This window comes from Leguminivora glycinivorella, chromosome 23, assembly GCF_023078275.1.
Source record: "Leguminivora glycinivorella isolate SPB_JAAS2020 chromosome 23, LegGlyc_1.1, whole genome shotgun sequence".
Taxonomy (NCBI): Eukaryota; Metazoa; Arthropoda; class Insecta; order Lepidoptera; family Tortricidae; genus Leguminivora; species Leguminivora glycinivorella.
Genome location: NC_062993.1, coordinates 6,836,817 through 6,908,905, shown reverse-complemented (window position 1 = coordinate 6,908,905; position 72,089 = coordinate 6,836,817). Strand labels below are relative to the sequence as shown.

Here is a 72,089-nt window from a genome sequence, read left to right as displayed (position 1 = left end):
AAAATATTTAAATAAAAAACTTAACCTAGGGAGTTAAAATTAATTGAGAAAAATATTAAAAATAAAAACTTAAAAACCGAATAAGTATTTTTTAAATATATATTAGTTTGTATAAATTCGAACATTTGCATTAAACAGATAGAATTTGAGTACAGAACCGTCAAAAAATAATTATTTACGTTAATTTATTCCATGTTAACGAGTGCATTTAATATTATCCCAATATCAATCCGCACAAGGTGTGGCCAATATGTTCACTTTTTTTACAGAAAAAAAAAAACAAAAAGGCTAGGGCGGGCGTGCCACCCGGCTGAAAGCTTCCAAATTCGAATCGCGAAAAAAATACGCGAGTGCGCGCGCTGCATGGGTATATAAATAGCGCGCACGTGTTGCGACTCCATCAGTCGTGAGACGCTCGCCGCCCTGAACGCACGCCGCTCCGCTCTCTCTCGCGCTCCACGACACTCGTAAAAAAGATCGATTCACCATAATTCAACTTCAAAAATTATCACCATGGACATCAAAGTTTTGGATCCCACTGGCATCTACTGATTTTCAACCGAAAATCACGTTTCTAACCAAAACCAGAAGATTTTCGAAGTTTTTGAAAAATTCAACAATTTCCAAGATGTTCGTCCTGGACCCTACTGGAGTTTACTGATTTTTGAGAAGATCTACGTGTTGAAAAAAGTGCTTCAAAATGTTCGTGCTAGACCCGACCGGTGTCTACTGAAAAATTACAAAGTTCCGAGTTTGCCAAGTTCAAGAAACTCTTCAAAATGTTCGTACTTGACCCCACTGGAGTGTATTGAAGTAATTAGTGCAAGGACCAAGTGCATTAAAATGTTCGTCCTCGATCCCACGGGTGTGTACTGAAAAAAGACTTTATAGTGATAAGTGTTAAACCTATCAAAAACATCAAAATGATCATCCTAGATCCCACAAATGTGTATTAGGTTAGTTATTTTCGTAGACTAGTATTAAATAATTATAGATTTGAATATTTTGCCAGTTATAATCAGCAACATGGTGCTTCCTATTTTGGACCCCACTGGTACTTACTAGGGCCTTAATTTCTTGTGTCCTAATTTTTGTCCGACTTTAAAAATGTCCGGTTGTTGTTGCGATGCCGTCAGACACAAACTCATATCTATAAGCAGACAAAAAGTCTCGTATAACAGAAGAAGAAGGAAATTTTCTGAATGGTAAAATAAATTTTAAATTACCTATGTATATAGTTAACCAAAGACTGCAAAAACTGCCCGAGTTTGACCTTTAGTCTGATGTCAAGACTACGTTTAATTTATTGAAGTTACCTTAAATGTAAGTGATTATTTATTGACTAACACCATTTAGTTTTTAAGTCTGAATTAGTTGTTTCTAAAATGTCGGCGAAGATCAGGTTGTTATTTGATCGTTTGCGATATTCGCCGGCTCTTGCATTTCATGTAACCGATTGCATTTTTCACTTTTGGCAGTGATTTTATACTCTTGTAAAATAATGAGACTGTTAGTTAAATACTCTAGCTCAATGTTGCTGAATAAACATTAATTGTTAAATAAATATTATGTAAAACTTATACATTTTTTTCATTACCTTCCTTCCTGATTCTAAAGTGTACCCAAAAATAATTTAACTAATATGTATTAGGAATATTTTGTTTTAATTTTTTACAATGTTTTGTCAAAAATCAAGAGTAAACTAAATTATGCATTGAAAAGTTATCTTTAAAAAACCTCTTTTGTATTAAATAATCTTTTTTAAATGCTCTTTTTTAAATTATGCACAATGATATTTTTTCTATTTTTGTCAACTTATTTTTGGGTCACTTTGTAAAAATTAAAAAAAAAATTTGCACCACTGTCACATCTCGGACACTGGCGATCAAATATATGAAAGAGGCGCGTTCCTAGCACACAGTCTAAGCTCGTGTAGGTGAACGCGTACCATGCTTGTATGAGTGACATATGACAGGTCGACTGTTCGCGTTTTTGACAGGCGGTAACTGTCAGGTAGCCGAGAGGGGGTGGGCGGCACTTTCAGTGGGGAGCGGAAGTGGCCATACTGCATGATAATACTCTTTTCCCCTCACTAGCTCGGAAACACGTGTTTTGTCCTTTAATACCAGCGGGTAAAAACGCATTTTATCCACTAGTGGGTAAAGTAATTTGACCTTGAATAAAGTCAAATTAACTGCTTTAAAATTGACAAAAGTAGGTGAATTTAGTAATGAAGATGATTTACCACCTGTGGAACTACTGGAAGCAGTGATAAACGCATTTTTTGCGTTGTAGTTTCCTCGCTATAGTGAGGGGAAAAGTTTTGTGTTACACTCGGGTGCAAATGTATTTTACTTCTCGTGTGTTAAAAAACTCGCAAGTTCAGGATTCTATTCTCGAACCACTCGCTTCGCTCGTGGTTCAACTATAGAATCCTTTCACTTGCTCGTTTTTCAATTCCACACTCGGCGTTAAAATACAACTTTGCCCCCTTGTATAACAAATAACTATTATTATACTGTGCCACTGTGTAGATAAGTACTACTTATATTTAATACTGTCATGAATCTTCCCTGAAGAGTAAGTATGCATTATCCTTTATATAAGTTTCATCTACATAGAACAAAGGCAATTTTCAAATTTTTACATACACATACAATCCTATGACAATGTTGCATCAGCCGATTGCAAGTAACATAACTCTAGAAGGCTACTACGCCAGTTAAATCTTGGTGTTCTTGAACTAAGAAACTATCGAAAGAATCTACACCAATGAAACTGTTCTTCTATATTAAAATTGCGTCATGAATTTCATCACATGAAAACAAAAACTTGAATTACAGTTTAAAAAAAAACCATACTAGGGAATAAAAAAAAGGTAAGCACCAGATATAAAAAGGAAATTAAGCTATATATTTGTGTGATGGAGATAGGTAACTATTTTTCTCATCTATGAATAAAAAATATCGAATGAAATAATTCGTAGTGTCATTTCCTAAGAAATATATGACATTTAATTCATATGCATGCGTATAACGCCAACTATAACGTTATATTTTCTGATAGAAATATGTATAACGATGATCGAAACTTTTCAAGAAGAGGAAGCGAAACGTTTCACCTGTGACTGCGTGTAAGGTACATAGGTTCTGTAGGTTCGTGAGTATGTTAGTACACATTGAACAAAAAAATAAATAAATATGAATAAAATACAATATACATTTTATGCTAATAAAAAAAATAGCAGTTTCAAATGTTTTTTTACACATGCATTTAATTTCTGCAATCTACGCCACTAAGTTAGTCGCACCAGTCAGTATTTCAGTAAGTATTATGTCTACGATTCTACGCATCTATAATATATACGTACTATAAGTACATATACATATCAGTGTCCAAATATTTAAAAAATGGACACGCTTTATATGTATAGTTACGTATTAGGTTGTATTTTTTCTCTTCGAATTTCATATAAAAAAAAACAATAAATAAAAAAAAACAACAAATAACACAAAATGTTTTTTAACTAAAAAAAAGTAGGAGAAGGAATTACTAAAAAACCTCATTAGGTTAAATGTAGGGTTAAATGCAAAAAAAAACCTTTTGGTGAATTTTGTGTCTTATGAAAACAAGGTAGATTTAAAAATATATCACGAAAGAAAAACATAACGCAATTCCGTCACTGTAATAAAAAAGCCCTCTTTAGATTCCTACTACATTTTTTTTATTCCGATGTCATCTTTACTTTTTTTTTTTTATAAAATTTTACCGTATTCAAATCACCCAATCCAATCGATAGTCAGTTCGGTAAAACTAATTAGGTTAGTAAGTACTCAACGCCTAATAAAAAGCTACGAAACAGACTTACACTTTCAATATGTAGTAAAATAGTAAGCGGTATGTAACATAAACGTCTAGGTACTATTACTAAATCCTAGGAATTACCTAAGTACCTAACCCGGTAATAGTTACGGATACAAAGTAAAGGATTTAACTTAGCCGGTACAAGGATCTTGATTTAACCCTACCTTCATCGTATACTTTCATTATTTTTCAACACAATTTTTACTTTAAAATAAAGAGTTTAAAGTTTGATTTTGCGTATTGGTTGTTTGAGAAGATACGAGGGTTTTATAGTTATATTTATGGGAAACCCTATCAAATAATTCGTTTGCGGTCTCTGAAATGGTAATACATTTAATTATATTGTATTAATTAATATTTGAATATATGTATTTAGTAGGTATACATATATTTCAAGTCATTTACACAAAATATGTGAGTATGCACGGAAAAACGATGTCGATTGCTATAAAGCCGCTTTGTCAGTTTATTCATATAAAGATACAAGTACCTAAATCTCGCATTTATGGTAATCGAAAAAGTGAGACGTTTTACTAAACACACTCACATATTGTAGAGACGTCGAAAATGAATGAGTTTGAGTTATGAGATTTAAAAATGTAAAAATTAAAACAGTGAACTTATAACAGCCATAATTAAGTGTCTTCTAGCGCCTTAGGTCCTTAATGCTAATTTCCATAATATTCCAGAAAAAAGTATACTTAGTCAATAAAATATAAGCGAAAGAATTGTGACTGATAGTGAGGTACTGTATCGATAAATTGAATATCGATGTTTTTTCATTAAACTACTCATGGTGCCAAGCTTCTAATAGAATGTCACTAGTAGGTTTTTTTTCTGTTTTAAATTGGTAATACTTTGATTTATAACCCTAGCAATCTTCTGCCTAAGATATTTGAACTGTCATGTTTTCTAAAATATCATGTTATAAAACCTATAACTATTATATCTTATATTTATGACCATATTTTCTCCAAATCACACATCGGCTTTTCATCCGGAAAGCCGATTTCACAACCTTTCACCGCGCTCGCGAAAACTCAATACCACCACAGGTCATTGACTTTGACATTTCTAATTTAGGCTGTATGCAACCCGACTTATTGCAGAAGTCAGCACACCAACCAAGTTTAGAAGAAAGGGGTTATATTTAAATTGGCAACGTTCGCCCGCGAAAGACGCGACTGTCTGAGTTCACGACCACTTTCTTTTATACAAACTTGTTCGCAGTGAAATCAATTGTTTGCTTAAATGTATAATTTTGGTTAATTTGTGGGCGTTGCTTTACTCATGTGATATTGGTTTTGGAAAAATCGAGACCTACTTCAGACTTCGATATCTACATATCGTCCCATTAATGCAAATACCGACTAAGTGACTTTTTGACGAAATCGAGTTTTTAGCACCTATAGAATAAGGTTTTCAAGGGCTACAATATGTTAAAACCCATGTATTGATACGACGCTACATTCAAAAGATAGCTTTCGCATAAAGTTACTTAATAGTCAATTTGTTGCATTATAAACTGCCAGAATGTGATATGAATATTTAATATAAACTTTTATGCTTTATCCGCCAAGTAGAACCTTTTAATGGTGTATAGTGTTTTTTTGCATTTAAACATTTTGTTAAAGTAGCCATCTTATGTTCTACAAAAAAGTTTAATGTGTACATATTTGATTTTTGCAAATAAAACTATCAACAAAATTCTTTATTTTAAGTCAGGCTAAATACACCAAATGTCTTTAAGATGTTTTTCCAGAAGATGTTTGTTTACAAACATCAGCAATGTCATTCTACCAAAAAGTTGTATAGGGACTATAATTGGTTTTGCTTGTGATGTGACGAAGGAAAGAATAACGGTCTATTACTGCAAATACCGACTATGTTTAAATAGGCGATTTTGAGATAATGCGGTTTTAAAGTTTGAAGGCACGTTTTATATAAAAACATGAAGAAATGTACGTTATGTGTATGGCATTTTAAAACCTATATTTTTTTGTTTACTACTTTGTCGTATATATATTCAGAATCTATTTAGTTGGCGATCAAATACGATTTAATGAAACAGTCGAATACCTACTTAGTTGGTTTTTCCTGTAGAAATAAATGTTTGCATTTTTCTCTTCTTTATACATATAAACCATTGTTTGTCTTAAATTAAGCTTCGTTTTTCATATGATGTTCTCGTGATTAGCAAAAAGTGCGTTGAGAACCTCCTCCTTTTTTGAAATCGGTTAAAAATACAATAACACAAACATTAAAGCTGAAGGAATCCAATTTAGTGTAATTTTATGTTTCATAACTTTGATGACCGTTACTAATTACAGTGTTATATTTAAATCAAATCTTTGCCACTTCACCGACTGGTAAAGGCTCTCTTAGTTCTTCGAAAACGGACGAGAGAGTTGCATTTTGTCCACAGAATCTTGTGGATTGCATTAGTGCAAAGTTATTTCATACTAATTTTAATTTGGTAACCTAAGCTGGTTGGCAAATAACCTTAAATTAACCTTTGAATTACTAAAAATAATACAAATCGGTTCAGACGTCTGTGAGTAATCTCATAACATGTATCGTTGTTTTAACAACTCGAAGTGGAATTACTACGACACTAAATTCACTGCGCCAAAGTCACTGTATTGTAGTAAGCTAATATAGTCAGTAGTTTTTAAGAATATTGTACGCTCGAAATGGGCAACTGTTGATACTGTATTTCCTGTATATCATACCATCTTATGTACACATAACACAGTTAATTATGAATAAACTTTACTTTACTTTACTTACTGGCATACCTACGGTACGAGTAGACTTCAGATGTCACAACTGTGTACCACTTCACCAACTGCAGTAGGTATTAACGCCGTGGCTTGCGTGGGCGACGGTCGCGCGATGGTCGCGCGACGGCGATGCGATGCATACGAAATCAAACCTTATCGATATGGAAGTAGACGATGCGATGAGACGCGACGGCGACGGTCGCACGACCGTCGCTCACGCAAGACACGGCGTAAGTGATTAAAACCACCCATGGTACTCTTTAGGTATGAAATCTCTGTCACAAAGGCTGCATAAAGCCTTGAGGACACTTAGGTGGAGTCGAGCAGCGTCGAATCGAGCCCTGCATACATTTACAATGAACGATGAATCCGATTTGACGCGTCGCTAATGGACGTAGTTTCATAAGAAATGCAGAAGGCGAATTAATGAGATTCGACTCAGCGAGCGAGGCACCAGGCTTAAGTCATGTCGAGATCTGGATGTAGCACAAGGCAAGGAAATCAACGTCACAAATAGAACTCCAGTTCAATTAATAGAACCACCTCAAACCTCTTAACGTATCATACCATATTTCTATCTTGGTCTAAATCTCGATAAACAACTAGCTATCTCTGCGTTCAAGAAAATGGACTTACGCAGACTTTTTGACAAGGGTATCATAACTAAATAGTACCACGAGTGCTTCCAATCACTTAATACCTAGTTAGTCTAGCATTATCAGCCGTGTTACGGATGTGTTTGTATCGAATTCCACCAGCGATGAAGATGTTGTTTAATAACTTTTTATCACTCTTGCGCAGTAAGTGTGCAATCGCACGCAGGCGTATCAGAAGTAAAAGAAAAAACTTTTGTTTAAAGTGTTAAAATTTGTATTTTGGACTACCATAAATACTTTTTTATCTTTTTATTGCAAGTGTGATGAAAAACACTGCATGTAACTGGGGGCGTAAGAATATTGCAAACATGATTTCTTTAAATCGCCCGAGAAACCTATGTAATTACCGTTACACATGACTTTTTCTTACTTATTACCTCATCTACGCCTACATTTTAATGACTTTGGCGTAAATTATTACTACAAAACTTTAAATAAACTATTACTTCAGGTTATTGAGCGTACAAAAACTATTTAGCTATATTATATGTAACAGTGTAGATAGTGAAATTTTGGACATAAATTATGGCGGACTTCGGATTGCCGAGACAGTGAACTAGTATGTAGTAAGTACCTATGCATATTATGCTATTACTCAAAAACGCATTAACCGATTTGTAAAATTCTTTTTGTTATTTCAAGAGAATGCTATTGCGTTACTTCTTGTTAAATTTTACTGAAATCGGTTAAAGTATTTTGTGAAAAATCTCCTAAAACCGATTGAAGAGGATTTTTTTCAAAATTTTTTTTTTTGAGAATAACCCTTCAAAACCTCAAATAAAGTATAATTAATGGTTAGTAATGTTAAAAAACGTTTTGTTACAAATGTACCACTTTAATTAACAATGATAAGTGAAGTTTTGTAACATAAAATTAGAGCAGCTATATTTCCTGCAGCTAAAACCGCCTATGTCATTGAGAATATTTAATATATTTTGAAATAAGTTCAAAACTTTTGTATATTTTTTCTGTTTTTGCAAATCATAAGTAAAGTGTATGAAAAGCAAAGCTTAATCAAAGGGAAACACTGCTTTATATGTATTAATAAGAGAAATATACAAATTTTTATTTCTACAGGAAAAACCAACTAAGTTTGCTACTATTTTTTTTTAATCGTAGTTTTATCGGCAATCAAATACAGCCTGGATATTTTTTACGATTAAGTATTAAACAAGGCAATATGGGCTGTAGAATGCTGTATACAAATAGTAAGTTTTTTCATGTTTTCATATGAAATCGTACCTTCAAACATTAAAATCGCATTATCTCAAAATCACTTTTTTGCACATAGTCGGTATTTGCAGTAATGGGACGATTATAATAAATAATCTTATAAAAGACGTTCAATGCCGACATTATATAGTTTTACTTTTAATACGCAAATATAGCGACTTGAACAGAATCCAAGTGCTAACCAAAGTAAATTAAGAAATACATACATAATATATCGATTAGGTACTACTTTATTTTTCAATATGTTCTTTTTTTGGAAATGAGAACTTGTCGAGACTCCAATTCCAAAAAAAAATAATAGACAAAAATATAAATTTTACATCCATTCTGAACATAATGTGTGTTAAATAAACAACGGTGGTAAAGTAAAAATACCACCATTTCACGAAGATATGCCCGTTAATTGTGATCTAGGGCAAAGTTTCAAACTCAGATAATTTTACAGATTTTTAAAACAAGTTTTTATAATTTTCGTAGTGATAAAAAAATAAACGTGTTTATTACAAAATGTCTAAATATTTTCACCGCTCAACCTCCATTGAAACAAATATATATCATGGTTAACTTCTAAAGATAAGGATGATTGGCGTAAAGCGTGAATGACATGTAAGTTAATAAACGAGACACAATGTGCAGGTGGATAGCGCATGCGCGAGTCGCGATACAAGTAAGGTGCATTCAGGTAGCTTCGAAAATGTTGTATAATTATTTATTTATTTAAGGCATGGCGTAGACAATACTCATAATATTATTAGTCGATATCCAGGTTACGCCACAAACTGATCGCGTCAGGTGTCAAGTTGGTATTGAGATTCTCCGAGCTGCCTTGAGAACGGACTGTCGTCCCAAAAATTTACATAGTTATAATAATAAAAAAGTATTTATGCTAAATATGTATAATATTAACAAATAAATATGTTTATGAACTTGTTTCATCCTATTTGTCCTGTTTATATGTAACAGATGGGTTACCACGGAAGACCGGTGTTAAAGTATCCAAAAGGCTCCTTGACACCAAGCTCAGTGGAAACCTTTTCAGTGACGTTTAAACGCAATTCTTGCGACATGGTTTTGTAAAATTTGATTGGTTAAGCGTCCTGAATAAAGTTTTTTCTATTTCTATTTTTCTATAATCCTGGGATCTCAGCGTTTTGCCACGACTCATCATAAGAGCCTGGGGTCTGCTTTTGGCAACTACTTAATTCTGAGATTTAGCATAGACACTAGTTTTTACGAACGCGACTGCCATCTGACGTTCCAACCCAGGGGGATTGGGATCAGTCTGGCCAGTCTGGAACGTTTTCCTCCACCAGAAAGAAAACATCAAAAAAAAATCATTGGTACGAACTGGGTTCCGAAACATCCACCTTCGTTTTGATAGTCGCACGCTCCTACCAAAAGGCCAAAAAAGATTTTAAAAATTCTTCAAAAAAATGTTCAGTTCAAGATTGAAAATAAAATCAATTCTTATAAAACTCTCCAATAAGTCTAGTTGTTTACACATACGTATATTACAGTATTTAAGCATGTGTATCATAGAATATAAATACAAACTGAGCTAAAAGAAATCCATTAGTATAAGCCCCAGGCCGCCTGTCTGCGCTTTCTTGCTCTAACCTACTTTGCGTAGAACTAACTGCAAAAACGTCCTATGTCTCTATACAGCCTATATACACTTACGACATTTTAAAAATACGGATGTGGTTACCACATTAAGAAGAAATGGTCCCAGCAAGAGTGAACTCTAAAGGAATAGTATAATAGTGATCAGTGTGAGTGATGAGTGACTTTAATTTGCTATTCCATTCCAGAGTGAGTTCGATAAAACTATCCCGCATAGTGCGTTTTCTGATTATCATGCTTAGACATTAGATGCCTAGGGGCAAAATTTAATGACAGGGAGTTCTACGGATAAATTAATTATAGCAATTTTCTTTAATATGTATGTAGTAGCTTTTTTATATAAACGAGCGGACAGGTCGCCTTATGGTAAGCGATCCCTGCTGCCATTGGACATTCAAAACACTAGAAGGGTTGAAGAGGTGCGTTGCCGGCCTATAAGATGGGTGTACGCTCTTTGCTAGAAGGTTTGAAGCTATGCTTGTAGCTTCATATGTTACTGATGTAGGTAACTATTATTTCATAAGAGTGAAGTTGGGAAAAAATCTGCTAATGCGTTATTTTTAGATGATCAAACGAACTTACCTGAAGTGAAGTTCGATCTTAATTGTCATGTCTTCGCTGAAAGATTTATATTATTTTAACGAAGGTAGTTGCCCTGCAACGTTCGGACGTATTCGCACCTAGTTCATCGGTATCGTAGAAAGAGAGAAAAGACACCCGCTCTTCTTCTACGATACCGGTCCCGGTAAGCCTCATTCTTTTCAGAGCCTACATATTTCAACATTGTAATCCTGGGGCCCAAATAGGGTGGGAGGGGACCTAAATCTTTCAGCGAAGACATGACAATTAAGATCGAACTTCACTTCAGGTAAGTTCGTTTGATCATCTAATTGTCATGTCTTCGCCTCAAGATTTATATTATTTTAACGAAGGTAGATGTTTAGAGCTGAACAATGTTGAAATATAAATAAAAAACAATAATGAAATCAACAATTGTATATTTCAAAAACAACGATATATCTACTGTAGATACAGTAATATCACATTAATTATAAATAGGAATTACATAATCAAACAATTATGTACTAACTTATGAGTTAAGTAATGCTCTAGCAAAACAATCAGTAGAGTTTGTTATAGGCAGTTTATAGAAATTTGCAAAGACCAGAGACTGGCCTGACCATCCCGCTGTCTTTCTAATGGTATCGACATTAACGCCAGCTCTCTCGGCAGCTGAAGTAGATGCATGTCTCGTGCTATGTGCACTAAATACGTTGGTGTCGATACCACTAGCCGACAGCGTTTGCTTAATCCAACGTGCTACAGTTTGAGAACTGACTCCATGATAAGGGGCCTTTGATGTTAATATCAATTTATCTTCATTTATTGGTCTTATTAAAGACGTTAGTTTTATATAATCTATTATTACCTTTGCTGGGCATATACTTGGTCGTTGATTGAAAAAAGGTAATTCTAATACAGGCTGTTTCCTACCCACACCGGAGGTCTTAACTAAATCCTTAATATGTATTACAATTCGCTCATTTGACACAATTATATTAGGTATTCTAATCAGTGAAAGCGTTTGGCATCTCTGGCCCGTGGCAAGGGCCAATAAAACCACTAATTTCTTATTAATCGTATCTAGACTTAAAATCTCATTAGGGTAATAATTACTAAGGTGATTTAATACTATAGAGGGATCCCATGTATAAGAGTACTTGGGGAAAGTTGGTTTTAATTTAAAAACTCCTTTAAAAAACCTTTTTAGCCGATCGTCTTGAGTCAAATTATTTCGAGAAATAAGTGACAAAGCCGAACGATGGTTGTTTAGCGTACCATAAGAAGCACCTTTCCCTAAACACTCTGTGAGAAAATCTAAAACATTGTAAATTTGTATATCCAGTGCGTCAATGCCTTTTCTAATACAATAATGCCACCAAAGCTTTAGACTCGAAGAATATTGCGATTTAGTATTCTGAGACAAGGATGAAAGCATAACCTTTAACGCTGATTCCGGTACCTGCCGTCTTACATACGCTTGCCGGATAAGACACTCGCAGCCAGGGAAAGGCGTTGATGCATTGGATGAGTCTCTCTGAAATTAGAAAATAATAAATTTTTACTTGGCTTGAAAATTATAGTGTCACTTATGATTAAAGACTTGTATAAAGGGTACCACGGTTGTGATGGCCAAAGTGGTACTACAATGATTCCAGTGGCTCGTTCACGCGCAATTTTTCTCAATACTTTAAGTATTAATGAAAATGGGGGGAACGCGTAGAAGAAAATATTCCATTTCACCGTAAATGCATCGATATTGAATGCGAAAGGATCTCTTTTCCAGGAAATGTACTTAGTACATTTTGTATTTATTCTAGATGCGAATAAATCAATTTCGGGTTTGCCAAACATCCTTACTATCTTATCGAAAGCATTATTATTTAATTCCCATTCAATATCGATGTTCCTAGATTCCCTATCCGCGTCAGTATTTTCACAGGATTTAATATAAGACGCAAATATATTTATATTTCGAGTCTCACACCAGGTCCAAATTTCTTTCGCAATGCTATTTAAGTGAACATACTGTATTCCACCCATTTTATTAATATATGCTATGGCGGTGGTATTATCAACGCGTAATAATATGTTACAATTACGCAAATCATTGGCAAATGATTTGAGACCAAATAAAACCGCCAATAGTTCCAGGTAATTTATATGGTTATTTGACTCGTCATGATTCCAAGAACCGCCTATGCTCTCGCCATTGCAAGAGGCTCCCCAGCCGTTCATGGAAGCATCAGTGAAAATTTCAAGAAAATAATCGTTAAAATCTAATGATTTGAATGATTTTAAAATATTATTTTTCCACCATGTCAAATCCTCGTGTAAATTACCTGAAATATTCATAATTTTGTCGTAATCGTCATCATTTTTTTGTAAAGCCAGGTATCTCGCTCTCTCTAATGCTTTAGTATGCAACCATCCATAAGATACAGCAGGACACGCAGCCGTAAGTGTACCTAAGTATTTAGCAAAACAACGTATTGACATTGTTTTACTAGCTAGTAGAACCTTAGTGCGAGACAGTATGTCAGTTTTCTTTTTTGGGGGTAGTTCTAAAGTCATGGGTTGTGAATTTAAAATAAACCCTAAAAATTTACAGGACTTCTTTGGAGTTAATGAACTCTTTGAGTAATTAATTATAAATCCTAAACGCGTTAATAGGGAAATTGTCTCATTAAGATTTTTTATACAGTGGTCAAAGGTCTTGGCGATAATTAAACAATCATCTAAGTATTGGACGGACTGAAAACCATTTGTTCGTAACAACGTCGAGACTGGTTTCATTATTTTAGTAAAAATAAACGGTGCGGAGCTTAACCCGAATGGTAATGCCAAATATTCATATAGAATATTGTTAAAATAAAATCTAAGATATTTCCTGTGTTCTTCATGAATTGGCACAGCAAAATAAGCTTCTTTAAGATCCAAATTTACCATGTAACAATCAGGAGTTAATAATTTAATAGCAGTCCTTATATCCTCCATTTTAAAATGATTAGACCTAACAAACTTGTTTAAATTTCTTAAATTTAAGACAAGACGTTTACTACCGTTACTTTTGTCAACTAGAAAGATGCTAGAAACAAATTGATCGTGTACGGGATCACATCGACGTATAGCCTTTATTTTACATAATCGGGAAATTTCATTTTCAACTAGAACATGATCCTCTTTTGACAGCGATAGTTTCGGCAAAGTACCCGCTAACTGAAAAGGTTTATCAATAAAAGGAATTTTATAACCTGAAATTGCCTCCAAGACCACTTGATCATTTGTAATTTCCCGCCAATTATTAATAAAAGATGATAGGCGACCAGCGCGTACCTCTATGTCTAGCGTCGGCGGGGCGCTGGCGTCGTGTAGTGGGGGTGACGCGCTGTGCGCGCGGTCGGAGCGGGCGCCGCGCGCGACGTCGTCGGCGCCTGCGCCGGCGATCGGCGAGGCGGCGGGGCCGGCGACCGGCGGCGCGCCGACGTCTGCGGGGGCGGGGGGGCTCGCGGCCCACCGCTGCGGTTCAGCGGCGCTCTCGTGTTGCGCTGCAAATAACGGGGCGGTGGGCCCCTCCAGTTTAAAGTGGAAGTGGAAGTCGAAGGGGCTTGAATTAACTGGCCAGTTTTTTTAATTCCCGTCGAATTTTTGATAAATTCGCCGAGTTTATCGCCAAACAGATGTGAATCTCGCTTGCGGTCCTTAATGGGGTCGATAAAACTTTTTTCCAGCATTGGAGTTATTAAAGACCGCCGGGTCTCAGTTTCAGAAAAGTGAGAATCCGCCACCAACTTAGACGCGTCACTAAGTAACTTGAGTGCGTCCTGTGTGCCCAGAGATTTTTTTAACATACCCGTAATGATTTTACCGAGTAACGATAAAACACAGCCTAGCTGGTTTTGTTTTTTCAATATCCGGGAATCTCTGTTCCTAGCATTTTCCAATAGAACTGCGGCTATTTCGGCGTTCAGAATGGGTGACTTGGTAAATGGGCAATTAACTGGTAATAACTGATTTTTCAATATTTCCTCCTTAACCTCTTTTTTGAGCCCGTCTCTTAAAATAGGGGTCAATATTTTGGACAAATTGTCGTTAATTTCCTCGCCCCATTCCGTCGCCTCAGGAACAAAATCACCTAAAGCTTGAAGTAACTCCGGGTCAATTAGTTCGAGTTCGAGCTGTTCCGGTGCAGGGGCAGGCTCGGCGAGTATGACAGGCTCCGGCGCTGACGAGGGCCCTGGCGCTGGTTCCGGTGGAAGCGACGCTGACGAGGGTCCAGGTACCGGTTCTGGCCCGGGAGGTTCCTCCGGGAATCCGGCTGATACACCCAATTGTTCGTCTAGCTCCGCGGTTTGCAGATTTTGTGGAGGTGGCGGCGGTTCATCTTGAACAAAAAACAATTAAGTCAATAAAACAGGTTTAAACCGGTGTTTTAAAATTTAACGGTCAACATCTCGTGTTAACTCTGCCAAATTGCTACTGGTTATTATCTCGTAATAACTCGGAGCTATATTTTCCACTGCCTAACATCTCGTGTTAGATCGGGGAATAGAATCACTTTTAACAGTCACAAAAAATTGCTTTTACTCACCTTGCAAAATCTCTTCATCGCTTGAATAAATTATTCGCGACGAATTCCGTCTTAATTTTGCTTCATATTTCCTAATCTTCTTCTTCCAACGTTCTTCATCCGATTTTATTTTCCTCTTAGGCATGCTTGCCCTTGACAATTTCACGAAACGATTAAAAAATTATTTAATTTACGCTTAAGTCTAAACCAGGTGCGTTCGCCGCGCGCGCACGGACAAGAATGAGGCTTACCGGGACCGGTATCGTAGAAGAAGAGCGGGTGTCTTTTCTCTCTTTCTACGATACCGATGAACTAGGTGCGAATACGTCCGAACGTTGCAGGGCAACTACCTTCGTTAAAATAATATAAATCTTGAGGCGAAGACATGACAATTACTAATAATCGTTAATCTTAAAATCATGAAAAAAATTTGGATTGGTCTAGTAGCAAAATTCTCTTAATTAGTGTTGGTCAAACTATATAAATTGAAAGTATTTACAAAGATATTATCAAACTTCAACTTTATCAACATTGCAGGTTATTAGAAACACTCCATATAAGATAATGGAACTATCGATAATTATATTTATCGACATCGGAACTCCCTACGTGATATATAGCACTCAAAATTCTATGTCGACTTATTACCTACTAGCTTTTCCCGCGGCTTCGCTCGCATACTAATCTAATCTTGGTTTCCCATACAAACTTTAGACCCCCATTTCACTCCACTAAGGGGTGAATTTTGAAAAATCCTTTCTTAGTGCTCCTCTGCACCATAAAAGGAACCTACGTGCCAAATTTGGAATCTCTAGGACCAGCGGTTACGACTGTGCGTTGATATGTCAGTCAGTCAGTCAGTCAGTTTCTTCTTTTATATATTTAGATATGTAAATTTAATTGATGCCTTTGAAGGACAAGAATCCAATCCCGGTGTTGTGTTCCTGCCGGTGAGTAAGGCTGCCAGAGCTCAACGAGGGTGCGGTGTGCTGATGACGGGAGGACTTGCGGAACTAACTTGTTCCGTCTATTGTCCTTTGAGTCGTCGGCAACCCGAACCCTCCTTGGAACTTGTACACTCCTTTTTGCTGTGTACTTAACACAGCAAAAGGGAATGTACAAGTTTCTAATGAGGTGGCAACGCGCATGTGACACTGAGTTGCAGGCGTCAATAGGTTACGGTGACCGCTTTACATCAGGCGGGCCGTATGCTTGTTTGCCACCGACGTAGTATTAAAAAAAAATCTTAATCAATTTTCCCAATCTTAATCAGAATATCCCTGGGTACGATTATTGACTATAATAACTCAAATTATATTCTTGACCATCTAGCAAAGATATCCTTAGAGAATCTCCAATAGCACACCTCGGACACTAGCGTTCCAATATATGAAAGAGGCGCGTTCCTAGCACACAGTCTAAGCTCGTGTAGGTGAACGCGTACTATGCTTGTATTAGTGAAATATGACAGGTCGACTGTTCGTGTTTCTGGCAGGCGGTAACTGTGAGGTAACCGAGAGGGGGTGGGCGGCACTTTCAGCGGGGAGCGGGAGTGACCATACTGTATGATAGTACTCTTTATTATACTGTGCCAATAGTCAAAATCTTATACATGTTGAAATAAAAAGGACCATTCTAACTTTGCATAGTGACTTTTGAGGTCATAATGAACAACTTTTATTAAGGCTGCTTTAAAAAAAAACGACAAAAGAATGTAAAATTGATAGTTTTAGTCGGTGAAATACTACACTTTCCGTTATCCAATAGATTTATTTAATTCAAGTTCCAGTTAGAGCATCTTATTATCTTGATTTTTATAAGACTGGATTTTTGAAAACTAACTCACTAAATTAATTATGAATTTTTCTCTAATGCACGTTTAGAAAAACGCACGTATAGAGCTGAATCAGTCGATCTTATTTGTAAAATTTGGACAATTTTGAATATTAAAACGGGTAAATTTATAATTCGTATATCCTGTACCACAATCATTTCAGACTAGATTTTTATTTTAAGTTTTTGAAAAAGAGTAAACTAGCCTAAGGCGAATTCAATTTTTTTCAGAAATTACCTAAAATTATGTGACAATTTCTTTGAAAATCTACATCACATCGAAGTTAGTTTTGTACTAAATTAATCTGCAACGTTTACTTAAATTGCTACTATGCCTTAGTGATTATAAATTGCTATTATTGATTTTTGCCAATTTTTTGAAAACGAGCCTTCACCGGTACAATTATTACCACTTTTGGACATTTTCTCATATTTTGTTAGACCAAGTAGAAAAAGTCCTATAATGTGATATATATTTATAAACTACTTGCAAAGCCCTTTAATTTGATACCACACACGGTATGATCGAGCGCTCGGTTGCGATTTCACTATTTTTAACACGAAAGCCCTCTGGGACCAAAGCTGAAATCACGAAATAAAAATTAAAATTTTGAGAAAACCCCCGACATAGTGGAACGATTTTCATGAAACATGGCTAAGAACACTGCCGACTAACTCAGCTTTCAAACCAAAAAAAAACTAAATTTAAATCGGTTCATCCGTTCGCGAGCTACGATGCCACAGACAGACACACACTCAGTCGTTTTTTATTTCATTTCATTTATTTCATTTATTTAACATTAAAGTCATGTGCATTACAGAAGGTGTTAGTTTGAGGTAGTCAGTACATGACACCCGGGTAGGGCGCATAATGTTAGTACTTATGAGGTACTTACTTATATACTAGTCTACATATTACCTACTTATACAATTTTGCGTCGGGGGTTAAAAATTGGCTGTTGCATAGAGAGCGGCATAATGACAGTCGAAATGTATGAAACTGTGGTCAAATGGTTTACCTGTTCCTCATAAAAAAAAAACAACTAATTTTTTTTTGCGATTCCATCGTTGGTCCAATAATAAATCTTGTTGATTACTATGCAAAATTTGAACGATCCTTTTTATTTCACCGTGTATAATTATCATGTTCATCATCATCATGAGAAACGCTGGTGGCCTAGCGGCAAGAGCGTGCGACTTTCAATCCGGAGGTCGCGGGTTCGAACCCTGTCTCGTTATAAATTGAAATAGATATCACACACGAAAGAAAAAACGACAAGGCCCACTGGTGGCCGAGCCGGGAATCGAACCCGGGTCTTCAGCTTACGCGGCTAACGTCTTCACCACTAGACCACCCGCCCGCCGTGGCACCCGACGAAATTTCTCTAGTGTATGTTATCTCTGATAAGGCTAGGCGCCTTTTTCAACCAACGAGTTTTTCGGAACTTATGTGCGAAATGTAATTTGATATTTGCCAGTCGCTTTTCAGTGAAGGAAAACATCGTGAGGAAACCGGACTAATCCCAATAAGGCCTAGTTACCCTTTGGGTGGAAGGTCAGATGGCAGTCGCATTCGTAAAACTAGTGCCTACGCCAAATCTTGGGATAAGTTGTCATGTGGACCCCAGGCTCCCATGAGCCGCGGCAAATGCCGGGATAACGCAAGGAGGATGATGTTCATCATCATCATAGTCTTAATAGGAAACGACATAGTGGGACCTTTGGCTGGGGAACGCCACAAACAACCTTATTTTAGCGTAATGAAGTTCTCAAGTGCCAACTTTCTAGCCGTAAAATGGCACTTTTATAGGGAAAAGTTGGTTGCAGCGATTGAATGCGGTAGGGATGTACCGACTAGTCGCCGACTAGTCGAGAAGGCCGACTATCCGGCCAAATTTTTGACTGAAGCTTCGACACTATGAATTCTAGACTTTTCATACTAACTCTCCAAAAATTAGAAAAGTCTTATAATTATGTTATGTTTGTTTTTACCTCAAAAGGTGCGTGAGGGCCACAGTGTATAAATATTCTCATAGACCTTTTAACCTGTGAAAATCAAGCGCGAACGAATATCCAAAATTGTCATTCAAAAATTCTAGTGAATTTAATCGAAAATTATGTTCTGGCCGACTAGCCGACTAATCGGCCACCCAAGCGCCGACTAGTCGGTAGTCGGCCTAGTCGGCCAAATCACTAGTCGGTACTCGGTACATCCCTAGAATGCGATTACATAAAGTACACGGCATTTGAAACCTACAAATATGCTATTGATTTGTTATTGGTTGTTCACTTTCCCTATACATTTATTTATTTAAACTTTATTGCACAATGCAAAAAAGTACAAATAACAGACTTAATGCCGGGTGGCATTCTCTACCAGTCAACCATGGGCTAAACCGTAACTGCACAGTTCAATTCGAACTTTAAGATTATTAACTAATGCGATATGAATTGGATACTCGTATTGACTGTCCATGTCAAAAATTACATTTCCTCAAATAAAAACGTCACTTTTTTCAAGTCGTCGAACTATTAGCTAAAAAGCGTATTACTATCTTAAAAGCCGGCAACGCATCAGCACTTCTGGTGTTTCGGGTGTCCATGGGCAGCGGTCATCGTTTAGCAACGGGCTCTATCTGTTTAAATAAAATAGACTGAAAAAGGGCAAAGAATTTTCCAGACCTCCTGGGACTGAAGATACTGATTTCGAAAAATTATATTTAATAAATCATTTAAGTAAGTGTAAATTTTAAAAACTGTTTTATTAGATAAATTTTACTGGCTTATTATACTATTTATAATGCACTATCAAATAAAAAAAAACCCTGCAAAGAGTGAAAATCAATTTGCCTGCTTTTAAGCACCATTATCTCTTTTATTATTACGAGTATTATTGATTTGATGCCGACTGCACTTTATTATGTTATAAATTATAATCGACAAACGTATTTATTTCATAGTTAGAATCCACAAACGTTATATCCGGATGCGGTACATGTGTGCGGCAGAAAACGCACATCATTTTGACGAGTATGTGTGCGACATAATACATATTAAGTATATTGTATGTGTGCGGCAGAAAATCTGCAATTGTGTGTGTGTGCGTGTCAGAAAAGCAGTTTTCGTATAATAGGAAAAAGGGCTCACGGGCGATGGCTGGTAGGGTGTTAAGAAAAAAAACGGACCTCAGCACCATCAAGTGAAATGTACGATCGCCTAGATGGCGCTACACATTTGATTGATTATCAGCTAGATGGCGCCAATGTTAATATTTGTCAATTTTAATAGATATCAAAGTTACGTACAGTCAACCAATTGGAACCCTAGGCCACTGTAGAACTATGTCATAGTGACGTTATAAATCAGATTGTAAGTAATCTCTTAGTGCTGATCATTTTGACATGGTTGTAGAGTGGCCTAGGGTTCCAATTGGTTGACTGTACCTATATGGACCAAATTGTCATGACTGAATTGTTAAAATTTTATTTTGTGTTGAGATTGCAGTTATACATCCTCTTTGACAGTAATATTTGTCACTTTTAACAGATAAGTATCAAGTTAAAAATATAGGGCAAATAGGCAACTTGACTGTACTTAAAATAAAATATTTTATACCATGCACGAAATAAAGCATCAGGTAATTATAAGAAAAACAGGGACAGAAGTAATTTAAACTCCAATTGATATTTTATAAATCCGATAGAAATATATAAAGTAAATCAGTTGACCGTGACGTCACTCAATTCGATTTCATATTAATTCTATATTAGCAAGTCGTTCAAAATCGTTTTGACAGTTCTTAAAAAGAAGCTGATGACCTGTGCTGATGACTATGAGGAAAGTAGCCTATTGTCCGGGGTTTCAAAATTGTAATCCTGTGTCGAGAGATGGCCGACTGGCCGTCTATGCATTGTGACTACAAATTTTACTTCTCGAGTTATAATCAGTTATTTTGCATGTGATGGCAGGTGGACCAAAATGTTGACCGAATGGTGGCCGCTATCGGATGTAAGAAGCGCCTGGCATCCGTTGGCTCGTTGGGTGGACGACATTCGAAAAACTGCGGGGCATTTCTGGATGAGATTAGCCCAGGACCGGGATAAGTGGCCTACACGAAGGGAGGCCTATGCTCAGGAGTGGGCGATTAATGGCTGAAATGATGATGATGATGAAGCAGTTATTTTATATGTATACTTGATCCCCTTTGCCTAGACGAAGCGGCGACAGAAAGTAGGCTTCAAGCTTCAAGGCATCACTTCTCGGAGCGAAATGCTCGCGCGTTGAACTCTTTACTACGATACTCTTTTAAAGGCTAACGTCATTTGACATTTTCCAGTCGCTTTTCGGTGAAGGAAAACATCGTGAGGAAACCGGACTAATTCCAATAAGGCCTAGTTACCCTTTGGGTTGGAAGGTCAGATGGCAGTCGCTTTCGTACTAGTGCCTACGCCAAATCTTGGAATTAGTTGTCACAGCAGATCCTATGAGCCGCGGCAAATGCCGGGATAACGAAGATAGGAATGGAGGAAGAAGATCTGCTGCGCTGACCCCAAATAATGGGAAGAGGGCAAGAGAATAATGATGATGATGACATCGCTTATCCATATCCATCCATACTATCCATACTATCCATACTAATATTATAAATGCGAAAGTAACTCTGTCTGTCTGTCTGTCTGTCTGTCTGTCTGTCTGTCTGTCTGTCTGTCTGTCTGTTACGCTTTCCCGCTTAAACCACGCAACCGATTTTGATGAAATTTGGAACAGACAATCTTTAGACCCTGAGACAGAACATAGGCTACTTTTTATTTCGAAAAAAAGGGATGAAGGGGTTGAAAAAGAGGTTGAAAGTTTGTATGGGATTTCTTAATTTTAAATGATAAAACCATGAAACTTTATATTTTAGCACTTGATAAGAAATCATTAAACATATATTTAAAGTCACATACAGGTCGAACGCGATTAATTAACATTATTTTTACCTTTAAAATAAACATGGTGGGAAATAAACATTAACTAAAAGCGGGTAGATTATATTTATTTGTCTACCCCGAACATTTATATAAATTAATATCGGGTAGTTTTGTGTTGTTTACATCTCCGGTGACATTTTGCTGGGACGTCAGTCTTCCGCGACCACGGCCAGTGCAACCTGGCCGAAACGTTGGGAAAAAAGGTAAAAATAATGTTAATTAATCGCGTTCGACCTGTATGTGACTTTAAATATGTGTACAAAGCGCGAGAACTTAAAGTGTTATATCATTAAACATCTTGATAAGGGATAGGGATAGCGATAGGGAAAGCGATAGGGATAGCGATAGGGATAGCGATAGGGATAGCGATAGGGATAGCGATAGCGATAGCGATAGCGATACGGATACGGATACGGATAATATGGGTATCGTTAGCGGGATACGGATAATCGGTCGGCGGTCTCTTACAATCAATGTGCTCTAAGACGATCGTTGTTTGCTTGCTTGAAGATTACGTTTGCGATAAGTATAAGCAAAATGTAAAAAATTGTAAGGGATAATAGAAAAAAGTACTTTTTACCCACCGATCATAGTGTCGAAATACGGGCTATATTGGATGTTTATAAAGGTTTCCCCAGCGTATATAGAATTACCTACGCTGTGGTCGATGTGTAATATTTCTACAATCATTGCAAGCAAAAGTATTATGTTGTGCAATCGAAATAATCGCAGATAAATATACCTACAGAGAAACCTACGGTCCCTACGGATCCAAATGAAAATCTTAATGAATACTTTTATTACGCGGGCGAAGCCGCGGGTAAAAGCTAGTATTCACATAAAAATGCTAATTAGCTTTCTTACATCTCTCTCTACAGGTGTCGACTTATTTATTAGTCATAAATTATTGTTAAAAGCTTTTAAACCATCATTTTGTATAAGAAATCCAAAATCAGTATTCAGTATGTAAAAGAAACCTAAGTTATTTAGCATAAAATAGTAACTAATTTTATACGGATAGTAACGTTACGGTGTTGATCTAGACAGGAAGTGCACTTTTTGATGAAATCCCAGCCGTCAGTTCTGTACTTTTGTTTTTTAACCGCCTTTTTTTTTATTGAATGTATATGCATACAGATTGGTCCCATTTTTCTCAGAACCCAGTTCTGATGATGGGATCCTGGAGAAATCGAGGGAACTCCTCAAATCTGAAAGGCATACATATGGTGATTTTTGTGTTTTTAAAGGAACAGCATGCATTTACGTACTGAACAGTAACATTTGGTGCAGTGGAACTCCTGATGATGGTCAGAATGGAACTCCTCAAATCTGAACGGCACACTTATAGTGACTTTGGTATTTTTATAAGAACAGCATGCACTTACGTCCAGAACAGTGACATTTGGTGCAGTGGAACTGCTGATGATGGTCAGAACGGAACTCCTCAAATCTGAACGGCACACTTATAGTGACTTTGGTATTTTTATAAGAACAGCATGCACTTACGTCCAGAACAGTGACATTTGATGCAGTGGATCTGCTGATGGAGAGTGAGCCGCCCCTGGTTAGAGTTCCGTTCTGATAATCATTATCATCTGTAAGTACTTCAGCATCATCCAAATTTCAAAATTGGTTCAGAAATGATGGAGATATCGAATAACAAACATTAAAAAATATACAGACGAATTGATAACATAATCCAACATCTGAAAGTATTTATCACCAGAAGCCCAAAGGAAGGCGGTTTTTTTTTCTTAAAAATTATTTAAAAGAATGTAAACAAATCGACGACCAAATGATCGACAAATGATCAGACCAGATCAAATCACGACAAATACAGGCAGCCAGCCCAGTTAGGTATATTTACGACAGTCTGAAATAATTTGAAACTTGGCGAAAACGTCCTGGCAACGATAATTATTAAACTATTCAGTTAAATTTATTAAATGTTTTAGAAGACAGCAAACATAGATCAACAGATAAGAAACATAGCACGGACAACAGCAAGGAAACTCACTTTCATGCAAAAAAATGCGCCAAAATTGGCCCTAACAGGAGAATATTGTTTTCCCCTGACTAGCTCGGAAACACGTGTTTTGTCCTTTAATACCAGCGGGTAAAAACGCATTTTATCCACTAGTGTGACTAGTGGGTAAAGTAATTTGACCTTGAGCTTAAATAAAGTCAAATTAACTGCTTTAAAATTGATAAAAGTAGGTGAATCTAGTAATAAAGATGATTTACCACCTGTGGAACTACTGGAAGCAGTGATAAACGAATTTTTTACGTTGTAGTTTCCACGCTATAGTGAGGGGAAAAGTTTTGTGTTACACTCGGGTGCAAATGTATTTTACTTCTCGTGTGTTAAAAAACTCGCAAGTTCAGGATTCTATTCTCGAACCACTCGCTTCGCTCGTGGTTCAACTATAGAATCCTTTCACTTGCTCGTTTTTCAATTCCACACTCGGCGTTAAAATACAACTTTGCCCCCTTGTATAACAAATAACTATTATCAGATGCCACAGATAGACAATGGCGTCAAGCCGGCCTAGAAGTGACAATTGTTGACGCTACGTGGTGTTCGAAACGCGCAGTCTGACTCTGTTTACTGCAGAAGAGCGATTAGAGAGAATAGAGAGATCAACGATACGCTTACGAAGCGAAAGCGATCGTGACTTTGAATAGGTATCCTAAGTTCATAAACTAGTAACAGACATACTATTAGGTAGATAGGTACACACTCATTCAAGTATATAACCTTTTTTTTTGGTAAAGCTAGTAGCTAAGTTTTCGTCGTAACTCTCACGTGCTGTGCCTTTTGTATTCCATTCTTTTTAACCCAACGACTCCTCGCTATCTTAAGAACCGTTTCAGCTATCTCCGTTCTGCTCGGTCCTCTCAGAATTTGCTTCTTTCCGTTCCGCCGTCCTCGTCTAAATTCTATAACAACTCCTTTACATTTCAAGCTGTGCGGCTTTGGAATTCCCTACCCCTAAATAATAACTAGACGCGCTCAATCTCCTACTTCTTTTAAGATACTTCTCAAGCTTCACTTTTTATCTGATCATTGATCAATGATACCTTGATAGACTTATGTCCCCTATAGCTGGCATGTAATTTGTTATATATATATATATGTATTTGTATTTTTATGTATTGTATTTTATTTTTATGTGTGTAGTATATTTACTAGTATATTTACTACACACATAAAAATAAAATACAATACATAAACATACAAATACATATATATATAACAAATTACATGCCAGCTATAGGGGACATAAGTCTATCAAGGTATAGTTTTGCGTTTGTGCTAGATTTCGTCTAAGTCTACATTTAGTACACCTACTTACAAGGTTAAATTTATTATTCTCCACTACCTAGGTTGTCTGGAAGAGATCGCTCTTTAGCGATAAGACCGCCTCTTGTTTTACCTCTTAAGTTGTTGTTTATACTTGCTATGTTGTTTCGTGTATTGAGGTGTGCAATAAAGAGTATTTGTATTGTATTGTATTGTATTGTATTGTATTGTAACTGCCTCATTGGTTATAGCGCAGCTAGCTAGTAAAAAATATATAAACATCAAACGTCATATAAAATCAGTGCCATCTCAAAACCAAAAATTAACAAAGTAAACAAGAAATACAGTGCCCAAATCAGCAGAAGAAGTATCGACGAAGAGGCCTCAGTTCAACTCGCAACACCCGGTAAGCCAACTTAGAACTTCTGAACCTTATAGAGTTTTCTTCATACTTAATTACATATATTGACTGCGATGGCTGGGGCATGTGCACAGGATGGAACCCTCCCGTTTACCACGCCGTGTTCTTCTAGGCGAAGTAGCGATGCAAAAAGAGATGTTGGGAGGCCATTGGCCGCTTCAAAGACTGCGCCAAGGGAAAGAAGACACCATAGGGAAACGTCGCAATCGGTTGCAAGTTTCCCTTGTCAGCTATGTGGCAAAGTATGTCGCTATCGCGTAGGTTTTAGCCACCAAAAGCGATGTCTCTCGAACATTGCACCATAAATTTTCTGAAATAGGCGCTAAGGCCAGTAGTAATTACATATCAGAATCCACATTTTTTCTGGCTTTACGCCACAGTACAAAGGCGCGAAGAGTCAACTTAATGTAGCGGAGTCTACACATTTGACGTTTAAACAATGCCTTCATTATCCTCTTGTAATATTTCCCCTTTCCCTCTAAACTAAAAGCGTGTCATGTCGTGACGATGACGTTTTGAGGTCACCGTCTTGTGAATCACGAAGTCCGAAGTTCAATTCTGCTATTCACCGTATTTGTCACAAGATGGCCTAAAAATAACTAATAAACATTTCCTTAATAGGTCAGAATTAGACTAGTTCTTTTTGACAGATTTTTGTTAAGAAGAGACAAGGATCAAGAACATTAAATGTTCTCAAACTCAAACTAAATTTTTTAGTTAGTTCAAATTAAGTAACAACTTTTCCTATGGGTATCCTAAACTGACTAGACTTTATCTTCGTCTTTTCTTTAGATTTTTTTGGAGGTATCTTTGGTAGTTTTGTATATGTACTTACTTAATTATAACCTCGTATTAGAATTTAAATGTAACAATATGGTTAACATTTGTTATATCCACAGAAATACATCGGATTTTTCATTATGCTTTTGACCCAGTAGGTAGCATATCGTCACTACTTTGAAAAAATCTCGTATCTCACACTGCTCCTCAAAGACAAAACGTAGTAAGTCTATATGCATTCCATACATACTTGATACATTTTTCTCTTCATTTACAGAAGGAGATACAAGTTTTTTTCAAAGTAGTGTTGACGTATTCATTAGTTATTGAAGTGAAACTTCTTATGCGACTTCCAACTGTAGTGTTGCCAGCTCGAATTTAGAAATACCCCTTCCTATTTTCATTTCCATATTACTAAGTTTCATTTCTTCCACTTCGAGGGACTCCACAGAAAACATTGGATTTCCCATAAGTTTTATGTGTTTTCAGTAAAGTATTTATGTGTTCATAAAATTTATGTGTTTTCAGTAAAGTATTTAAGTGTTCAATTTAAGAAAACGTAATTTCTAGGATAATATCTAGAACAATCTGAACTTCTGGGTCGAAAACTTTATGGGAAAACCAATGTTTTCTTCGGAGTCCCTCCGCGCGTAAGAAGTGAAACTTCATAATGTGGAAATGAAAATAGGAAGGGGTATTTCTAAATTCGAGTTGGAAACATTGAGCGTTAAACGCTGTTGCCACCAAGTCAGTCATGCAAACATGATTCGCCTGTGTTTTCTACATCAAAAGTGCAATAATAGACACCAGAACCAGGAAAAGGGGAACTCTAAATGGGATTTCATACTACGTGTGTCACTGAGTCAACCATGACTCTAATTTTTTACATGATTTATTTACTTATTTTAAAGCTGCTAACTTCCCATCTCGCTTGCACTCATAATTATAACTATTTAATAGAATTCATAGAATGTAAGTTACTAATACAAATTTAATGTAAGGAAATTTGTTGGTATCAAACACGTAGCAAGTCGAAAGACCAAAAATGATACATTGTGTTACTGTACAGAAGCCTGTCTCTTTGCCTAAGATACTTGGATAGATAAAAGTTGAGATTACATCTTATAAATAAATAAATACATCTCGGGGGACACCTAACATAGATCAACATAAGCAAAGCATGTACTATGGGTACTAGTAGGCGACGATATATATTATTAGTGTATGTGTATGTGATCTTAATGTTCACAAAATGGGTCTTTTGTTACCTGATGGAATAAATAAATTAAATTAAATTAAATTACTACATAGAAAACATCCATGTCAGGAACAAATATCTGTGTTCATCGCACAAATAAATGTCCTTACCGGGATTCGAACTATCGTCTTAGGAGACAGGGTCACTGCTAACTCTTACAACTCAGGTTTCACAAAAAAAAGATTAATTTAGTAAATTTTGCCAATCGCACTAAAAACTAAGTTGTATTACACTTTTATAGAGTCAAGCGAAGATAGATAAACTAGCCAAAGACACACATCAGTACATCTGACACTACTGGGTGGCTAGCCGAATGGCACAATCGCTCACGAAACGCTCACGAAACGAAGCGCTAGTAGATATCTATCTCTATCGCGCTTGCGTATTGGCGCGACAGAGCCAGCGGCGTATCGCTTTCGTTTGGCGTCGGAGAAATGCCATTCGGCTACGGGGCCTGATGTGCCAACGGAAAGTTTCCAAAATTCTGAAATTTTCACATAGAAAAACTTCGGAAACTTTCAAAACTTTGTATGGACAATTGTATGGATGGAAACTTTCCATTTCATAAATTTAAATTCCCCTTTATTTTTCATTAAAGTTTCGTGAATTTTTCAAGAAATTTTTTTTTGGAAAGTTTCCGCAATTTGCACATCACTATCTGACACTGACTTTTTTGTTCGATAATTCGTACCATCAATAGGTATGTATTTTCATCGATTGCCAATAATGTACGGTGACACTAATGTAATGATAATTGTCAGTTGTAAAACAAGGCCCGGTGCATGAGTGACAGTCAAGCAATAAATGTAACTTACTGATACTTCTGTCACTGCAGGTAGCCTACCTATTATGGATTTTTACCCATTATGACATAAAACATAATATAGTATGTCAAGCCTTTTAATATTTTTATAAAAAGTCTTTCTCTTTTTTGTACTGTTATATTTTGTGTGCAATAAAGATTAAATAAAGAAATAAAATGCGGCAAATATAGAACGCGCATGCGAATATTATATGTCATATAGGAAAATTATAACTTCGCGCCTTTTTCTACTGACTAACCAGTTCAACTGGTTAAAGCTAATGTTTAATTTAAATTTTATTATGATTCATGTTGCATCTCAGTCATCTCGTAAAATTCAGCAATTTGTCTTAAAAAAATTAAAGAATATCACAAATAAAGAAAATCACCAAGAAACATACAACTCAGTCATCTACTCAATATTGGCTTATACTGTTATCACTAAAGCCGCGGTCAATAGAATTTGTGAACAATACAAACTAATTTTATTATTTTAAAGGTTGAGGATCATAATGTGAGATGAATTGATTAAATAACACATGGATTTAGCCAGTATCTGATGACTTACAATGGAAATTAAAGACATTTTGACTACAAGGTTGGTTTAAATAGTTCACAAATTCTGTTGACGGCGACTTTAGATTAAAGCCAATATGCCACTATACATTGGTACTTACATGTACACATGTACAACACTAAAAGAATGTATGGAAATCCGAATCAGTCATTAGACTCATTAGACTTTTAGTAGCATTTTTTGTTTAACGTTTGTCGAACAATCATTTTGCCTAGGCTCTAGTTACGGTCACTGCGCGGAAAACGTCCTCAGGAAAACTCGCACCGCATCCATCCGTCAACAGATGGCGCTCCATTCGCTCGGCTCATATAAGCGAGCGCGCGCGCACCGCCGCACTGCCCGCCCGACTCCCGCGCCACCAACGCGTACCGCGAGTGAAGTGATATGGATATTCTCACCTTGGACCCAACTGGACTTTATTAAAAAAAAATAAAAAAATGGCTGTCCTCGATCCTACCGGCCAGTACTAAACATGATCCTTGACCCAACAGGACAATATTAGAGCATCATGATCGGGCTAGACCCCACAGAAATTTACTAATCCCCCCAAAATGTGCTGCGGGCGGCGGAGGATTTGGACGGGATCCAGTCCGGAAGAAACATCGTCGTGCAGAAAAAGAAGGTTTCGGCACTAGGGCCGGAAATTCCGTAACACCTGAAGGAATGCAATGTAAGTATTACTTCCTAGTTTCTGGATTTCTTTCTTATTAGATTCTGCTTGAGTTCTGTTACTTCCTGGTTGTTTCTTTAACTTTTTAAACTATACTTGATAGACTTGTTGGTAACATTTAAGTCTGTCTAGATCTTTCTTTCCATATAGTAAGTTTTAAGTTAAGATTTATCGTTCACTCTTTTCTTTTTTTTTTTTTTTCACTTGAAGGTAATTACCAAATGAGGTTTCCTCGTTGAACCGACCCACCGTGACGTTTTTATTACTACTTCGACTCTGCCCGTGTTTTGCGTGTTTTACTTTGTATTGTTTTAGATTTACATACTTAGCTATGCTTTCTGTTTACTTTTTGTTTACGTACTATGAACTTTCAAATACCGTCTACATTTTGAGATATTTTCAAATGTTGTTCGTTAATTTCGTGCGTTGGATAATACGAAATAAACCATATTTAAAGAGATTTTATATAAAATTTTGTTTTTATTAATATTTAAAGAAATGGATTTATCTGCACTTTGTCGGCGTGATTCATATACATATTGAAAAATTTCAGAAACCTGAAAAACGGACGGACGCATCACTTCCGCATATTTACAAAAAAAGTGACATTCCGCCCACCAAAAGTTTTAAAACAAATACTTAAGACAGTATTCCCGGGAAATCTTACAAAACACTTCCGCGCTACCAAAAACCATAGACTACCGCGTTTTTAATCGGAGTCGTTTCCGCGTGCCCTGCTCGTGAATATGTCGGGTTCAATGACAGCCCAGCTGTTCGATGCCATTCCGAGCTGCACCGAAAACCGCCGACGATTTTGATGGTCATCAAACTTTAAAAAAGTATACAGACATAGAGTTAGATTTAGCAGTTTAATTTTTTTTTGTATTTTTTTTAAATATTTCAATGCAGCGTTCAATGATTTATATTTACTTTAAACTATCTTTTAAAAAAAACTTTACATATGGTAATGAGATAAGTAGGTTTTGGCATTTTTTATTCGGATAATGTCAATTCTTACTTGCAAAGCAAATTAAGAGACGTTTTTTCAACAAGCTTAAAGCGCTGGCGTTGTGATAAGCGTCTATATTTAATTTTCCCTCGAAATTTGGGACAGTATCGCGATTTTTACGGCACCGCGGGTTCGTTGACCGGACATATTTTATTTCATCGCGCTACGTACAACAGCACACATCCAAACGCACACAGACAACATCTCCGCATGCCGTTTCGCGTAAACACCACATTACGTATTACGAATTGTAATCGGTTAATTTAAATTAATTTTAAATACCAATTAAATTCGCCACGCGACCCAAACAATCGCCCGAAAAAAAAACAAAATAGCAAAAATTTTGTCTATGGCTGATTTTAACAACTACATCTTTAAAAAGTAAAGCGATGCCCGTGTTAGGTATTTTATAATCGGCACGCGAGACTCGTATGATATCGTTAAGACTAACAAGCGCTGTAATGTTGTTTGCCGAATTATTCCAGTTCAACAACCCCGCGAACGCCCGATCGGGTTCAGCTTCAAAATAGACGCGGCGCGCGTTATCACATCAAAAATGTTTGTCATCCAAATGCGCACCTTTGAAGAACCTTTTCGCCGATCGCGGATTGTTTTTCTTGATGTTGACGCAAAAAAGAACGCGGATTCGGAATTTGAATTGTAATTGGATCGCCTGAGTCGTATTTTAATGAACAGAAGTAATCTGCCATCTATGTACGTTAAATGAACATTACCGAATCTAAAACTTAAAACTTAGTGATATTTAAGTAAGTTAAGAAATAAATAGGTACTTTGTATAACGTAAAAGTAACACTTTCTGCAAATCCTGTCTGTGTTGTCATGTCATAGCAATATAAAGTGCATAAACTACCTACCTATTTGATCAATCAATGATCAACATTATGAGTTTAAGGAATATATGGGAGAATCAAACTATAAAATACATGATATTCTAAATACATGACCATAGCTTTTAACTTTTTCTAAAGTCACTCCCAATGTTTTCATAACATTTTTTTAAATAAATATCTCTTTTTAACCATAAATTGCGATTACAAATGCAATTCATTATATTCGCCGCTCCAAAATCAAGAAAACAAATATAATTAAAAACTTCAATGTTAAATTAAAACTATTTATATCATTAGACCATCTTCTAAAATAGACAACGCCATTAACCTCACGAAATAAAACTTCAAAAACTCAACTAAGGATGGCGACGTGCCAAGCATTTTATGAGCAAAAAAAATGGCGGACTAGGGATAGTGACCTATGATGACGCAATGCCGAAAACAGGCCAGGCTGCAGTCCACTGGGGTCAAGGAGGTTCATCGCAAATATAATATTGCTCAATCGCATCATGTACGAGATGTGAATCATACACTTGTCTGTAATGTTGGTATGTAGTACCCAAAAAAATATACCTCTGCTCATCATTTTGGTAGCCATGTTGATAAAAAAAAGTTGTCTATGGTTATAGTTGGGCAGTCGTCATCGCCTAACTATGGCGGTGAATTAAAAAAATTTAGAACATGGCGTCACATGTCATTTTTGAACATTCCCGCCACTTTTAACAGACTAGGTGAGAGGCAGTGTGATATTGCACTGACTTATATCAGAATGTAGGTAATTACTAATTTATTCGTCGTTTTTAGTGGATTTAAGTGAGAACGTATTAGAAAGTACACTATAAAATGTATTTCCAATACTACTCATGAAACGCCGAAGTACTGCAAGACCATTGAGTAATCCTAAAGATATCAGACATACAATTTTCTTCATCTTATCGATATAAAAGTGTCATACTCATATACCAAATTTTCATTATTCGGGACAACCATAGGGATCCTTATTTGGGAAATATTCTCTAGGTTCCAAATGACGTCACGTCCGAACATATCCTAGGCTAAGCAAAATGCCATCGAGATGAGCCGACAATGCGACATTTTTTTCAAAGTAACAAGCAAAAACGAATTGGAAGCTGAATGCATTTTTTGCATGTAAAATGCAGTACAAAGGTGCAATACAAGGTCGAGCAGCTGGTGCAGTCTAATTAAAGGTTTTATGTTTAAATAATTAAGTACTAGGTTCGAGTCCTGCAGGTGCCATATTATTTATGCACGTATAAAATCATTATTTACGAACATGCCAAATTACTATACATTGTCCTTTTTTTCTGCGTTTATTCTCGACGTAATAAATATTCTTAATTCGAGTTTTACATACATCTTCGAGATACCATCGCTTGCCATTATTAAGTTTCATAGCGTTCGTCAAAGATCTCAGATGTACAGACAACGCAGTTGCTTCCAAAGTTAGTTCATTGATGTTACATACATACATACATACATACATACAATCACGCCTGTATCCCATAAAGGGGTAGGCAGAACACATGAAACTACTAAACCTTCAGTGCCACTCTTGGTAAATAAGGGGTTGAAAAAAACGAAACTGTGACATTGCAGTGACAGGTTGCCAGCCTCTCGCCTACGCCACAATTTAACCCATATCCCATAGTCGCCTTCTACGACACCCACGGAAAGAAAGGGGGTGGTGAAATTCTTAACCCGTCACCACACAGGCACATCATTCATTCCTTCATGTTATTCATTGATTATGTTTTCATTGATGTTATTGGGATTTAAATTTATAATATCACACGGATTTTATGGTCTGGCAAACATAGTCTCCCAATTCCTATTGAAGATTGGGTGTGAGCGATAGGCTGGCCACCTGTCACTGCATTATCAATTTCTTTTTTTTAGTATCTTAATTGAAGCTTGAGTTTCATGTTCTCTCTCTACTCCGTTAGGTAATGTAGGCGTAAGTTAATATGTATATGTGTATGTTTTGCCAATAAAGGTATTTTAAACATGTTAAATGACCAAATAAAGCACTAAGCTGTCCTATATAAATATGGATTTCCGTAAGCCCTGAGGCAACAGACAAAATGCTAAAGGTTATATTTAATTACAGCAATTTTCGAGAAACATGGTTCAAGTATAAACAATTCGGAATCCAGAAGTATCATTATTGTAGCATCTGTTTTCTTAGTCTATGGTATTAATTCAAACTAACCATAGACTATAATCCCATCTTAAAACAGAGCGGACAACGCTCAAATCTAAAATCGACCTTATCACATAGAAACTAAGTGCGCCGTGTACATGTTTTTGATTATATCGCCTAGCATATGCGATGTTATGCAGTACTATTTCCAAAAACGATGTAATTTACGATTATATCACCAATCAAATTTAAATAAAGATAGAAGCCAAAGGAAATATTAGGAGTCAATAAACTTTGCCAAGAACAGGTTATTTTTTTGTTTGGACACAAGAATATTTCATATGACCACACGAAACATAGTCCGATTATAGTTAGGGTAATGGTTGCTTATGGAAATTTGAAGTTGTGCGTAAAAAAACTGGCGAAAAAATGTCGATGTCGTGATACATAAGTTATGACATTATTGCTAAGTGAGTCATTGGCTTAAATTACTTTGTTTGTGGTCTAAATGGAATTTATATTTAAGGGACATTTTGAAAAGATAAAGAAATATAGGTCTTCAAAAATGCAAAACAAAGTTTAAAAAGGCAAACAAAAGTCTCTAAAAAAACATCTAATGCACACCTCTGTGGCATCACACAAGTAGTTTAATTTCAAACAAAGTATTCTTGCCAACTTTTTAAATACAATATAATAATAAACGGAAGAACGAATCATGTTTTTTTTTTTAAATAAAAACACCTAAATTGTTATAGTCTTAGGTAATTTAAGCTATTCAGAAATAGTCTCATTATGACATTTATGACATACGTTAAAAACTATAATGTTTATCTTGTCATTATCACACAATAAAAGCAATCATCAGACGCTCGATCAGAATGTGTTGCGCCTTAAACCACGAGATGAAAAATTGCGACAAGCTACGTGTGGCCCTTATAAAGTATAAAACACCTGCTGTTAATGTTAGCCAATCGGCAAATAAACAATTTATAGCAACTTAATAATTTGTTTGCGAAAAACGAGTTTTAAATGTGCGAAAGAAGGATCACTAGAAAAACCCTTTGGACACCAATTCTATGGTGGGCGGAATGTCATCGTGAATCTTGACAGAATTAATAAAAGTTTATATTTGAGTTTGACAGGTCAAAGACTTAATGTTGCGATAATTTCTCATCGGCCATCTTAGATTCATGCTTTTGTCATTCGCTAGTTAAGGAAAATAAGCGTAGATAGTCCACGTTTTTGAATATAAAATATGTAGATGACGAATGTAACTATATAGATAATGAATTAACGCCAAAATTGAAAGCAATTATGTCGGTATAAACTGCTGAACTTAAATAATTATAGCAACCATGCTATAATTATTTAAAAATAAACTGTAAATGCAATCGTGCCACTTAAACTTTTTAAAATTCAATCGAAGAACGCGGATCTGTGCGGCCAGTGCGTCAAAAGTCACCGCTCACTGGGTCAAATATCGACTTGGCTCGACATTACATATTTACCGCCGTGTACCAATTCCTGCTTGCATCAGAGGTTGCATAATGTATCTTGGCGTAACGTGTGACTGGATGTTTCTTACTGTGTCTGTTGCTTGGATTTAATTAATAGAGTCAGACTAAATTAAGTTGACGACTTTGATACAGCGGACTTTGCACTTATTAAAAAAGTTGACATAATTTTGACGGTTTAAAAATAACCTTTGCGCGGTCTGCGATATCAAAATCATTTTCAACGTAGCTTGAACGTATTTTTTTTAAATTATAAAATGGTTCTGTACGAATTTTATAAAATAGAAATGATGTCTAACTAAACGTCACTGTTGTCCATGCTGTAGTTCATATCATACTTAGTGTGAAATAATTACTTACTATAAAATAAAGTCGAAGACTACCTACTTTATGGCATTCGTTTAGTTAGTCTAATTAATTGTATTTCATACGTGAGTAATAGAATTATCTTGAATAACTCAGAATAAAAAGTGAGCCAAATAAGGCATGTACTACATACAATAATGAAGACAACTTTGACAGCTACTAAGATGGAAAAGTGACTTTTTGCATGTCTTTAATGTACTATAAATGCAAAACTTTGAAACTTATCCTAATTAACATTTAAAAACAAAACAATCACACACATTCCTTTGTTTTAACTTCTATTTCTTAGGTTTCAGCTAGAATAAATGAAAAAAAAATGCAAATTTTGTTCTTGGAAACGATTTATAGTAACTCTTTGTAAATGTAACAGGTTTTATAAGAACATTAGACTCAATAGGGAAGTTGCCAGTACTTAAAATAAGATTTATAACATGTAGCACCAGATAACTAGATGAAAAATATGGACAGCAATTATTTTTAACTAATTTTTTATTAAAATCGGATAGAAATATTAGTAAATGAGTTGACCGTGACACTAGTCACTATAATCGATGTCATATTCATTCCATATTTGGTGTTCAGTAAAACGTCCACTTTGTCGGTTACCATTAAGGCGAGATTTACTTGTATCTTTATATGAATAAACTGGCAAAGCGGCTTTAGAGCAATCGACAAAGTGGGACGTTTTCCCGTGCACACTCACATTTGCGAATCATTCTTACAGTTCTTAAAAAGAAACTGTTTTGACAAATACGTGTAGAAAAGAACACCATAAATAAATAATAAATAAAATAACACGAGAAAACGATGAAATGTAGAATTGACAGAAGTTTGGTATCTGAGATTATGCGAAAACACTAAATAAAAGTCTGTATCTTTATGCATTTAAAAAAATGTAAACAAAATCAACCTTCAAAAGCCTTATGTATTAAGCCAGTTGAAGGTAAATTAAAATATTACACGACCAAATAAGATACTTAAAGACATGTTGCTTAGTGATAAATCCGCTTGCTTTTAGTATATGATTGGTTAACCGACAAATGTAGTAACTGGGCATTTTCGCGAGAAAAGATTCAAAACCTTTTTTTCCAAAATAGGTAAAATTTATTGTTTTTCCTACTCAAAATCACGAGCACTTTCGATCCTACTACGTAAAAAAAGTCGTCCCAAATCTAATTTTTCTACTTCGTTACCATTTTTTGAACACTTTGTACAGCGGTTACAAAGTGGAAAGTAACATGTGAAATAATAGAAAATTTTGGGACCATTTTTTGTCTCTTGTTTTTTTGGCCTAGATCGAAAGGGCTCGTAATTCTTAGTAGGAAAAACATAAAATGTACCTACTTACCTTAAAAAAAATTGATTTTGATTAATCTCGCGAAAATGCCCAACTACCCGAAAATTAACAAATTATTTGTTTACTTTCTTTTAAATACCTAAAAGAACAGAAGTTATAAATTTATGACCAAAATTAGTGTACATTTTACTTCACCGATCCATCAAGTCATTGACTTCGCTCCGTCAAGGAGATGAGATCGCGTTCAATCAACTCGGTGCATCCGCGTTATCACCCGGAAGGAGTACATAATAGGCCGATGGAGCATATGGGACGTAAACTATACGAGAATAGAGGTCGGAAAATTGGTTTTTCATGCAAAAGAAAGATATTATGTATGTACAAAGAAAATACAAACTTTTCACGAAGTCACAACTTAACACAAAGTTCTACACAAAGAAAATTATACATTAAAACATGCATCTATAAAAAAAAATAAGACGCTAAAATAGAACCCCCCTCAGCACATTGAATTTTTTTAAATCATTTGAAGTATTTTAATGATAGTTAATTATGTCCTAATTACCCTAGCTTTTCATTTTGACGGTTTTTTTATCTTTAAAAAATTGGGAATGAAAAACTGATTGCATAATAATTTTCCAATGCTTCTAACTCTTATAATAATTGAAAATTCGGAAAAAAATCAAACGGACGGACAACGGACATTGATGTAATGGAATTTCACCAACCTGTGAAAAAAGAAATTCATAATGAAGAAGAAAATTGAGGACAAAGTTTTTATTCGTCCCATTTAGACGACCTTTTCGTTGTTACGTACAGGAAAAGATAAGTATGACGAAACCCATAACCATTACCATCCAGTCATATTCCCCTGGTACTAAAAACATATCAGCTGGCTCACTGGCTGAAACATCGGCAAAACACACACATTTAAAACCTGTAGAGAAAATGCTTTCTACACGGTTATGCACATACATAAGTGGCAGTATCTCATAGCAGAGAAACGCGTGTTAATAGCGAGACGAGACTGTTTCCGCATAGGTAGCTGGCAGGCGTGGCCCCGTGAGAACAAGAGAGCGTCAACCTTGCTTACAAAAAAACTTTATCTAAACTGAAGATTACCTATAATAAAACTTCTTCACTAACATTAGTTTTAAGGAACTTTTGTGTAAACTTTAAGGAAATCCGTATTGGCGCGTAAAAAATGTCGTCAGACGCTGTACGCGCACACACACTAACAGGCCGCGATATGCTACGTCACAGTCGGCCTCTTGCTGTATTATGCGCGCCTGGTACCACGTCTCCCCGTAATAAGCTGAAGATAACTCGCTTTTCTTGATCTTCGTCCATTATAATGCAAGTCTTTATTTATTTATTGACTTCCGTATCTTCTCGGGTTAGCGTTGTTAGATAGAAATAGAAATCCCTGTTCAGCTTAAACTAGACAAGGCGAGGGTTCCCTCTATTTTAGTTATTTTCCAGTTACTTCAATGCTAGGTGACTTTATTACTAAGGAATATTGTAAATGATTTTTCTGAAACATTACTAATTATAATTACATACTTACATACACATCGTGTGCCAGAGTCAAAATACTCAGATAGCATTGTTCAATCACTCAACTCAGCAGTTGTTCGTTCTTCGTTCCTTTGTACTGAACACGAGGCTTCGTTCGAGTCAAACTCTTACACACTTCTTATCTCCTAGTACCGAGTGTTCTAGTTGACGATCCGAGCAATCGCGAGATGAGGATGAGACCAATTTCATTCAAATGTCTAATCAATATTCGTTGTCGACTATAAAAATTACTCGCATGACCACAGAGTAATTAAAAATAATACTAACATTTTCTGGTTGCGTTCGAGCGCGCAGCGCCATCTATCGGCGGATAGCGTAGTTAAAAAATATTGAAAAGTATTTTGCAGCGTTCAATTTAAGGAATAATTTGAGGCAATGTGTCGCCAGTTTAAATTGAACAATGACAGGTGCAAAGCGTGTTCTAGTCAAGGATGACCACTGGGCCGGTGTTAAAGCACATGGCAGTATATATTGGTTAGTTTTTTGCCTCGAGACATCCGCGACACAGTGCACTTCTATTATAATTAGTGTCTTTATCAGAATATTGTAATTGGACGTCTTTAGAACGAGATCCTTTGTATCCACAATGTGTTACGGTTTTTTATATGCAAAATAGATGCTGTGTGTGAAACTTATTGAACACGATAATCGTTATTAAATATGAGCAACTAACGTTTTAATAACATTTGAATAATTCTGTAATTATGGCTTGCAGTCATATGTATAAAACGAGTGTTTATTTTTTATCACAAACGGCTCTTGTTGGCCGTATTAGAAATACATACATGCAATTTTAATATTTACCTGCAAAAAATCGAAGTAATAAAAAGGCGGGCGTTGCAAAAAGGAAACCTTAAAAAATGCCACACACTACAAGAATTGCATAAGTTTGCGTCTTTCATAAAAAAAGGTCATAAAATCGACAATAGCTCTAAACTCCGTGGCAATTATTGTTGTGCAAACAAAAATATTTTAACAATTAACAATTGGTAAATTTTTGCAATTTTAAAAAATACTCGCAAAGTTAATTTTCGTCCTTGTAATAAAACAATATGGCTAATGGTTTTGGGTCTATGGTTGGTGGTCGTTCAATGGCGGAACATTATTGTACAAGCGTTTGAGGTACCGACGCGGGTCAATGGTAACTAATATGGCGGAAATGGCCAAAGGTGTATTTCAAACAATTCAATGTTATATCATTGTTTATCAGTACTGAGGTGTCAGCATTCGAACTCCAAACTTCTAATTTATTTACTTTTTTTGTCCAAAATCAATTTGTATTATTTTTTATAGGTATAACATATTTAGGAATATAAAAATCTTTCACACTAGGTTAACCTATACTCTAAATAAGCAAAGAACAATTATTTAAGAGTCTAAAAATGGTACTTGAAATTGCAAATTATTGATTAGGTATATTTAATATATGTATACGTATTAGAGGAATACGTTGACAGTGTAAGATTAAAAATTGAAATAAGTTTATTAAACTAAAACGGGACTTAATCGCGTAAAACTTACTTAAGATGTCATATATTAGAAAAATATATTACTGACCTCATAAAATCACAAAACAAAATATTTTTTAGAATAATTTGATTTGTTCCCATAGTTACGTAAATGTGTAAGATTGTTGCGAATTAGATAAGTCAAATCCTCCATTTTGAACTTTTAAAACAATAGGTACGTTTAATATAACAAAAAAATTAAACAGGATAGCCACCCTAACATGAATCATGATCCTTTAAACTGCCTACACCTAATAAATACCTGCATAAATAAACGCTTTTGTTTCAACATTACTCTAAAATGCACAATTCAGCGCCTCTAGAGGCAAACTTAATTATAATACGCAATTTAACATTACATAACTATAAAATAAACCATTAAATGCACCTAACGCGGTCAATTTTATAGTCTTTATAAATATTTTCATCACATTTTTATACTAGAGCAAATTAAAGTGTACAAAAAGAATTTGTATGTAAGTGTGCCAGCTGACGTCGGTAGTAGGGTTGTCCAATGCCGTATTATTAATCGATTTTTCTACAAGACGACCACTTTAGAGTTTGTATACCAAACTGATATTTTTTTTTCACGATGGGCTCTACTATTAATGATAAAATAAATAGAAAAAAGACATGAAATGTAACTTGACATATAAGCCTATAAAATGAAGTAATTATTATTATGATTCGTACGAAATAATCTAACCAACTATAATTCATTCGATCAATAACGTATCGCAACGGTCAGGAGAAATAAACTAAAGGGCAGAATAAAAGACTTCAACGCACTTCCTATTTTAGAAGTGCGTTTGTGTCTTTTTTACTATTTTTTATCTAATCTAAGACACTGTTTATTTCGTTTTATTGTTCTGATATTATAGTAACTCAGTATTGAATAAAATAGTAATTTAATAAATTGTATTAAAAATAAATATAATAATTTCATTAAGATTATTTTATACAATACAAATAACCACGTGACATTCTAGTACTTACCATCGGTTCACATCACATCCCTCGGACTCAAAGATTTTTACCGACAGATACATTTATGCGATATAAAAATGAGTAACATTTCATCCATAAGCAATGCATGTAACATTTTAACTGTAGTACTAATTCATCTTATGGTATTTTATTTGCACTATTCAAGTCACTTTATCCATAAATACCTACATATTTCTGTAATAAATTCGGCAAATTGTAAATAACTCCAAATAATAAATGACAATTTCATTAAAAGAAATATAAACAATATTTTAATAATAAGAAAACGTTATTCAACTTCATGCACCGTGAAATAGTACATTACGATACAAGTGCGTAAAAAAGGAAGTTCGGAACGAGTGGCGATAAATTAAAACACGACCGAAGGGAGTGTTTTAAATCGACACGAGTTACGAATTTCCTTTTCGCACGTGTATCGTACGACGTTTTTCAGTACAGATGAGCCTCTGAAGTTTCGACCTGGCATATAATGAACCACTTCTCGCACTAGTGCGTAAAAAATGCACCATCTGTACTGAAAAATATATTTATAGAACCTAAAAAACAATTGATACTCAACAACCAATTCATAAAATTACATAAGTTACAATTTGTATATTTAATGCATTTTGAGGGCAACCCTATGCAAAGCAGCCACTTGCATATTATCTTACATGTATTTAGCAATATGTGCTCCAAACAAGTTCCTTTAATGTGTCAAAGATATTTTTATCCAACAATTCTGTAATAGCCTTAAGGCATTTTGCAAGTTTTAAAAAATAGAGCTATTAAATATCGGATATGCGTTTTTAAAATGTATTTCATGCACTCTTTTATTTCACAATGCATAATCATAAATTATTGTATCATATTCAGATGTAAAGAATGTATTTCTGCATAATATAATAATAATTAACGTATATTCCTTCATACGACTGCTTATGGGTTTATTAAATAATGCAATATCTCTATGCAACAAAACTCACTGATGTTCATCTGTTAAATTTAATAGTTTTAACTCCTTATTGTATATGTGCGTAGTTGGTGACGGAAAAAACAAAAGCGACGCCAACGCACCGCGTGGTAAAAATGTGAACTTTTTTAGACATCTTCATACTACCTAACAGCTGCCAACTGTCAAAAGTAATATGTTTTACACCCACTAGGGCGGCGCCCCAATCATACACTGAAGGAATAAATTGCAATTATTTTTTACTATTTTCTTATTTTGTTCATACTAACGTTATTTTTCTTTATTTTCAGGTAGATTCCCCGTCTGCAAGCCGCTCTGTATCCAATACTCACTACGTTTATATTACGACTGATATACTATAGTGCACATATCCTTCAAGCATTTTGTATTATTATATAAATTATTGTAGATATATACGATATAGAAACTGATAGGAATATAACTTTAAAATGTTAATTATAATATTACCTGATACGTAAAATTTTCATTATGTTTATTTGTTAATAATACATTTTTTCATCAAAAACAATTTTTTTTTTCATGAATAATATGAATATCATTTCTGTTTTCACTCTACATATCATTACAAAAATAAAACATATTTTTTTTTCTAGAATTTAAACATAATCTCAGTAACATGTAACTAGATTAAGAAAGATTCAAGACAAGCAAAAAGAGGCAAAAAGGTTATTTTTGATAGGTTATCTTCGCCCATTTGTACATTATTCGAGAGACCTTCAAAAACCCGTTTTTATGTACAGATTAGTTTTAGTTGTAGTTTTACTAGATTTCCACTCAAATGTATACGTTGTCCTGCATGATTCGAGTTACCATTTTTTTCCCGCTTATATGTAAATAACGCTTTAAATCACTAGTGCTTGAAATAAGCACGTATCCTGCTCAAAAAGTACCAATTTTGAAGATACCCTCATTTTAAGATTAAAAAGATTTGAGATTGCTACGATATTTTTTTCATTCGAAATTAGTACTTTGCCAAGAGCTTGACATGAATTTAACAAGACGTTCTTAGTTTAAATTGTATTTCAATATTAATAACTATTTTTAGCTATAACCCCTATTATTTGATGATGTAGGTAACATTTTGCGACTGAAAATGGTAGTTAATAAGTTATAACCAATTGTTATCTACGACTAACAATAGAACATAGAACGTTTTATTTCCATCAATAAATTGAAAACCCTTACAACGTCTATCATTAATAGAAAGTAGGGATAGTGAGCTTACTATGCTTTTATTAATTTATCTTTATATTGTAGATAATTAAGATAAGACTGCTTAAAGTTAATTTGTCTTCTAAGACTGATGTGAATTTGCGGGACCATTTTTGACGCTATCGAGATTCTGCTGTGTTACTCTGTTAGATTAATTACTCTGTGGTATTCAGGACATTCATACAACGGAAGAGTTTTTTTTTTTTTTTCACTGAAAAGACTTAAAATTCGCTTAAAAAGTAGATTACATTGATTTCAAGCATTTTTGATAACATACTTTAAAAAAGAAATGGAAGATATTAGATAAATCTCGATAGTTTTCAGAAATTGGTTCCATTGTGCTCAAGGGGAGTAGCAATAAGGCTGATATGTCAATGTCAATGCAGTTATAATAATCTGATCAGATATTATTGAACACATCACCCGCTCCGATTACATAGACTATAAGATACCTCAGCCATATTGCTTTACAGCCTGATTCGGAAATTAAAATACGTCACTAATAAGCTTTAAATGCGATGGTCAATGTCAATAGTGAAGATTTTGACAACGAAATATCCTTATCGTATTTAGAGCTAATTTGTGTGGAATACAAAATTCGAATAAGGCTGTTCGTATGTCTGTATTGGCCGCTATATCGTTACTATAAGGCCGAGGAAGTATCCCACCCTAGCGTATTTTTTTTTATCGTAAGTTACTGTCGTAAACCTAGTGAGTAATAAAGATGTTTTATATTATTTTCTATATATTATCGTTTTATTTCGTAATCCTATTAACCCTTTGTTGAAGCCAATTATGTTGGATATGGTATTCAGGTGCCGTAGCCGAATGGCATTTCTGCGACGCGAAACGAAAACGAAACGCCGCGAAATGTAGTCTGGCTCTGTCGCGCCAATACGCAAGAGCGATAGAGATAGATATCCTGCACTGCGTACGTAGCCGAATGGCCAAACGCTCACGAAACGAAACGCTCGTAGATATCTATCTCTATCGCTCTTGCGTGTGTTGACGAGACAGAGTCCGACTACATTTCGCGGCGTTTCGTTTTCGTATCGCGTCGCAGAAATGCCATTCGGCTACGGCACCTGACAGTCATAAATACATATAAATAAATAAATATTATTGGGAAATGCATTAATTGGTTACTTAAGTCCCATGGTAAGCTCAAGAAGGCTTGTGTTGTGACAGACGACGATATATTTGATAATATGTTATTTGTTATACAAATACTGTGGAATTGCAACACGAACTAGCGAATGGATTCTACTAGGGTTTAGTAGCGAGTAGTTCAAAAATAGAATCCTGAGCGCAGAGAGTGTTGCAATATACACGAGGTAAAATAACTTTGCATCCCGTGTGTAACACATAACTTTTCACCTCACTAAAGCGAGGAAACACGCAATAAAAACAACTGGAAATAAGTCAATTTCAGGTATTACAATTTCCACGATGCACTAACCAACACCACAAAAGTTAGTTATTTGTTATACAAGGGTGCAAAGTTGTATTTTAACGCCGAGTGTGGAATTGAGAAACGAGCATGTGAAAGGATTCTATAGTTGAACCACGAGCGAAGCGAGTGGTTCGAGAATAGAATCCTGAACTTGCGAGTTTTTTAACACACGAGAAGTAAAATACATTTGCACCCGAGTGTAACACAAAACTTTTCCCCTCACTATAGCGAGGAAACTACAACGCAAAAAATGCGTTTATCACTGCTTCCAGTAGTTCCACAGGTGGTAAATCATCTTTATTACTAGATTCACCTACTTTTATCAATTTTAAAGCAGTTAATTTGACTTTATTCAAGGTCAAATTACTTTACCCACTAGTGGATAAAGTTCGTTTTTACCCGCTGGTATTAAAGGACAAAACACGTGTTTCCGAGCTAGTGAGGGGAAAAAAATCTATTTGGGTGCGTTCCGTTTCACGCGTTTTGAGATTACAATGTTACTTGAGGTGCGTTCTGAATAAGTACAATGGAAGAGTCAAAAATACAATTTCTTGTACGATTTCAAGTGTTTTATGGTAAAATCATGTTATAAAATTGTTTGAATTTTATGTTTTTAGTCGGATACAATTCGATATGAAATTATTTTTACGTTCGCATCACATGATTTGTTAAGACAATTTAAGCACAGGGAGAAAATTGTCCTGTCTGGGACATGCCTTTACAAGAAATTATATTTAAAAAAGTAACTAATGACACGTTCGGATTTCAAATATTCTTTGCACTCTTGTGGATAAAATGCGATTTTGCTATCTGTTTTTAAAGAATAAAAAAGTCCTTTCCGAGCTAGTGAGGTGAAAAATACATAGAAAGCCTCCATGACCCAATGTTCCTTACTGGGATTCGAACCCAGGACTATATTAGCAAGCAGGGTCAGAATCCACTAGGAATCTTTTAGATTTTTTTTATACCACGTCGGTGGCAAACAGGTATACGGCCCAATCGAATCAAACAAATATTTTATTTACATGCATTAAAGTGCTCAAATAATACTTTTCCCGTCCACATGGAATGCTTTATATAATTCCAACTTTTGTAATATAATTTTTCTTTAATTTCTACAATAAAGATAAATAAATAAATAAATAAAAACGCATTTTATCCACTAGTGGGTAAAGTAATTTGACCTTGAATAAACTCAAATTAACTGCTTTAAAATTGATAAAAGTAGGTGAATCTAGTAATAAAGATGATTTACCACCTGTGGAACTACTGAAGCAGTGATAAACGCATTTTTTGCGTTGTAGTTTCCTCGGCTTAGTGAGGGGAAAAGTTTTGTGTTACACTTGCTTTGCAAATGATTTTACTTCTCGTGTATTAAAAAACTCGAATTCAGGATTCTATTGCCGAAAACCGCTTCGCTCGTGGTTCAACTATAGAATCCTTTCACTTGTCGTTTTTCAATTCCACACTGCGTTAAAATACAACTTTGCCCCAATTATAACAATTTTTTATTTATGGGATAGGAGGCAAACGAGCAACAAATAACTATTATTTACACTCAAATAATACTTTTCACCTACATTAGGTCATAAATTGGCCCTTAGGTTAATAGAGAAAAGATGCTTTATTCTAAAACACTAATAGGGTGCATTGGGGTAATTTCGAAAGTCGTCTAATTTCGAAAGTACTTATTATTTACTTTATTTGCTTATTTATTCAATAAAAACGATTATTTCGAAAGTCACACAAATGTCAACATTATTTCCATCATATAAAGATTCCCCTTTCGAAATTACCCGAGCATTTCTGTGCTTCGAAATTACCCCAATGCACCCTACTTACATATACACACAGTCTATAATTAAACAATAAAAATAATTGAGAAGTGCATGTCACAATATGCAAATCCGAGTACCTACTAGATATGTACATACATGTATATGTCATACAAAAACTTCAATAGCTGACACTTCCTTCAAAACTCTTCCTTGAAGGAAATCACACGATAGTTCAATGTTAAGTAATATTATGTAATAAATTGCATTTATAAAAGCGTGTTTTTCTAGAGTTTTTTAAACTATAAATTTATTTTATACTTTTTAGTCGTTAATAATGAAATATCTTTAAAATTTAAACATAAATTTATTCCAAGTAGGCGAATTTCGCAAGCCATTTGTGGCTAACACGTATTGCTACTTAATAATAATTAATACCACCTGATGTATAGGTACCAAGCTTATCGCAATAAAGTTTTTCATTGATTCATTTAATTTTTATTTTTATTTCAATTTCTATTTTATTGAGCCCACATTCTCTCCATTTCCGCCAGTGTGTCTGTATTGCATGGTGTTTTACCTGTCAGCTTTAGAACAATCTAGCTCTTCTATCTGGAGAGCACTAAGTAATTTTACTCTACTCAGGGCCACATGAGCCTGTCCAACCGCAAAAGTAAGGGACCCTAAATACACCACTGCGTAGTGCCTTGCATCTTGTGCACGGTAGATGCCCAACTTGAAATCACTAGGAGTCAATGCCGGCCAGTGCCGGCCTGTGCAATCGATTAGGGTTGTGTGGGTTTATTGAGCGAATTTGAGTTTCGGCAGGTTTGGGAAGAAATTTTAGCATGTAGGGAAAAAATCGCGATCGCGAGCGTAGCGAGCGCGAAATTTTTTTCATAGTGCTGCGCTAATTTGAAGATTAATGCAATACGGAACTTAAGGATTTCATCTTACTCTGTAAGAGGATAGAGACAAAGGGTTGAATTTTCTCAGTCGCACTCTAGTATATTTACGTTGGGTTGAACCTGGATATGGAACGTGGACGCGACATTTTGCTAAGCAACTAACCCTGGGCGCACACGGAGGCGACAGTTGCACGGCGACATTTTTTGTCTCTGTCGTTACTACATGCGTCCAAGACAGACAAAAAATGTCGCCGTGCAACTGTCGCCTCCGTGTGCGCTCAGCCTAAAAGACTGATAGTGGCTCTGGGAACTGTAGACCTTCGCGACATGGTTAGCAGTAGCGTGGCGTGAAATTTTTCGTTGATAAAGCCACCCCCCCCCCCCCCCCCACCCCCCACCTTATTTTCGCTCTTAAGGGTCGCAAAAAAACCCACACCCACCTTTTTTATATACTACGTAAATCTTTCTTTTTTCGGGGCCGAGCCCCCTTTATTTACTCTTAAGGGTCACAAGAAAACCCTAACCCAACTTATTTTTAATATTACGTTAATCTTTCTTTTATGCGGGGGGCTTCGCCCCCCGAGCCCCTCAAGAAAACCCTTAACCAACTTATTTTAAATACTACGTTGATATTTATTTAGGCAATCATGGTCGCGCGATAAATGATAAAACAGCAGGCCGTCCCTATCGATGCCCGATGTTTTATCGTTTATCGCGCAACCATGATTGCCTGGCTGGGCTGCATATTTAAGGGTCACAAAAAAGACCCTAACCTGACTTAGTTTAGATATACTGATTCGGTCTTTCCTTTTTCCGAGAAAACCCTAACCTAGCTTAGGCCTCGCTTCGCTTCGGTCAATAATAGGTTTGTTATAACGTTGAAAACGTAACGTTCGAAGTTCATTACGTGGCCTTTCTCACAAGCGCAAACAGAACTATGATACGATATGCCATCATGTAATGCCAGTGCCGGTGCCTATCTTCGGGCTTCATTATCAGACCTTGAAACCTAATCGTGGTCAAAGTTCATTATAAGACTTTTCTAAGAAACCCAAAAACAGCTATGATAAGAAGTTCCATCATGTAGTTCCAGTTCATATCTTCCGGCTCCAACATCAGACCTTGAAACCTAATCGTAGTCAAAGTTCATTACAATACTTATCTAAGAAACCCAAAAACAGCTTTGATACGATGTTCCATCATGTAGTTCCAGTTCATATCTTCCGGCTCCATCATCAGACTTTGAAACCTAATCGTAGTCAAAGTTCATTACAAGACTTTTCTAAGAAACCCAAAAACAGCTATGATACGATGTTCCATCATGTAGTTCCAGTTCATATCTTCCGGCTCCATCATCAGAGGTAGCGATAACTTTTGAGGTTTCGATAATATTCATGTTGCTTATTTTTTGCATATAGTTTTTAGACTATTGATCAAATATAAAAATAATGTTTTGTGCGTTCCTAGGTACTTGCTTAGCACGAACTTTAGGTATTTCTCTTTTAAAGCAGTATTCAGTCAAAAAAATATTCGAGAAGAAATTATTTGTATTTGTCTAAAAACAAAGTGGTTGCCGATGTATATATGCATTTTGTGCAATTTTCATCCATGGGTTTAATGATATTTAAAAAAATTCTAATATTGATCCTAAAACCCTTAAAAAAATATTAGAGTCAGTAAGTGAAGTCTTGTACGATTCAGGGCATTAAAATATCTTATTTTTTTAAAAGTGTGCGACTTTCATAGATTGCTTATATTAAAAAAAAAATTTGTAATAAAAACCCGTTTAAATCCTCAAAAAAATTTTCATGTTCATAAGTTGACGTCTATATTATTATAATATAATATCAAGTCATCAAATTTAATTTGTGCGGTTTTGATCAATGGGTTTTCAATATTTGACGATATTTCAATAGCAAAGTATTTTAAATTTTCGCGCAGTGTGGCGCGCAACCGATAACCAATCAGGTTGGCGCGTGCCACTGGCGCGACGCCGCGCTGCCTCGCGGCGTAAGTACATACGTCTCGTGCGCAGTCATGCGTAATTTAGGGTTGCCAGTGGTCGGGATTTGACGGGATTCTCCCGATTTTTTGCATGTCTTCCCAATTAAAACTTACACATATATTACTGAACTTTATTTTATTACATTATTAACGAAAAGACCAATCTGTATATTTCGAAAACACGTGAAGGTATCGCATCTAAAATATGATTTCATTTTACATTTCCCTACGAAATCCTCGTAATTGCGGTAAATTCGCCTTTTTCCCAATATGGGGTAATTTGATCCAGTATCCTATTCATACACCGTGATTATATTTATTATTGTAACTATTAATTTCAGTTTTTCGTTACACAATACAGGGTGTAATTTTTATAACGAGAAGTATTTAAGGAAGTGATTAACTGATCATAGAGCTGATGCAAAACCCAAAAAAGAGTAACGTTTTTTTTCTATATTTTCCTAGATTTCCAATTATAATGCAAATTAAACGCACGGCGGTACAGTAAATGGAGTATAAAATCTTTCGCGATTTCTTTCCCAAATTTAGTTCTGCCAGGCACTATTGTCACAAAATGGACGAGAAACCAGCGTGTGTGTATGTATACACTGTGTTTTTATTGAATTCCGTTAACTTTAAGGAAAGGTTCTTTAGGTCAAAAACAATTATTTACCTATGAATCTATATCTTTATATATGAATTATTCTTGATCAAATCGGGGAAATATTGCAAAAAGGCCAGGTCAGAAGTACTCGAAACCGACGAGCGTGTATGAGGAACGTTATGAAAGTGTGTGAAGCGAAAGTGGTTTGTCAGGATCGTAGTAAATGGAAATTCGTGATCTCTGCCTACCCCTCTGGGAAACAGGCGTGATTGTATGCATGTATGTATGTATGTTATCTATGAAACCAGCGTCTTAACTTGTACGGTTATCGATCTATTTAAAAAAATAAATTTAATTACTGGACACGTGTGTGACATCCTATAAAATTTCCTAAAGTTAAATCCGTGTGAGAAACAAGAATAAAATAACATTCAACCAGTGTCTAGTAATTGACGTCACATGTCATAATAAATAGTATTCTGAAAGTATAAAGGCCGTACTACACTTTTTTTTTACTACACTAATTGATTCATTAAATTTATTTTTTAATTACTTTCTTTTTCTTACAGAAATTAATTGTAATTCACGTAAGCAAACTTCCCTTAAAGTTAACGGATATCAATAAAAACACGTTGTATACCAGGTGGTTCCCGATAATGAACCTAACTGCATGTCGAATTTCATGGAAAACGAAAAAAAAACACGGTGTATGAGTCATACAGTCAAATTAGACTAACTTGGTTCTTGCTTAGAAATAAAGTCATACCGTTGTATAAACTACTTACGTAGGTACCTTAAAGACAATTGACAGATTTTGACAGTTTTGATTCAAAATGTCATTTTGACAGTTTTGGCCCAAAATATCGTTTTGACAGTTTTGGCCCAAGATGATGTTTTGACAGAGTTGACCCAAAATGTCAATTTGACAATTTTGAGCACAAATGCCAAGTTGATCGTTTTAACCCAAAATGTAAATTTGACATTTTTGACCCAAAATTTAATTTTTACATTTTTGGACAAAAGTGACATTTTGACATTGTTAACCCAAAGGGCAATATGACCGAATTGGCACAATGCAATTTTGACAGTTTTGACCAAAATATCAATTTGACAGTTTTGGCAGCAATCATCGTTTTAACCCATAAATACCCAAAGTGTAAAGAGAAGTCATTCCGTTGTTAACACGACAGATTACACATACCATAAAGGCAATTGACAATTTTTGACAGTTTTGATTCAAAATATCATTTTGACAGGTTTGAAATTAGACGTCAATTTGGAAGTTTTGATCGAAAATATATTTTGACAGTTCAACAGATAATCGCCAATTTGATCGTTTTAAAGCAAAATGTTAATTTGACAGTTTTGCCCCTACATTTTATTTTTACATTTTTGACCCAAAGTGACATTTTGACTCTGTTGAGCCAAAATTTCAATATAACAGAATTAACACAATGTCAATTTGACAGTTTTGACTCAAAATGTCAATTTGACAGTTTTGACCAAAATGTCAATTTTACTTTTTGGACCAAAATGTCAATTTGACAGTTTTGAACTTTTGACCGAAATGTCAATTTGACAGATTTGACCAAAATGTCAATTTAACAGTTTAAACCAAAATGTCAATTTGACAGTATAGAGCAAAATTTAAATTTGACGGTTTTGACCAAAATGTCAATTTGACACTTTTGACAGCAATTGTCAATATGATGGATTTAACCCAAAATGTAAATTGAAGTCATTCCGTTGTATAAGAATAAGATATAGTACCTTAATGGCAAATGATAGATTTTGACAGTTTTGATTCAAAATGTCATTTTGACAGGTTTGATCTCAGACGTTTGACAGTTTTGATCCAAATATATTTTGACAGTTTGGTCCCAAAATTTCATTCTGACAGTTATGACAGCAAATGTCAATAAGATTCGAGCCAAAATGTCAGTTTGATAGTTCTGACTCAAAATTACATTTTGACAGTCTTGTCTTGACTCAACATGCTTTTTTGACATTTTAGACTCGTAATTCCAGTTTGACATTTTTTACCCAAAATCACATTTTGACAGATTATAATTATGTTCAAAATGACTTTTGACAATTTGTTTGTAATAATTATGGGTACGTCTAGCGCGAGAAGTATAAGTAGAGGAAGACTTCGAAGGGCCATCTGTACTGCAAGACGTTGTATGATACACGTGCGAAAAAGGAAATTCTTCAAGGACTTAAAATACTCCCTCCGGTCCTGTTTTAATTTATTTCCTTTTCTCCGCACTTGTATCGTAAATCGTAATGTCTATTACTATAAAAATAAAATATGAAAATATGATATGGAAAATGTCATTTTGATATATTTTGACAAATGTCAAAATAAATTATACAGATTTCGATAAATGCTTTTTGCCGGCCGGGACCATAATATTCATACTAATTCGTGTTACGAGTAACAAGGCACGCTAATTTTTAATGGAATTATTTTATGCCTGAAATAATTTATATCTGGGAAACATAAATATTATTTAGTTAAAATGCTACTCTAATACCGAACACAACAGGCTTTGAATTAAATAGCTTCATTTGGGCGCACAGTTTAAATAAACTTGCGTTTTATACGCAACGCGTCCTTTGTCGATTTCCAAGAGAGGTCATTGCCCTTCCCCGCTGCCGCGCTGATACCTACACTACCCGCGCCTCGTGGATTGCGCCCGCTTGACTCGATCGTACGCAAATAAAATTAATATTAATATCGTATTATTTAAGGAGCAATTGATTAAACTTGCACAAATTCATGTATCTTATTTATCATGTCTTTTAAGTTGATGAGATGTGAACTCTAGTAACTCTAATATTTTTTTGTAATGTTAAGAACACATTTTAGCTAAATTATTACAATTTTAATAAAGCAATTGTTTAAGACAGCACAATATCAGTTTATTGGCATATTTTATGGAGTCAACGCGACGTTTCTTATTTTTTTTAACATGAATATTTTTTTGTATCTGTTTCGCTAGGTATGACATAATACCATATCGCAATTGACAAAATTTGCACAAACTACTTATACATGTTAAAAATATCATTCTAAATCCAACACAGTTACATGTTTTATCTCGAATATTTTTTTGAGCAAATTAGGTCAAAACAAAAATTATAACGACAATTTACTAAATTACTGAAAAAGCAACTTAGGTACTTTGCACAAAACGAAATGTAAAATGTATAAATTAACAATGTATCTATTAACGAAAACAGAATCGACTTTAATATTATTTTAACTTAGGGCTCAAAATATAGCCAGCGCCGCAGGACTAGATGGAATGCGGTCATTGTAACCTACAACTCAAGGAGTGTCACATGCGCGTTGCCAACCCATTAGAAACTTTTTTTGTAAAATAACAAATTGGAACCTCTCAATTATGTTAGTCTCATTTGAACAGGTATTCCATTTACCTAACGCTAAGATATATAACCAAATATGTGTGATGAAATAAATAAATAAATATTATAGGACATGTCTTACACAGATTGACTGAGGCCCACGGTAAGCTCAAGAAGGCTTGTGTTGTGGGTACTCAGACAACGATATATATAATATATATACATAGAAAACATCCATGACTCAGGAACAAATATCTGTGCTCCTCACACAAATAAATGCCCTTACCGGGATTCGAACCCGGGACCGCGGCGCAGCAGGCAGGGTCACTACCGACTGCGCCAGACCGGCCGTCGTGATAGTACGGATTTAAAAGATTTTTATCAGATAATTATATCTAAAACAGCAATTACCGACTTGAAATAGTTCAAATCCGGTTACCGCCCATCGCCACTCACGCAAAGCGCTCCAGTAAGATCCTTCGAGTATACAGTCAGCCAACCAAGCTATGAATACAGACAAAGTGTCAAAAATATACCCTGCAATAGGCTAGTTTCCTATGCTTAAAATAAAATATTTTATGCAGTGCACGAAATAAAGCACCACATAATTAGATGAAAAACATGGACAGTTGTTATGTTTAAACATAATTTATATTTAATAAGTCAAAGAGAAAGATATAAAGTAAATGAATTGACCGTGACGTCACTCCTCAGTATTTCATAGTAATTCCATATTAGTAAATCGTTTTGACAGTTCTTAAAAAGAAGCTGATTTGACTAGTAGGAAGCTAGCCTACTGAAGGTGTCATATGTGTGATAAAGTGTCACACATATGACACATTCAGTCAAGCTATTTATTTCAATAAATAAACACTTATATCAAAACTAAGATACAATACATATTATAACCTAACCACAAAATTAAAATTTTGAAAAAACCCCCGACCGCGACCTAGTGGACCGATTTTCATGAAACATTTTTTTTCTTTCAGACAAAAAAAAACGAAATCAAAATCGGTTCATCCGTTCGAGAGCTACGATGCCACAGACAGACACACACACAGACAGACAGACAAACAGACAGACAGACATACACACAGACAGACACGTCAAACTTATAACACCCCTTCGTTTTTGCGTCGGGGGTTAAAAAACTAAAAAAATATAAATCTAATGAGGGCCCCTGAGGTATAGTGCCTAAGATGCTGGCAGCATTTCCTCGCAGAATCGCAATTCTTATCCGTTGACCGAGGAAGCTGCCAGCTCTTTTGTCCCCCGTGACATCAGACAACCGCTTCGCCGTCTTTGTACAGAATCTGGACGCCCGAGCCCCACGGACCGAGGATCTCGACACCTAAAGGTCTTTTGAGAGTCTTACACACCTTAATTGTGTAACATGTACAGGCAATAAAGTTCTATATACATATTGGTACTTTGACTACATTCATAGCTGAGTGTACATAATACCCACCCACCTCACACGTCATTGTCAAAGGTAACGACCTAATCAAGCATCACCACATGAACGCAGGTCCGTTATTCAAATTCTTGAGTGACGCTATAATCGCAACCACTTACAGATAATATGCTATTACTGCATGTATTAAATACTAGCGGTACCTATGATGTAGGGATGGGCTGATAAAGGGACGAAGTTGTCGATATTTTCTTATTCGATCAGCAGCTTCGCTCGGAATCCTTGACATGTGTCGCCATCTAGTTCAAAAATGATAGACGATAAAAGAATAGCCTTAACAACACAACTACTCCACACGAGGCCGTCCCTATCGCACTTTGTAAATGCGATAGGGACGGCCTGATATTTTATCGTCTATCGCGCGACCATGCTTCCCGTGCTGGTATAATAAATAAATAAATATTATAGGACATTCTTACACAGATTGACTGAGGCCTACGGTAAGCTCAAGAAAGCTTGTGTTGTGGATACTCAGACAACAATATATATGGACATGGCTGTGGTCATCACACGAATAAATGCCCTTACCGGGATTCGAACCCGGGACCGCAGCGTAGCAGGCAGGGTCACTACCGACTGCGCCAGACCGGTCGTAATAATTATACAAAAAATTGACGAGCTGATTACATGAGATCAACTCATTTTATTTTGTTATTCTCGGGGCAAGATTTTGATTTTGATTTGATTTTGCAAGACGAACAGTATTAGGGTTTCGTACAAATGCTCCTTTTCACTCGTGTATTTTTATTTTATTTTGGGGTAGGTAATTATTTAGGGAATCTAAGGGCTACTTGCACCACCGGTTTAACTCAAGTTTAGTGGGCTGTCATCTGTCAAGATCCATATAAAATGGTGGGTTAACCTCGGGCTAACCCTCCATTTTCGGTGATGCAAGTAACCCTTATAGGCTTTAGCGAAATTCGAAAGATTTGAATCTTCTGAAATAGCTGAGTGGGTAATCGCACGTGAAGTTATATTTATTATTTTGAAAAGAGATAGGGTAAATACGGTTTTTGCGCTACACACGGCATTATTTGTCCGGAGATATCCCCAAGGATATCGATAGGAAGTATCGACACGGGCGCATCCCTCCACAGGATCAGGGATAGTTGGGCACTGGCGCAGTGGGTCGACGCTCGCGAGGAATGCGGAAGGCAGCCAGCTACACACGATCCTGAGACAAGTCCGGAGATATTCTTATAGGTGTTAGAAAATTCAGGTTTTAAGGTGTTCTGTTTCACAGGTAAAATAAATAAATAATAATAATTTATTTTAATAGTTGCGTATTTTAATAACGAACGTTTAAAAGGAATGGTGAAGAAAGTAAGCAAAAAAATACGAATGTATTTTAGGTGTATGTATTTGATATTAATTATGCAAATACCTAAGTGGTTTTTGCGGTTGTCATAAAATATCATATTTTTATAACGATATTTAAGATTAAGTAACAACCAGTTTACTTAGTTACATAGTTGTAGATTTGCATATCTAAATGTATTTAAGACATGTATATCAAAGACTGAGTAGGTATGCTAAGAAATTTCATAATTATCTAAATGCTAATGGTAATTAAGATCATAATATTTAAAATCTCAAACTTAGGGTCTCCCCAAAGCTATCAGCGCGGAATCATTTCTAGCCGACCAAAAATCTAAAATCTCTCGTTAGTTATGAAGACGCTTACGGCTCAGCCACGACATTGGTCTAAGCGCGACAGCGGTGAGCGGCGGCCATACATCGGAGCGAGACACAGCGATGGGACTTTTCATTCGCACGTATCGCTGCCGCTCGCACCGCTGTCGCGCTTAGACCAATGTCGTGGCCGGGCCGTTACGCGTCGGAAAGCTGAACGCATGCATTGCGCATGTTCATACTATACTAACGAACGATTTTTGGTCAGCGAAAGCTGAAGTATATAAGTCCCGCTAAATATAAAAAAAAACATCGACACAAGAAGAAGAAGTATATAAGTTTGGGGAGAAAACTATTTTTTAGAGCTAAATGATACATGATATGATAAACGACTGGCCCCGTAGCCGAATGGCAATTTTACGACGCGAAACGAAAACGAAACGCAGCGAAATGTAGTCTGGCTATGTCGCGCCAATACGCAAGACTTATAGAGATAGATATCTACGAGCGTTTCATTTTGTGAGCGTTTCGTGAGCGTTTGTGCGTTCGGCTACGCACGCTGGTCAGTATGGAGCAAATAGGTATTTTGACGTTTTCAAGGAAACTAACTAGAGAAATGCGTAACAGACTCATCGCAATCGTCACTAACGGGTCATTCCGGGTATCCCATTCTGACCGCTTGTGACCATCTCAATGACGAATGCGGTCAGCCCTGACCTTGGTCTACCTACGCTTATAAAAAGTTAATTGAACTTGTAAAAAACTAAATTGTTCTTTTTATTGATTAATTTTATTAATCAAAAGCTGTTAAGGACAACGGAATTATTTATTTTAGTGGACACAAATGGTTCAGAGAAACATACAGTTAGATCAAATGACAAACAGATAGACAGACATGAAGAAAAAATACTGAAAATCTAGGGAATTGTCTTTTCCTTTTTATCTATAGAACCCTAAAATTAGCAGTTAGCACTCATCTTTGCAAACCTTTAATTCAAACTTGTTATTAAATAATGGATAAATGAAAGAATATCTTCCAATCAACACGATTTAGACGAATCCCAAGTGAGTCACAATAAAATTACGAGTAATATAAAAGTATTATTTTATTTAATTTCAAAAACGTTACACAGTATGACAGTAAAAACCAAAGCGCTGAGTAACTAAAAATACAAAAAGCATAAAGAATAAACACATAAAAGTAAGAAAAAATCAACACATCACAAATTAACTAGATTTAGGTGACAACCTAACGTCGAGGCTTCGTTGCGTCGTCTGTCCGGAGTAGAAGTATGAAACATAATATTGCCAAATAAATCAAAATCCCAAAAACTCGACCTATTTTTTCCTATCAACCCAATCCCAACCAACCATCTGTCCTCACACGTATCTCAAGGCACAAATCCCATGTGCATCCCATAACGGGACCCATGTACCAAACACTAGGCGATGAAAAATGGCCCTCTATCGAAAAAACCCATCGAGTCCTGTTAAGGGTCAGTACCCTCAGGGATGAACGACCCATTTAGGCCGAATGGGGTCAAGTTTTTTTAGTCTGTGGCCGAGATAATAGGGTGCGTCAGGTTGTCCATGGGAGCCAAGGATACAAATGAGTAGATTAAAATATGTTTATGTTTTTTATTTTAACGGTACTTGGCTTCCAGGGTGGGAATTTGATTGGGATATTTCTGATTACGTTATTGTGTTACTAATCTACATGTATACTTACTTATAAGGAGGACCTATAGCTGATTTGTATACCTTACCCCTTAAATTGTTAAAGGCTAGACATACGTAGCAACTTCAAAAATCTTCCTGATACCACTTTTAAACATTTTAAAAGAACATGCTAGCATGTATTACCTACATATGTTCCACATTTGTCATCACGTGTCTTCAGCTTTAAATACATACCTAAACTCACGCCTGTGTTCCCAATAAGGAGTTGGTCAAGCAGAGCACTTAAAAAAAAATTTCTCCTTCCTCGAACTTCCTCCTTTTTTAAATTAAATTAAATATCATTTATTTCAGAAATAAATTTCCATATTGTATTAGTAACTTATTGCTATTCTTATAGGTATTCCCGATGAACTACAGTATGGGGTTCTTCAAAAAAGGAGTGTACAAGTTTCTAATGGGTCTACACCCCTTGAGTTGCGGGCGTCCATAGGTAACTGACCGCTTTCCATCAGGCGGGCCGTATACCTGATTGCCATCGACGTGGTATAAAAAAAAAAAATTCTTAACCTATGTTAGTGACAATTTGATATTCTATATTTTATACCTATTAACTAACTTGAAACCAAAGACCTAAGTATATAACTTCGTAAAGACCGATAAAGTCTAAGAAAAAAAAAACGTTTTTGAAGTCGGTTAATAACTGTTCAAGTGTCAGTGCCACTGCTTAGTAATCAAGTTGCAAGAAAACATTGTGATATAACAGTGACAGGTTGCCAGCCCATCACTTCAATCGAACCCATACCCCGTAGTCGACTTCTACGACACCGCACAGAAAAAATATGGTATTATCCTTACACTGTCGGCGAGATGTTGTGACAACCGGCATGGACTAGCGCGTAGTACTCTGTCTGCTAAGCCACGGTCCTGGGTTCGAATCACTGTAATGATCACAGATATTTGTTCCTGAGTTATGGATGTCTTCTATGTATACAAGTAATTGTATATTACATACTATACTAGCTTTTGCCCGCGGCTTCGCTTGCGTTAGAAAGAGACAAAAAGTAGCCTATGTCACTCTCCATTCCTTCAACTATCTCCGCTTAAAAAATCACGTCAATTCGTTGCTCCGTTTTGCCGTGAAAGACGGACAAACAAACAGACACACACACTTTCCCATTTATAATATTAGTATGGATATATGTATGTATGTATGTATAAGCTTTATTGTACATAAAGGAAACAAAAGAGACACAGTTACAGAGTCAGTAATATACAATGTAGGCGGACTTATCCCTTAATGGGATCTCTGCCAGTCAACCTTTGAGGAAATGAGTAGAAGCGAATTAACGATGAGTGACCAATTCAAAAATGTACAACCACTAAAAGAATTAAATGCAAATTTTGTATGCACATGGTAACAAATATATACATATAGAATTACATTAATACACCAATATACATGAAGCCGTTATATAGTTATAACCCTAGGGATATAGTTATATGTCGTAACATAGTTAAACGAAAGCGATTAATTGCTATCTTACTAGGAATATAACTATAATACGTTACTAGTTTAGTGATATAATTATATGACTGGATTCAGTTTAGTGAAATGATTGTAGCCAGGATTACGGCGGTGCGGCGGAGGTATTAACCCTAGGGATATAATTATATGCCGTAACATAGCTAAACGAAAGCGATTCCTTACCATCTTACTAGGGATAATATATTAGGAATAATATATTATAATTATAATACGTCTCTAGTTAAGTAATATAGTTACATTACTGGATTAAGTTCAGTAGTATAATTGTAGCAGTGTAGTGCGGGGATGCAGTGGAGACGGGGGCGGGAGCTTACCCGCTACCACAAGGCAGTCGTTCGGCATCAGTTGTCGTTCACGTCACGGTTGAGTTTTCGTGCATAATTATTTATTGAATTTTCGCCACTTTTTCTGTGATATCGTTATGTTACGGCATATAATTATATCACTAGGGTTATAACTATACCTCCGCCGCACGGCCGCACTCCTGCCTACAATCATTTCACTAAACTGAATCCAGTCATATAATTATATCACTAAACTAGTAACGTATTATAGTTATATTCCTAGTAAGATAGCAATTAATCGCTTTCGTTTAACTATGTCACGACATATAATTATATCCCTAGGGTTATAACTATGTAACGGCTTTATCTATCTTACTGCGACATATACATATATAATAATATAATAATAAATAAACAAATACTCATAAAATATATATTTATATAGGTACTTAGACCAAAAAGTACGTAATATCGTTGTCTGAAGCACAACACAAGCCTTTTTAAGCTTACCGGGGGACTGTCAACTTGTGTAAAAATATCCTATAATATTGGATTCTCAAATTTTGGGTTGGATATAATATGTATTGTATATCCGACCCAAAATTTCAGAATCATACCTACCTAGAACTGAAGGCCAACTGATTCTTATTATAGTAAACAAGTTCTATATTTGTAACATCACGTGTCTACAGCTAAACATATAATTTACATTTAGTGTCGGTGATCTGAGTCTATTGTCAAAGAACACATCTTACATGCCACTTCAAGACAGATTCTTACCAGGCTTACCAATTCTAAATAATTACATTGATTCAAATATTTAAATATACGGATATACGTTTCAGTACCTACATCGCGGTTGGAGACATATTTCGAATCAATAGAGACCATTCATAATCAGTAGGCCTAGCACATGATTGCGGCGGGAGTATGTCGCCGCGAGATAGACTACCCGTCCTTATGTCATTAATACAGTTAGAAGGAGACGTGTGATCTATCTCGCGGCGACATACTCCCGCGGCAATCATGTGCTAGGCCTACTGGTATGAGTGCTCGCGATGGCTACTCCTTACGTGGATGTCATTTGGACGTCTGAAAGACATCTTTCTTATCATGAAGTTTGCTTGCCCGTTGCTGCAGAGCCGCACGATGACTGAATCAAGGATGAAAAGGCACCTTTTCGTTGAGTGAGCTCCGTTGAAGGCCACGTCTTCGCCTCTGCTAGTCTGTAGTTCTGATGTGCCGGCGGAAAGTTTCCAAAATTCTGAAATTTTCACATAGGAAAACTTCGGAAACTTTCCATACTTTGTATGGGCAATTGTATGGATGGAAACTTTCCATTTCATATATTTAAATTCCCTTTATTTTTCGTGAAAGTTTCGTGAATTTTTCAAGTTTCCGCAACTTGCACATCACTAATCTGTGGCCAAGAGTATGTCCATCACTACATACTATGTACTACATACATACATAGTACATAGTATAAAACAAAGTATAGAGCTTCCCTTTGTTTGTCTCTATGATCTTAAAACGTACGAAACTGAATACGATGAGTTTTTTTTACTGATGTGATTCGAGGTGGAGGCTAGTTTATAACACGATAAATTAGAAATGACATCGTTCGGATATCGTTCTTATGTCACGTACGCTTGAATTGGCCTGTTAGGGTTTCCCAAAAACCTATCGACGGTTGAACAATAAAGATCTATCTATCTATCTATCTATCGGCTCTAGCCGACCAAAAATCGCTCGTTAGTACCTATAAAGACGCTTAAGCGTCACGTCGTCGTCACCGAACGCATCCGTACGCATTGTTTATACCAAACACATATGTGACTCCGTATATACAGATAAAGTCTAAGAAAAAAACCTACCTCAGTACCATAGAGAAAAAGGTACGGCCGCCTAGATGGCATTACACCTTTGGGGGACGCTCGGCTAGATGGCGCTAACATTAATATTTGACATTTTAATACATATCAAGCTAAGAATTGCCAAATTGTCAAAACTGAGGTTCAAAAGTTTTAAGGTATGTCAAGACATGGCCGTTTATGCACTGTGATTACACATTATACTTCGACAGTAACTCTCTATAATATTTGATCCTCTTTGTTTATACTAACGAGCGATATTTAGTCGGCGACGGCCGATTCTGCGATTTCTGCGTCTATCTATATGTGTGGGAAGACCCTTAGTCCAACATATAGTGGTAGCCTGGTAGGTGCATAAGTTTTCGTGAATAGATGGCCTGTTTTGATTCAGTGACTCCAAACATTTGCGTTCTGTAAGTATCCATTATTCATCGACGCATAAAAGATGTTTTGAGGAAAAGGATATGAGTAGGTACTTTATTGTTTTGAGAAAATTGCAAATATATAGCAGTGGGAGATGCTTCAAGCACAAGATAAAATACAGCAAAATGTCGTCATTCAAATCTATTTGTGTAGGAAATCGAGACTTCGTAATTTCTACTCTCACCGGTTATGAATTTCACCACCCCTTTTTTTCCTGTGGGTGTCATCGAAGTCGACTATGGGATATGGGTTAAAGAGGCTGGCAACCTGCCACTGCAATATCACAATTTAATTTTTCAACCCCTTAATTGCCAGGAGTGGCACTGAAACTTCAGTAGTTTCATGTACATATGTATGTACGAGTATGTATGTACCTAGGTTTTACAAATATTGACGTAGTTTATTGATTTAAACTAACACGATCTTCACTCATATTATTAAATTAAAACGGGACTTCGTGGAATCCAGTGATTAGCAAGTGTAAACGTGAGAAAACTTCCGGTCCCATACCATCGGATGTCGTGAGTGTTGTATGTAGGCAGAGTGGCAACCCTATCGTAAAAGTGACTAATGACAATCAAGTACGGGTAGTTCGAAAAACTCGTACAGCTAGAAGATGTTGATACAACTCCCAGCCAGTCTACCCGTGACCACGGACGTAATGTCATGTCCGAAACGTCGGGTTAAATATAAACGTAAGTTTTACGCGATTAAGTCCCGTTTTAATTTAATAATATTGACGTAGTTAGACTTATATTGACCGGGATATAGACCGTGATTACCTTTTTGATTTTTTTTTTGTCGAGCTCCCGATATTTCGACGCAGTTGCATGCATCATGATCACGGAAAACTGACGAAGGCGGGTGGATGTTAAAGTTGCATAGACAGCGCGGTCTATATCCCGGTCAATATAAGTCTAATGAAAATAACCGTGAATCATTCAAAACTCTTATTGACGTAGTTTTCCATTTTTGAGGATTCACTTTTTTCTGTTCGATGAAGCTTTCGGCGTTCGGCGAACTTCGTTTAGCGCAGCGGCCTGCTGTGACGCTTTACGGCCGGAGGACAGATAAAAGTAGGGCACCATCATTTATCCACGTGTACTTTTCTTGTCAGTGTGAGAGTGACAGTTGTCTTATTCAAAACACATAGATGCGTTGTTTTGGTGTAAATGTGTTATACCAAATTATTCTATGCAAAAGAGAGTCCACGTTGTTCAATTTACATACACGCTTCAAATGATTTCATACAAATTTATGAAATGACATATATTTGAACCGGATCACGTATTTTGTAATAGAACTAAAAAGAGCATATCGCATGTATATTCAAATGTTTCGGCTACTGACATAAAAATTAAAATGTATTTACAACAGCAGAGTTCCTAGCCAAGATGCCAATTGGGTAAGCCGTAGCGAATGAAACTCTTCCATAGTGCAACATTAGCGTTAACTTGGCTAGGCGACTAGTGGTCAAATCGATATTGGACTGCAAAGTCGTTTCGATTTCAATGATAAGGTAACAGTAATGATAGAAATGAGGCATGAAAACTACGGAACCCTAAAAACGGAAAATTCTCATTCCTACAATATAACTTTAATTTAAAGTATTTTAGTGGAAATACTTTATAGTTATTAAAAGATAACTTCATATATTGAAGGTAGGTAATAAAATTTTAATATTTAATTTTAGGTTCTTTATGAGCAATTTGCCATTTTTGATGTGCCTACTCAGACAAAGTTATATATAATATACAAATACTTATACACATAGACAACATCCATGACTCAGGAACAAATATCTGTGCTCATCACAAAAATAAATAACATTTTCCCACAAATTCGTTGATTCGTTTTAAATCCTTGGGATTTTACGACTGACCCCATAAACCAGGGGGCAAAGGCCACAGGATGCCCCGGCAAGGACCATGGCGACATAAATTATAGCTGTAGCACCATGGACTGTGGAATGAGGAAAATACTCAGATACTCGGTTTGAGTACTTATCTTTAATAAAAACTCTTTATTTACATAAACATATTTACATAATTATATAAGAAACTAAAACTAAACTTAAAAGCTAGCTAATGTCTAAAATAGGCCCTTGCGGCATTGTACCCAGGATACTAACGACATTTTCTCGCTGTATCGCAATGCTGATACGTTGTGCGATGAAGTCGCCAGCTCTCGGTCACCAGTTACCTCAACCAGAAGCTTCGCGATTTCTGTGAACAACTTGTTCGCACTGGGACCCCATGGACCTAGAGTTTCTACTTATCTTTTAGGTAAATTTTCTAAATATCAGTTTCTACTTGGCCAGCGCAACAAGTTATCAACTATGTACTTAGGTACCATCTTGAGCTAATGGTACCAAGGTGCACCCTTCCCATCAAATTGTTAATCATCACTCAAAGCTATATTTCTTTTACAAATATTAAATTTACGTATTTTCTTCACTTTCAGCTATTTTGGTCACATTGGTCGAATTTTGGGGTAACTTTATTTTAGTATCATTTATTTTAATACTTAATTATTTTAATACTTATAAAAAAAAATGCTTCTTCCAGCTAACCTTTGAGTAGGTGAAATGTGATGAAGAATGGTAGACAAATATAGCACTTAGTACAACAGACTATAGGAAAGCCCATAAAAATATAAAAGTGACGAAAACAAAAATAATAAAATAAAATTGGAATAAAAGGTACATCAAATATAAAGAATATATTGACAATATATATATAGTAAATAAATGTATATTTATATGTATAGTATCTATAACAATTAAACAGGATGTTATAAAAACACGCTATCAAATGCATATATGTACAAGTAAACCTAATAAATTTAGTATATGAGGGTAAGTTAGGTATAATATTGATTATAATAAGTTACAATGATTAGATACACAGACTGATAACAAAATGAAAATATTTGTGTATGTTTTGGAACGAGTTCGTCTATTACCTATATCAGTGACATTTATGGACACAATAGGTAGGATTCGTTCGCTTGACAACATCCTTTATCAAATTCAACATATGATTTAATACATGAAGCATTTCTCGAGTTTTCCATACACAAACATGTTCTCCTAATATTGTATCAGGAAGAGCATTACCATGTTTATCTCAAACAGGCATAACAAAGGACTCGTACAAACATTAGTCCGGCCATGTCCGATCGGAGTACTGAGAGTACATACGAAGTCAATTTAAACACGGTAAGTACTTGGGAACTGCCCTGACGACTCTAAGTTTAGGGGAGCAATGACCTATATCCTAGCCGGACGGTCACACCCAAAAACGCGGCAAGCACCCCACGCAATAAAAACAACTGTATACTCTATGCACCGAACTATAAAACACATTTCCAATCATAGATTAAAGACTAAATACGCGTAGAAAAAAAGTCTTAGGTAATTTTTCCGCCAAATACAATTTGACTTCTATCCCAAACAAGTGCGTTCGAAATTCAAAATTTTGAATTTCCGAATCAGAGACGTTTTTCAATTGTCAAACGCGGCGAAGTTTATGTTTTTTAAGAATTTATACCCGATGTGGTGCGTTGGTTATTTTTAAGCCTTCCCGAAACTTTATTACATACTCTTACGTAATTAATAGTTTTTATTGGACCGGTAAGGACGAAAACCGCCTGATTGTACTGCTAGTTGTTTGAGAATGTAAGGCACTTGAAGCTTCAAGTATGGTCGATAATATTTTTCAATCAACTAGTTAGGTGGGCGATTAAAATAAAGGAACAGGAATCAATTTCATATTCTGTTGTTTCGATTGCGTAAAGCGTAAGTGATACTATTTAGTACACATTTTCTTTTCTATTTTGTGGCCTGGATGCGAGTCCTTTAAGTTTAAAGACAAAGTTTAAAGGCGCGGCATGACAAAAAGGATACAATTTTAATTGAATATTTTCAAAAGTTTTATTGATACAACTTTGTACGAAATTGGATTAAATGAAATGTCATTTGCAGAGACCACAGGTAACAAGTAAAATTGTATCCTGAAATAGGTATGCGTGTAATCGTCTCGCAGTTTGCCTACAGTTTCGCAGGCAGGTGTTTGCAATTTTACCAATATTAATAAACGTTATGTGCGCCCATTAACATTGTATGGTTGGGGATAAGGTATTATATGAAAGACTAGTTAAAAATGAGGACTATCAAATTCCACGCTGTATATCAAAATCCATAGGTTATAAGAAAACTTTCCATACCGACACTCTCGGCAAAATATGATGACTAGTTGTTAATAAATAGCATATTACCTACTACCTAATTTTTGTACCATATTTCTTACAAATAAAATATTTCTAATGCCATAAGCAGTTGTTAAAAACACAGCCAACGCCTTTTATTAACCCCCGACGCAAAAACGAAGGGGTGTTATAAGTTTGACGTGTCTGTCTGTGTGTATGTCTGTCTGTCTGTCTGTCTGTCTGTCTGTCTGTCTGTCTGTCTGTCTGTTTGTCTCTCTGTCTGTCTGTGTGTGTGTCTGTCTGTGGCATCGTAGCTCTCGAACGGATGAACCGATTTTGATTTAGTTTTTTTTGTCTGAAAGCTGAGTTAGTCGGGAGTGTTCTTAGCCATGTTTCATGAAAATCGGTCCACTAGGTCGCGGTCGGGGGTTTTTTCAAAATTTTAATTTTGTGGTTATCGTGGTATCTGTAGGTTTGCCTCGTCACGTGACTTGCGTACTGTTATTTTATTTAGCGTTTTGACCATGTGGAGAGAAAACTCTATAGTATCTACCTAACCGTCCGTTAAGACAAAACACAATTAGATAAATGCGTGATTTTGGTAAGATAAATCTAAATTTTACATACTACATACAGACAATCACGCCTGTACCCCATGAAGGGGTAGGCAGAGCACATAAAACTATTCAAGCTTCAGTGCCACTTTTGGCAAATAAGGGGTTGAAAGAAAACGAAACTGTGACATTGCAGTGACAGGTTGCCAGAGGCTACGCTACGCCACAATTTAAGTTTAATCTAAATTTATTTCTAAGAATCCTTCTATCTATTGCGCTGCATAAACTTTTAAAATGATGACACGTACATTTCCGATGCATTAGTTATCACATTTACAAGATACAGATTTTCTTGAACATCAATACCGAAGCTGTTCAGTACAAGTTTATTTTCGTTAGCAGTCCATAACTTTAACTGGTCTCTGTACAAGACAAGTGTATGCAAAGTATGGTAATTTGGCAAGCTGTATGCGTTAACTTCACAGATCTATAGTTAATAACTTTCGCATTAAATAGATAATCTTAATGTTGCAATATATTCTGTGTTTTTATAATATCATCATAAGTTTTTGCAACAGATGCAAGTGGCATAGAGTTCCGGGTTTTAGTTCTGATAATAAAAATTGAATCTTAAGATTTTAATACGAGGTTTATAAAAGTCGCTGAACTAATGTTGATCAGTTTGAGGATTTCAAGCTAGCTAGGTACAGTTTAATTTTTTGCACTGACTACCTCCCTTTCCTTCCATGGGTGTTGTAGAAGTCGACAGTGGGATATGGGTTCAATTGTGTAGGCGTAGGCGACAGGCAGCCTGTCACGGCAATATCACATTTACGGTTGCTTTCAACTTGAGCGGTTTCCTATGCTCTGCCTACCCTCTTTGGGAATACAGCCGTATGTCTGTAAAATATATAATCACTCAGTAAGTGACTATATGTCAAGTCATGATAATGTGTCTATAAGGTAAATCCCAGATCTGACGCCCTTCTGACGTAGTGGTAGTATCCTAGGTCTCATGTTGTCCTAGTCATATCATAACCAAGTAAATAGAATTGCATGTCATCTCATACCATTACATTGCAGGTTAATTGTGCAATCTCTTTGTTTTTAACCCCCGACGCAAAAACGACGGGGTCTCTGTCTGTTTGTCTGTTTGTCTGTCTGTGTGTGTGTGTCCGTCTGTGGCATCGTAGCTCCCGAACGGATGAACCGATTTGGATTTAGTTTTTATTGTCTGAAAGCTGAGTAAGTTGGGAGTGTTTCTAGCCATGTTTCATGAAAATCGGTCTACTAATTATGTCGCGGTCGGGGGTTTTTTCAAAACTTTAATTTTGTGGTTAGGTTATTAGATTTTTGATATTCGTAGTAATTTGAAAATTGCAGTCTGTATCTTTAGGTATTTAAAAAAATGTAAACAGAATCTACCCTCAAAAGGCTCCTTTTTTTTAGGGTTCCGTAGTCAACTAGGAACCCTTATAGTTTCGCCATGTCTGTCTGTCCGTCCGTCCGTCCGTCCGTCCGTCCGTCCGTCCGCGGATAATCTCAGTAACCGTTAGGTTGGTACCAATATGTATATCAATCACGCCAACAAAGTGCAAAAATAAAAAATGGAAAAAAATGTTTTATTAGGGAACCCCCCCCTACATGTAAAGTGGGGGCTGATATTTTTTTTCATTCCAACCCCAACGTGTGATGTATTGTTGGATAGGTATTTAAAAATGAATAAGGGTTTACTAAGATCGTTTTTTGACAATATTAACATTTTCGGAAATAATCGCTCCTAAAGGAAAAAAAGTGCGTCCCCCCCCCCTCTAACTTTTGAACCATATGTTTAAAAATATGAAAAAAATCACAAAAGTAGAACTTCATAAAGACTTTCTAGGAAAATTGTTTTGAACTTGATAGGTTCAGTAGTTTTTGAGAAAAATACGGAAAACTACGGAACCCTACACTGAGCGTGGCCCGACACGCTCTTGGGCGGTTTTTTTAATACTACGTCGGTGGCAAACAAGCATACGGCCCGCCTGATGTAAAGCGGTCACCGTAACCTATGGACGCCTGCAACTCAGACAGTGTCACATGCGCGTTGCCACCCCTTTAGAAACTTGTACATTCCCTTTTGCTCCTGAGGGAAAATGATAACATTACACCACCAATTAAGTACCTAGGTTAAAGACAGTGACAGATCCCCTTAGTTTTGTATTTGCTTGGTTAACTAATACATGTTGTAACTACCCGAAAATGTACAAATTATTTATTTACGTTTTTTTAAGTACCTAAAATAGATAGTCTCTCTCTTCTAAGAGGATACGGTAGCGAGAATGCTAAAATGGAAAGGAGCCCCCCTTTCAACTTGGGAATTTTAGTTAAATATACAAGTGTTATTAACTAGATTTATCGAAAAAAAATTGTCCATTAAGAACAACTCAGTCAAAAGATATTTCAAAAAATCTTTAAAATCGAGGTTCCGCTCTCGACTCTTTCCTCCTTCAAAACTTAATCAATCGGAACGAAATTTGAGAATCTGAATAACAATGAAATAATCTATGTCGGACCGTTTAGCTTTTTTGGTTAATTGTTACCAATCTTGAGTATCACACCTTTTTTGCGCCACAATGAAAAAGGCCGTTTTTGGAAATTTTTGATTGGCTCTAGAGTCTTTAAAAAGCAGAATATCAAAAAAATCAAAACGGTCCGACACAGATAAAAATAATAACAATCTGTGTTGAAAAAATCATTACTCTATCTTCAAAAACCAGGGAGGAAATAGTCGAGAGCGTTTGTATGGAGAATTGACTCCTACCGTATCGTCTTCTTTAGCGATAAGACCGCCTCTTGTTTTACCTCTTAAGTTGTTGTGTATACTATATTGTTTCCTGTATTGAGGTGTGCAATAAAGAGTATTTGTATTGTATTGTATTGTATAGTGTAAATTAGGTGGTCCTATTTAGAATCCTGGTGATGGAATATGTGCCTATGTATGACATATATATCTATGTCGGATCGTGGGCGTATCATACCAGAACCGTTGTCAGGACCTTCCGTAGTTGTTATATCACATAATTTACTGCACAAAACCGATTACACATTAAATCACATCAAAGAATACATTCCGCCTATTATTTCGAGCAAACCGCCGGATTAGACCGGTGAATCTCCAACAACGCCAGCACTCCTCAACCATTTCCCCTGCAGATCGATTGACAGCCTCCAATCATCTGTTCATCGTCTGTTTCTCAATTTTGTTCTTTTAGACAGTAGCATCCTCTCTGACGTTTTGGCAGAACTCAGTCGAATACCAGCCAGGTTGTACAAAGTTGTAAAACCCTTGTTTGCTCTATTTGTTCAAATATAGCGACATAAAACGTATCTTAAAACCACATTTCGGTCATTCTCCGACATCTGTATATTTGTTGGTGAGTTGTATGATTAGGATTATTAAGATGAAAATGAGAAGAAGAGATCCACATGATATTTTCTATAGAAACGGAACAACCACTTCCCGATCGCACCGTTCTCGCATGAGTCAACCGTAATACAATTCGTTACCAATAACAATCCCAAGAAACGTCATTGAAACCTATCAACGGTGTTTATATGCAACAGTTAATTACCATCTTGGGACCCGAGACAAACGCCTTACACCAACATAGCACAGCTATCCACGCAAAAAACTAATTAGAAAACAAGATGCAATTTTCATTCTCACGCTCCCGCCGTCCCACCCTGTAGTTCAATAATGACTTTACATTCACCATGTATTAATGACATATGACCTTTTTTATTTTAAATTGACACGGGAGGCAAAAACCTATGCCGTTATACGCGGAAATGCGGTGTGATGCATTAAAAAAAGTTTTTTCTGGCACCAAATGCGTGCGCCAAAGATAGGTGTGTCGGCGGTCAAACGTGGAACTAAAACGATCAAACTGTTCAGTGCTCGGTCGGCTCAAACTGTTCATGTCACATAATATATAAATAGTGGTAATGTTTTAAAAAATCATAATATTTTTTATTGCTTTCCAGCGGGCCGATTTTTGAGTCTCACGCGTTCGAATTCAGAAAATTGTCACTGAAAATAATAAGCAAGTCATCGTTTTCAACCGGTATTTTAGTGACAAAATCCTGTATGCGAGATTCAAAAAACGCCCTCCAGGTCTGAAAGTCTTCTTTTGGAATCTTCCGCTTCCGAATTCGAATTCGGAATAATACACTTATTATTTTTGCCGACTATTTTATAAGAAAATGCTATAAGAATGGGGGTCTACATTTAATATGCGAGGAAAAATTCTTTATTGTAACACAATTCTTACATAAAACAACTTCAAAAAAATACAGTCTAAAAAAGATAAAAAGTCGTTGGAATATACTCAGACATTTACCGACGCTTCTCGTTTCATATACAAGGCTTGAGGGACACTTTTCTCAAAAATTGGCATTCAAAAATAATAAAGTTATCCACACAAACTTATTTTAGCCAGATTAAAACGCCACCACGACCAGCAAAGTTAAGTTTGTGTGAACCAAATGGGCCAAACACATTTCACACCCGGAAATCACTTTTTGTCGCTGTTTTGGTTCTTTTAACAGTAACTATTTGACCGAATCTAACGCAATATAAATAAATTTGTTGTAGATATGGAGAGATTAAAAATTGTACCGTTTTTTAGTCAAGTTGGGCATCTGCAATGCATACTAAATAGAAAAGTTTACTTTATTTCTTACGTATATGTTTTATTAAAACGGTTTGAATATAAATTTCGTAACTTTTTTTTAAATTACGCAGCGCAGTTGGGAGCGCGGCTGGCTCCGGCAAAACCAGAGGTCACAGGTTCTAGTCCTGCTGGAGGTGTGAATTTTTCCATTTTTCCTTTAATTTAAAAATATTTAATATCGCTCGCAGACGTTTCTG

At 35.8% G+C, this 72,089-nt stretch overlaps 1 long non-coding RNA gene across 1 annotated transcript; it reads left to right on the top strand.

The window, feature by feature from the left end:
* Nucleotides 1-29,375: 29,375 nt before the first annotated feature.
* On the top strand, nucleotides 29,376-44,131 carry LOC125238460. The gene is made up of 2 exons (XR_007178448.1): nucleotides 29,376-29,908; nucleotides 42,443-44,131. It is a non-coding gene; the product is annotated as an uncharacterized LOC125238460 (long non-coding RNA).
* Nucleotides 44,132-72,089: the final 27,958 nt, after the last annotated feature.